This window comes from Papaver somniferum, chromosome 5 (genome assembly GCF_003573695.1).
Source record: "Papaver somniferum cultivar HN1 chromosome 5, ASM357369v1, whole genome shotgun sequence".
Lineage (NCBI taxonomy): Eukaryota > Viridiplantae > Streptophyta > Magnoliopsida > Ranunculales > Papaveraceae > Papaver > Papaver somniferum.
The window spans coordinates 194679369-194751457 of NC_039362.1; the positions used below are offsets into that span (position 1 = coordinate 194679369).

Consider the following 72089-nt stretch of genomic DNA (forward strand, 5'->3'; position numbering starts at 1 on the left):
TAAATTTTTCAACAGGTTCACTTTTAAGCACAAAATCTTTTAATTTTAAGGGTTCAGGATTCAAAAGGTCTAACTCATAATGGACTGTTTTCGGGATGGGAAAACGCAATTTCCAACTGTGGCTCTTTAAAAGTGTTATATTTTGAAGCAAAATAGTCCAAGAGGACTGGGAAGCACACAGTTCCAATCCTAGATTAGGAATTTTCAGAAAAATGGTTTTACAATATTGGCACAAACCAAATCTAGGTTGGGTGGAAGGCCAACAGATGTGACTCAGGTAGAAGAATAGGCATATCATTATCAATAAATCAAAATCTTCTAACTCATCTACACATGTCACATCATGCTCACAATCATCAATCACATTGGCAAGATCACAATCAGAATTATCAACATCATCAACAGATTTATTTTCGTGTATCGGCACATCAGGGGAAACATCACATGGAATACTAGAAGAAATATCATGCATTAAGGTCGGGCAGAGAAGCCTAATGTATTTGAACCCAAAGGTTCCATAACATTTTCAGTATAGACATGTTCTTCTAACATAACATCATAATCATCATCATCATCATGATAGGAATTTTGCAATCTAGGATAATTTTCAATCCTAAGGTCGGAGCTATTACAAGAATAAAACTCTAATTCATGGGGATGATTCATATCATGTGGTGTTGTTCCTGTTTCCCTAACGGATTCCCATTGATGGGTTTTTTCTGCAATCTCGGCTAAAAAATTCCATGCATCATCCACAGATTTATCAATAAACTCACCATTACACATAGATCAACCATGGTTCGAGATTTAAAGTCTAGTCCCTCATAGAGGATGACGACAAGTCTCCACTTCTCAATTCCATGGTGCGGACATTCACTCAACAAATCATTAAAACGTTCAAAATAGTGAAAAACAGTTTCCTCATCCAATTGGACAAAACAATTGATACTTTGACGAATAGCGATGGTCCTATGGTGTGGAAAATTTTTGGAAAAATTGATTAGTGAGTTGTTCCCAAGTGGTGATTGATTGTGGTCTCAAACCGTAAAACCATGTTTTGGCCCTTTCTTTTAAAGAAAATGTAAACAAACGCAATTTCAGAGAGTCTTCGGACAAATGATCAGGTTGCATAGTCCGACAAATTTGTTCAAACTCTCTTACATGAGTATAGGGGTTCTCAGAATCGAACCCTCGAAATATAGGAAGTATTTGTATCATGCTTGCATTTATTTTAAAAGGGTTATTGGTTTGAGGTAAGACAATACATGATAATGGAATTTGTATTGATGGATACATGTATTCATGGAGAGCACGAGGTTGGTCCATTTTGAAATGACAAAAAGCCCACTATTTGGTTTTAATGGGTTTTAAAAAAAATTTGGTTTTTGATGGGTTTGGATTTTTGGGAAAAATTTTGGTTTTGGTGGGATATATTTGAAAATTTGGTTTAAGATGGGAGCAAGTAAAAATTTGGTTTTAAAATTGGGAGCAAAGTAAAAATTTTGGTTTTAAAATTGGGAGCAAATTTTTTTTTTTTTTTTTTTTTTTTTTTGAAAGAAAAAAAATTAAGAAATAATAAAAAAAAAATTTGGTTTTTGAAATGGGAGCAAGTCCACTGTGCAAGCCTCTGATGAAATGAAGGCTGCGGCCTACGAAAATCCAAGTTTTAATTTTGAAAGTTTAATTTGGCCCAGTTGGTTAAGGCCCGAAGTTTGTTTTAAAACTTTGGTTTCGAGGTCCACTCTTGAGTGGAAGCAAGTCCACAATCAGTTATAAGCTCAGCTGGGTTTAAACCCAGAGTCTAAAATACAAGTCCAATGAAAGAATTTAAACAAGCCCACACAAAATAAATACAAGCCCACAACAAGCCCAAAAATAATTATTACAAACCCAAAATAGGAAAATAAAAAGCCCAAAAAATTGGGTTAATTATTACAAGCCCACAATTAAAAAATTTGGAAGCCCACAGGTTGGGTTCTCTCAATTGAATGGGTTTAGGCTTACCTTTGTAGCACAGCCCAGCTGCTCTGATATTGTTGCAAAAACCCAGTTGGGTTTTGGTTCTTTTCCTTGGTGGCGTCCCAGCAGAGGAAAAACAGGTTCAGAATCAGCAGGTCCAACAGCAAATGAAATGAAGCAGATGCAGATGCAAATGCTATGAAATGAAATGCAAAATAGCTAATAAAACACAGATAAAACACAGCACCAATCCCCGGCAACGGCGCCAAAAACTTGGCAGGCCTCGAAAAGGGTATTAGAAATTATCCCCGGCCAAAAACTTGGTGGGCCCGGAGATATGTATAAAATTAAGCGCAATAAAAACGGGGGCCTACAGTAATACCGCAAGTGAACGGTCGTCGGTTGTAGCTCGTGCAAGTACGGGTCGATCCACAGAGATCGGGTGTGTTTTGGAGTTTTCTAGCTATTTGGGTTCCTAAATTGTTGTTGGGGTATGAAGCCTTTTTGGCTTCAATTGGGCTTAATGGGTTTGTTTCAATAAAATGAACTGAGTTTGGGCTCAGTTAGTCTTTGAAGTGCAAATGGGCTTTGGGCCTTTGATTGAGCTTTGGGCTCAATTTCACCCTAACAGTGAAGTGATCTTTCACTGTAATTTGGCTTTGGGCCTTCTGGAATGAAATGTATTGGGCTTGGCTAATGAACTAGGCCTTTGGGCTTCACTGAATTGAACTTGGGCTTAGTTGGCTTGGAGAGGCAGCAGCAGTAGCAAGACTGCACAGCAGCTGCACAAGCAGTGCAAGTAGCAGCAGCAACCTGGCAAGACTGCACAGCAGTGCAGCAACAGTGCAGCAGAGAAAGCAGCAACAGCAATAGAATGTACAAGATGAGCAGTGCAGCAGCAGTAGAAAATGCACAGCAGTGCAGCAGCAACAGAGTTGCAGCAGCAGCTGCAGCTTCTCAAGCAGTGAAGAAAACAGCAAACAAAATGAAAGATACAACAGGGCAACAACAAAAGCAAAGAACAAAACAAGATAACCAAGGCCTAAGGCCAAGGGCAAGGTTGTGGAGAAACTGACATGAAGCAAGGCTAGGCAGAAAACAGGCAAACAAATAGAATGAGAAGAAAACTAGCTTGCTATGAGCACTAGTTTCTCCCAATGCACAACCAACACTACAACCTAAGCATGCAACAAGAATGGCAAGAAAATCAGCTTGCTATGAGCACTGATTTCTTGCCATTGCACAATCAGCACAAAGCTTCACAGATGTCTAGCCTAGCATTCCTTCAAATGACAGTGAATTAAACATGACATCACACAAACATTACATGGCAGTGAGCATAACAGTGAACATTTAACAGTGAGTAGAATTGACAGTGAACATCAAGCATTAACAGTGCATTAACAAACAATTTTGAACATAAACATAACATGAAATAAGCATAACAGGAACATAACACATTGAACTGAAATTAACAGGATATTATAAGACTTAAAATTGAACTGTGGACTAAAGTTGAACTAAAATTAACAGGACATGAAAATTAACAGAACTTAGCAGTTCTGGATGCAGGCTAATCCCAACATACTCTCTCACACACACCCATAGTCCCAATTTATACCCAATTACATCATTAGGGTTTTCCCCAATTTTCCACCCAAACTGACAGAGCTAGGGTTTGGTAATTTCTCACCTAATTTGATGTAGCAACATCAAATTGAACTCGACCCATGCTTTGTAATTGCTCCTACTCCATTTCTCATGCGCCAATTGCAACTCTAGCACACGTTAATCCATCAATCCATAACCTAGGGTTTAGGTTAGGTAATGAGTTGATGGGATAAAGGGCTAGAATGATGGGGGAAGGTGTTCAATCACGTGTAGGATGATGACGGAGGTGGTATGGTGGTGTTTGGTGGCGGTGTGGTGGTGGCAGTGGAGGTGAAGAAGATGGTGGCAGGACATGGTGTCTCTGCAGAGGGGTGGGTGGAGGAGGAGATGGCTCGACTGTTTGGGAGAAGGGGGGTGTTTGGTTAGGTGGTAGGGTTCGGTTGCTAGGGTGTTAGGCGGATTCATCGAGTTTGATGTTCTGCGACGCTGAGTCACTGGATGCGAAGCTGGTAGGTAGATCGGACGGTGATGTGAAGTGAAGCTTGTAGCGACCGTCAGATTTTTTGATACAACGAAGTTAACGGCTCTAGATGGGGTTAGGTGTTGTAGTGTAAGGCGGAGATATCAAACGTTGATGAACAGCAAGGGAGCGACCGTTGGATTCAACTACCATCTAATCTGAAGGCTTGGAATTTCAGCGCTGTGGTGCTCGGCAGAGACTTCATATTTTGATGCTCTATGAAGGACCGACCGTCGGATGCTTCTGAGAACTGATCTGATGGCTGAGAACGGAGGCGCTTTTGTGTGTAGAAAATGAGGTTGTGCGCACCATTCTTCGCGGTTTCCTTGCGTGATTTCTCCCGTCTTTTCACTACTTTTCTGCTCTTTTCGCTCCGCGACTCATCCGAACTTTATTTATTACCTAAAAATGCAAAATTAATTAATAAAAATATTTATTCTTGAAAACAATGAAAATACAGAATATGGGATAAAATGTAGAATTAATGCATAAAAGATGAGTTAAATGCCAGCAAAAAGGGATAAATATATACAATATTTGGCACTCATCAGTCACTCTGTCTATAACCATCCGTAGAATGTTTGTTTTAAATTCTTGCTTAATATGTTTGCTTGCTTCTCTCTAGTTATCTATGTTGAGTTGATGGTTTCCACCTTTTTTGGTTGATCGATATAAATATCTATGTTTATATGTTAAAATCTTATGTATAGTATAAGTTTGCTCAACTTGGATCATGATCCTTCTATAGATTAGTTTACTAGCTTGTGTAATTTCGGTATGCTTTCCATTTTCTCTGATATTAGTAATTGTCCTAATTAGTATCTTGAGTTCTGTCTTCGAACCTTATAATCTGCATATCTCCCCCTATACTATAGTCTAACCTGGTTGATAACTTAGACTGCACCTGTGTACTAACACCTTCTGGTTACTAATTATGTAGACTCTCCCTTCTTTTAGGTCTTCTGATTGAAACTGCATTGTCTTTTGCCCTAAAACTTACATTCATCTCTTTGCTAATTTGGCCTCTTATAAACTGTGACATACTATTTACTAGACTGTCTTATTGTCTATCAATTGGTTTGCCTTCCTTACTCCTTTTTGTTCTATACTTTTAAGCTTGATATCGACTGTTTTTGATGCTTGTCACAATTGATTGCTCTACTTCTATATGAAATAGAAATCTGGTTTCCCCTTTTTTCTTCTTTTTTCACTCTGACAACCTCTGAATCAGTTTTTGTCTTATAGCCTAATCCATTAGTGTTCTTTAACTGGCTGGTATACTTGTCTCTGACTTGCAATTTTTTCTTAAGTTCTGACACATTATGCTTCCATATCTAGTGTAATTGGCTCAATTATAATTTTGTTGTTATCTGCAACTACAGATTAAATGTGTATATTGTGTTTCTGCTTTTAGATTAACTCATTAACACTTTCTTAAATTTGATCTGATCTCTATTTACCCAGCTCAGTTATTATCTTACATCCTTGTTTACTGCATTTTAGGCTGAATTGTGTTATGCTTCCAAGGGCATCTGATTATTAACATCTTCCCATCTCTTGCATTTACTGTCACAATTCTGATTTAATAAGTCTGCTTCTCTCTGCAATTTAGATTGCTTTAGACTGGCACTTGATATAGCTCAGTAACTCCTCATTTAGTGTAAATTTGCTTGAATCTTCTTGATATCTGACTCTTTGCAGTCCCTTTCTAAGCTTTCGCACTTGAAGACAATCCTTAATATTATAAGTCATCTTTCCTTACACTCTCATAGACTGTCCTTACACTTTATTTTTTTTTCCAGACCTCTACTGAATTCTAAGCTTCTTAACCTCAGTCCATGTTGCACATTTGACACTTAACGGTCTTAACAGTTCCTCAATTATTTACCTTACCTTGTAATTATAGAATTCTCAAAGACTTGTTTCTGCATTTGTTACTGCTTTAAGTTTCTTTAGAATTACTCAACTCCTTCTTTTATGCACAATATTCCCTGTTGAATGTTTTAATTTTCCTAGTCTAACAATATCTAATCTTATTTCCACAAAACACCTTCTTCATCATTAAGCCCATTTAAACCAAATTCTACCATATCCCCAAAGCCCATTTAAACCAAACCAACACCGAACCTAAACTTATTCTTCCTCTTCACTGCTTAGCCCAATTAGACAATTTACCTTTTCAATATGAATATTATTTCATGGAATTGTCAAAGCATAAACCTCCCACCTGCAATTCAGCATTTAAAAGGACTAGTCTCTCTTCACAATCCTAGCATCCTATTTCTCTCTGAAACGCTAGCTAATGATCAATACATAAGAAGATTAGCACAATCCCTTCAATTCAATAACTACTTCAACATTCCCAAAATTGGAAGACGAGGAGGACTTTGCCTAATGTGGGAGGATAACCTAAACATCCAAATATTATTACATTCTCAAAATTTCATCCACACAAAGGTTACACCACCACCTCCAGAACCATGGTTCTTCACGGGTATCTATGGCCCTCCACATCCAGATATAAGGAAAAAACTTTGGCATGATTTTCCAACAATATTCAACAATATCAATCCTTCCACACCTTGGCTAATGATAGGAGACTTCAACGACGTTTTAAACCAATTAGAAAAAAAGGAGGAAGACAAGTGACATATGCTCAATCTCAACCGCTTCTCACTTTAATGGACCAGATGGGTTTTATAGATTTAGGATTCCGAGGAGATCCTTACACTTGGACAAACAGCCAATTGGGGAAAGATAATATCCTAGAAAGACTAGATAGGGGTTTAGCAAACTAACTATGGCGAACAACAAACCCCCATGCGGCAATTACACACCTTCCAAGAATAGCATCTGATCATGCCCCAATACTTTTACAAAAGAAAGCAATGGATTGGAAAGGAACAAAAAATACAAATTCGAACACCTCTGGCTCTCTCATCCCCAACTTAAGCAAATAGTCGAATCGGCTTGGGAACAACAACAGGATAATGAACCGACACTCAACCTCCAACTAAAGCTCATAACAACAGGACAAACTCTCTTAGAATGGAACAAAGAAATTTTTGGACACCTACCAACGAAGATCAAGGAATCAATAGCCAAGATAAAGAACGCCCAACACCAATGTGCATCCCAAACAGGTTCAGATCTGGATCACTGGTTGATTCTAGAAAAACAACTAAGAATAGAACATGAAGAACTATTACAATGCCATGCAACATACTGGCAACAAAGATCTAGAATTCAATGGCTTCAATCAGGCGATCTCAACACAACTTTTTACCACACTAAAGCTACTATACACAGAGCTTGCAACAATATACAACAACTACAAGACACACAAAACAACTGGATTACCAAAAAAGAAGACGTTGTTCAACTCATTCTAGATCACTATTCTCAACAATACACGGCCCCACCTACAGAAATAAATGAATATCTTTTTGTAAACATCAGACCGAGGCTGACTCCTAGACAATCGGACCAACTTACGAAGGAAGTAACCACAGAAGAAATCAAGCAAGCCCTTTCTCCATAAATTCTGAAAGTGCTCTAGGACCGGATGGCTATACAAGTAAGTTCTTTAAAGTTTTCTGGGAAACAACTAACCCTCAACTGGTAGCAATGGTTAAGGCCTTCTTTAATAATCTTAATATGCACCCTCTCATGAATCACACAAACATAACACTAATACCTAAAATAGACCACCCTTCAAAACCTTCACAATTCAGACCGATAGGACTCTGTAACGTCACTTATAAAATCATTTCAAAAATATTAGTCAACCGACTTAGACCTATTCTCCCCTTCCTAATAAGCCCTTTTCAGAGTGCTTTTGTTCCACAAAGATCAATTCACGACAATATAGCAATTGCTGGGGAACTGTTCCATAATATCAGAACCTCAAAACCCACCAAAGATCCAAAAATAGCTCTAAAATTATACATCCAAAAATCCTATGATATCCTAGACTGGGGATTCATCAAAACTTCATTTACAAAACTGGGATTCCCATCAGCCTTTATAGACTACATCATGTTATGCGTTACAACAGTTACATACTCCAACAAAATAAACGGTACACCCCATGGATACATCACACCAAGTAGAGGTATTAGACAAGGTGATCCACTATCATCCTATATTTTTATCATATGTGCTAAAATCCTATCGACAAACCTGGGAAACCTCCAAAGCCAAAAATTAGTTCCAGGACTTAATATATCACAAAAAGCACCTCCCATAATTCATCTAATGTATGCGGATGATCTTCTGATTACGTATAAAGCATCAGACCGGAGTAATCAACACCTTAAAACCCTCCTCCAAGCCTATAGTTCTTCTGCAGGGCAAGTAATTAATAATACCAAATCAGTAATCATCCATCACCATAATTTAGACCCAATCAAAATAAATGATCTTCAGCAATTTTTTAATATGCCAACCACTTCAAAACCTCCAACCTATCTAGGCATACAGTTTAAACAGGGAAGAGCAACAAACCGAACTTTCACTCCCCTTCTACAAAGACTAGCTAGAAAAGCAAAAGGATGGATGACAAAATGCCTAACGCCAGCAGGAAGACTCGTTCTCATCAAAACCTCCCTAACACCAACCTCCAATCACAGAATGCAAACACAAAACCTACCCAAAAATATACACAAACAAATAGATCGTATAACCAGGATTTTTTTTTTGGGACACGACTCAACAACCAAAAAACTACACCCCATAGGATGGGATAAAGCAACAAAACCAATAGCCGAAGGAGGATTGGGAATAAGGAAAAGCGCTGACCATAATAAATCCCTTCTCATGAAGAGAATTTGGAATTTACATGAACAACCTAACTCTATATGCGGAAGTCTATTCAGTGCAAAATACTTTAATGAAAACCAATTCTACAAGGAAACATCTCCATTCCATCCTCTTCCAGCCCTCAATGGAGACAACTTGCTTCAATTATCCCTACCATGCAAAATTTAGTTTTCCATCATATTGGAAATGGGTTATCAACACCAATAGAAGCGAACTGGATTCCGCACTCCCCAAATCTAGATCCAACACATTATTACCCAATCAAAATGGTAGCGGATATCATCGACCCTTTCTCCCACTCCTGGAATCATGAAAAATTGAGCACCTTTTCCAATCAAACAATTCAAAAAATCATCAATATCCACCTTCCACAAAACAATACCCCAGATAAAATTATCTGGCCACACTCAAAATCAGGAAGCTACACCACATCTTCAGGATACAAATGTCTAACCCATGGTCAACCAACCCACATACCTTTACAACCTACCAAATTCCTATGGACTTTACCATGTCCACCAAAAATTCGGCTTTTCTTTTGGAAATCCATCAATGAAGGTTTACCAACCTTCTCTCTCTTACATCGAATCCATTTGACCAACTCAGACATATGCCCAAGATGCAATTCTGATAAGGAACTAGCAAGCCACCTTTTAATTCACTGTCCAACAGCAGCTACTTCCTGGAACAACTTATTCAATCAACTTACAAATACACCAAACACCAGCCATACCCATACCTTCACCTTAACTCCACAAACAACTATATCTCAAATCTACAACAACCAACATCAACTGCGACAATCTCCTCATTCTGTTTTCTATTCTGGACCCTATGGTTATCCAAATATGATCTAATTTACCAAAGAAAACAAACAACATCAGAAGAAATACTAGCCTGGGCACAAAAACTACAACAAGTATATTCCTGGGCACAACGAGCTTCACCACCAATCATACCAGGAGCTACACCAATAGTCAACCACACAATAACTGATAAAAGGATGGCAACAATATTGGTAGGATGGTCCGCTCCAAATACCAACTGGATCAAAATTAACACAGATGGAGCAGCCAGAGGCCACCCAGGATTTGCAGGGGAGGGTTTCGTCTGCAGAGACTCTGATGCACGAACAATAATAGCTTTGGAACAACCATTAGGAATTACTACTGCACTAACTGCAGAAATATGGGCCTTACTATTGGCTTCAAGAACAGCAACAGAGAGACAATGGTCTAGAATTCTCTTTGAAACAGACTTGAAGAACCTCATGCGTCTCATCACAACAACTACAACACCACCGTGGTACATAGCAGAAATGATTAAAGAAATAGAAAACAGACTGAGGCAAATTCCGCAAGTCGATGTACATCACAACTACAGAGAAGGAAATCAAGCAGCAGACGGACTGACAAACCATGCAGCGGATGGAAGTCAAATAGGAAACTAGTCAACCAAATCTGGGACTAGGCAATCCCATCTTTTATTAGTCACATTTTATTTCAAGATTCTGTGGTTACCAAATACCCAAGACAAATTGTAAACTAAATCTTTTTATAATAAGTATATGCTTCAAAAAAAAAATACTGAATTAAGTAGATGTATCAATAGACAATTTCTATCGTATGATCCCCACTTCTTTGTGCAATTTGTGTTGGAGTTTTCTGGCCCACTGATACCAGAGAAAATCAATTGGGCCAAGCCTAGAGGGTATCTGATCCATCACCTAAAACATGCTTAAAAGCTCGAGATTTTTCATTTTTCATTTTTGTCATTTTGCTTAAAAGCTCGAGATATTTGTCTTACATGGTTCGTTTTTGCAAATTTGCACCTATCCTGTGTTCGTTTTTGGGAATACTATCTATATACCCCTACTATGAGACCCATTGCAAATATATCCTTATGAGCTTTACAAATATCCCTAAGCTTAATACATTATAAAATACCATGTTTTGTGTAGTGTATATACAAAAATACTAACCACTTAAAAAAAAAAAAACTACATCTACTGCCCACCACCACTGTCGACCGCCAACCACCACCACCGCCACCAAACACACCTCCGCCGCCAATAACCGCCACCCACCGTCGCCGTTAACCTCCACCGTCGTCAACCACCATCACCGCCGCCAACCTCCGATGACCACCACTACCATGTGGAGTCAACTTGATGAAGTTGTGTCCATATCGGAGGCAACTAGCTCAAGTTGTCTCCAAAAGTGGAGGAAACTAGCTCAAGTTGTCTCCAATAAATAATGTCCACATCGGAGGCAACTAGCTTAAATTGTCTCCAATAAATAGTGTACATGAACAAGTTGCAAAACAAAATGTAGCCAACTAACTCAAGTCGTCTCCGAATATGAGGCAACTAGCTAAAATTGTCTTCAAAAGCGAAGGCAACTAGTACAGAGTTGTCTTCAAAAATGGAAGCAACTAGCCCAAGTTGTCTCCAAATGTGGAGGCAACTTGCACAAGTTGTCTCCAAATGTGGAGGCAACTTGCACAAGTTGTCTTCATATATGGAGGCAACAAGTTGTCTCCAAAAAATAAAAATTGTACACAAAAAAGTGAACCTAGTGTGAGTCGAACACACATCTTATGACATATAGTCAGTTGTGCTACCATTGCACTACAGATTCATCAATACAAAGTAACATATTAAAAGCACATACCGGCACCTGCCACTTCATATCTCTTTTCAGTGCACAACCAACAATTCGAACCACCACCAGACAATATCACATCCTCCATCTCTGCTACAAAAACAACTCCATGACCACAACCATCTATGTACACTTGCAACATGAGCCAACAACTTCAATCACTTTCATGCCCTTACTCAAACACCATAAACAACACACAAGTAGTAACAACTCCTTGTTCTGCTCTTCACTAGCTGGATGCATATTCAGTTCCAGTGTCATCTCCAACTGCAACAGTGCCAGTATATCTTCAAGCATAACTGCTAAACCAAATCCATCTCTGCGTGTCTTTCCACAGTATAAACCACTTGAAGTCTGCTTGTAGCTTCTGCAACAGGTTCAATCCTTCTCTGCAACCACCATCACTACAATCCTGCAGCTTCAAACAAAAGTCCGAGACTAGTGAAAACATACAAAATGAGTTTGCTTTCGAAGACGTTAGAAGGTATTACTAGAGCAGACACTGATGCCGCAACCAAACAGGCTACCGTCATGCCCGAACTAGCTGTCCTCTCCATCACGTAATGATAAGTAGGTCAGTTCAGTCGTATTAGGTCGACACAATACAGTAATATTATGCATCTAATGATGAGATTGGAAGTTCAATTAATGCAATTTAGACTACAAAAACATGACTTATTAGGTTGATGCAAAACAACCAACTACAATAGCAGCCCAAGACCACCATTATTATCAGTTTATCACCATCGATATCCAGATCTCAGAGTCCAAAACCACAAATCAATAGATGTGCGTTCAATCCATAACAAACATTTCCAAATTGCAATTAAACCACCAGACCCATTTTTACCTTCTTTGATAGAAACACCAATACCATTCAGTCCACAATCTCAGTCACTGATCACCATTGAGTTCACAATCTCAGTCACTGATCACCATTTGTACCTTCTTTGGTGTGACATATAGTCAAGTGCAACAAACATCCACCACCAGTACCGCAACAACCACCACCAACAACACCTCTAGATTGTAAAGCAACCATTTTGCATTAAAAATCAAAATATCTTGAACATGAAATTAATAAACCAAATAATGTACAAATTACAGTATAGAAAACACTTCTAGATTGTAAAGCAACCATTTTGCATCACAAATAAATATTAATAACATGAAATTGACCTAAAAAAACCCGTTGAGTGAATGAACCAATAGAAATTTGCTATATATCCTCCACCACCGCCGCCAGCATCACCAATACAACTTCAACAACAACACCCATTTTCTAAGAATCATGAGATTCAACCAGAAACATCACCAAAATATCGATCTCTTCTATCAATTTCTGAATCAACAATCTCGATCTCAGTTAAATCGAAAATTTCTTTAAATTTTTTTTAATTGAATCAACACAAATGAAACTTTCAGAAAACTCTGCAACCAAAATTGAAAATCATACATACCAAATCGGTCTCTTTGAAATCTGAATCTGCAACTCGAATCGATCTCTGAATCTGGTTTATGAATTAGTTCAAATCGAAAACATAAAAAAGAACAACTCTGAATCGGAAACTCGAAATCGAAACCTAAAGAAATAAATCAATATATGAATCTCGTTTAGAAATTAATTGAAATGGAACACAAATCATGATAGATCTGCTGATATTAGTAGCGAACGTGATAGAAGTGGTGGTGTTGGTTGTGGTGCGGTGATACAAATTATGGTGGTGGTGGAGGGAGTGATGGAGATAACGGTGGTGCGAGGGATGATATTTCTTCTCTGTTATCAGAAGTGAAGAAGAACGAAAGTGAAAGAGGAAGGCTACATATGAAATTATCAGTATTATGTTTTTAAAACAAATATCAATTATGCCATCAAGGGTACAAACATAAATGGATAAGAGTATTTGTGGATAATCCATGGTTAGTAGGGGTGTTTATATCATTCCCACGATATACTTATGTTTGCTGAGGAAAAAAAAAAACAAAAGACAAACCATGGAACCAGCGATACATCTAGTTTTCAAAAATCTAGTTAAATGGTGTAGTGTACTACTTCGGACGGTGCGGTGTACTACTATGGACAAAGGATAACTAATTAAGTAGATGCGAGGAAGTTATGTGATTTTTCACGTACTTTGCTATTTAATTTAATTTCTAAAGAAAAAATACTCAGAGGTGGTGTTATCTTCATAAGATTTAACCTTATTTAACCTAGCGTTTTTAGGGGCCACCCCAAAGGATTTAGGGGCCATCAATTTATACCCAACAAAAGACTCTAGTTAAGGGGTACCCTATATGATATTGAAGTTACATAAATGCCCTTATGGTAAAACTGTATGAAAACCAAATCAAAAACAATTCTACTCATTTCAACTCTTCTTCTTCCAGTTTCCTATTATCTTTCGATTGTGGAAGAAAAAAAAAAAATCCGCTCCAAAGTCAAATGGCCCCAATTAGGTAAGAATCTATCATTTTTGGGGTTTATTTCGCTTTAATTCGACGAATCGAGAAAAAATAATTCTAGGGTTTTCGGTTATTTATCCAGATTCGGGCGATATTCATGCTCCTTTACTTCCGAATGTAGTCGTGTTCTTCATTTCTCAAGAACATCGACAGTATTCGGGAGAAATATTTGATGGTTATCGGCCGAATATTGTTGGTCATATCTTCCTGGATACAAACTGGTAATAATCGGTAGTTTAATGATTTTTTTGTCTCCCGAATATATTTAAGTAGACACACAGTATTCGGAAGTACACTCACTACCGAATATATATATATATTGAAAAATCTCAAAATTTCTGATATAGGAAAAATCCCATTTTGGGGCCAGTATTTATTCGGAAGACAATATAATGTTATATACTTCCGATTATTTCAATTTCAAAATTTGAAAAGTATAAGTTTTTCCCAAATTCTGATTTTTGGGCCATCGTACATTCGAGACTTTACAAAACAATTATCCTCCGAATATAGCAAGTTCAAAACAAACCACGCCTTGGCTCTAGGTGGTTCCAAGGGCCAATATAGAATGTTAGACAGCCCATATTCGGAAGTTTGGGTAACTAATTATACTTCCGATTATTTCAATTTCAAAATTTGAAAAATATAAGTTTTTCCCAAATTCTGATTTTTGGGCCATCGTACATTCGGGACTTTACAAAACAATTATCCTCCGAATATAGCAAGTTCAAAACAAACCACGCCTTGGCTCTAGGTGGTTCCAAGGGCCAATATAGAATGTTAGACAACCCATATTCGGAAGTTTGGGTAACTAATTATACTTCCGATTATTTCAATTTCAAAATTTGAAAAGTATAAGTTTTTCCCAAATTCTGATTTTTGGGCCATCATACATTCGGAAATTTACAAAACAATTATCCTCCGAATATAGCAAGTTCAAAACAAACCACGCCTTGGCTCTAGGTGGTTCCAAGGGCCAATATAGAATGTTAGAAAACCCATATTCGGAAGTTTGGGTAACTAATTATACTTCCGATTATTTCAATTTCAAAATTTGAAAAGTATAAGTTTTTCCCAAATTCTGATTTTTGGGCCATCGTACATTCGGGACTTTACAAAACAATTATCCTCCGAATATAGCAAGTTCAAAACAAACCACGCCTTGGCTCTAGGTGGTTCCAAGGGCCAATATAGAATGTTAGACATCCCATATTCGGAAGTTTGGGTAATTAATTATACTCCCGATTATTTCAATTTCAAAATTTGAAAAGTATAAGTTTTTCCCAAATTCTGATTTTTGGGCCATCTTACATTCGGGACTTTACAAAACAATTATCCTCCGAATATAGAAAGTTCAAAAAAACCACGCCTTGGCTCTAGGTGGTTCCAAGGGCCAATATAGAATGTTAGACAACCCATATTCGGAAGTTTGGGTAACTAATTATACTTCCGATTATTTCAATTTCAAAATTTGAAAAGTATAAGTTTTTCCCAAATTCTGATTTTTGGGCCATCGTACATTCGGGACTTTACAAAACAATTATCCTCCGAATATAGCAAGTTCAAAACAAACCACGCCTTGGCTCTAGGTGGTTCCAAGGGCCAATATAAAATGTTAGACAACCCATATTCGGAAGTTTGGGTAACTAACTATACTTCCGATTATTTCAATTTCAAAATTTGAAAAGTATAAGTTTTTCCCAAATTCTGATTTTTGGGCCATCGTACATTCAGAACTTTACAAAACAATTATCCTCCGAATATAGCAAGTTCAAAACAAACCACGCCTTGGCTCTAGGTGGTTCCAGGGGCCAATATAGAATGTTAGACAGCCCATATTCGGAAGTTTGGGTAACTAATTATACTTCCGATTATTTCAATTTCAAAATTTGAAAAGTATAAGTTTTTCCCAAATTCTGATTTTTGGGCCATCGTACATTCGGAAATTTACAAAACAATTATCCTCCGAATATAGAAAGTCCAATATAGAATGTTAGACAACCCATATTCCAAGGGAGTTGTTCCAAATACTCTTTGTATATTGTATATGTGGATCAATTTGGTCTTCCATTAAGATCTCTAGGGCAACGAAGAGTACCTTTGTCCTCTTTTATAGTAAGAATTTCCATTGGTTGTGTTTGTTGCGAGGCGTTCATTTGCTCAACAACTTTTTCGACAACATTGGGTTGACTTACTTGAGAAGGCTCTGTAGAGATCTTTGGCCTTACTTGTCGGGTGGTTGTTCCACTTTGATCATTTCTTGGACGACCTCTTTTCTTAGGTTCCGGCTCATCTTCAAATTCGGCTTCCGAACACTCGTGCCTAGACAATATTCTTTTATTAGACAAATACGCCTTCAACTCTTTTCTTTGGATGGTCCTCGACACTTCGGTGTTCGTCCTACCGGTGTTCTTTTGCTTAATAGGTTCATCAACCTCCCTTAAACAAGGGTGAAGGGCTTCCTCCAAATTATGCATCAATATTTGCTTTTTGGTGCCGTTTGATGTAGCGTAACGCTCGGCTATTCGTGCATACAATTCCGACTCGAAGAAAGACGGACCATCAACTACCGGGGTGTTCGGAGTGAAATTTAATTGCTTCCAAAATGGGTGAATATCATCGATGTCAATCACTTCAACATACCTACCCAACTTATGACGACATGGGAGTCCAATACCTATCATATCCTTGCAAACACAAACCGTATTCTCGTCATCATAAGTTTTATATAACTTCAATTGTTTCATCATGCGATTTATTGCCCATCTTGAAACTTTATGAACAACTCCCCTTAGAAGCAATTTTTCCTTAATATGTTCCATCGGGAATTGGTGTACACTAAATTGCATATTTTTCCTAATCTTTACGAGATCACGATTGGTGAATTCATGGATTGCTTCTTGGATCGACACAACTCCATTTTGACTACCAATTAGTATTTTCTTAAGTCGACCATGAGACCCCTCCGCAATGCTTGTCGCCTCGTTCTTGAAGTTACGATATTCATATGTCCATGCAAACACAAACCTCTCCTTAATCGTTAACCATTGTGTTTTACAATACTCAACCGGTTTTGGGTAGTCCGTGCTGTATTCATCCTCAAATTTCTTCAAGTTACATTCGTAAATTTCTTCAAAGAGCCTATCCTCTTCCTTACGTTCTTCCAAGGTTAATTTACTAATGCGCTCATCCTCTTCCTTTGACCTCTTGGTACCCTTCCTTGGTCTTTTAGCTTGGAAATGATGATGGCAATTGGTTTTGAGATTGCATTGAATGTGCCACGTACATTGCAAGTTTTGGGCTTCCGGAAACACTACCGCTATTGCATGCATTAAGTCTTGATCGTTATCCGTTACAATAACCCTTGGAAAATTATCACCGTTATAAATGGACCTCAACGTCTCCAACATCCAAATGAAACTCACATTGTTCTCATGATCCATTAAACCCCATGCAATCGTAAACGTGTTTTTGTCCGAAGTATGGCAAGCAATGTTCAACAACGGCATGTTATACTTGTTTGTCTTATAAGTAGCATCTATCAACAAAATTTGATGAAAGCATTGAGCCAATTGGATCATTTCGGGATGTGCCAAGAAAATACGAACCACTATACCATCCTTTTCTTCCCTTCTCAAGGTGTAGCCGTGTAACTCCGCTAACCACTCCGATTGTTGCATGACCGTTCTACCATCCCAATCAGTCCTTTTGATCGTAGATAGGGCCGACTTAATTGTAGACAAAGAAGGCAAGTTGTCGGGATCGTCCGCCTTTATTTTACTTAAGATCGCACTCGCTTTTTGGATCCGCATAGACCTCACCGTCTGCATTTGATGTGGTTTTAACTTGGCAACCATTACATGTCCAATTAAATCCAACGGATCATCATGGTTGTGACAACCATTATCAACTTTATACATTTTATACTCTTTACCTTTAATACCATCGGGCTTATAGAAGACAATCTTAAATGGGCATCCTATCTTCTTGGTATTGCTTCGGTATTTCCTATTCGTCTTCCGTATGTACTTACTATTCTTTCCCTCGTGACTCTTTCGCGTCCCACCTCGCTCACAAATCATTTCAAATCGAGTGTCACTAACATGATTATTTTGAACTACCACGCACATGTTATCTTTTGCCTTGTTCATAAGCCATTCCTTTGCCTCCTTCTTACTTCCAAATGTCTAAACGTGCATAAACAAAACAAACCTAATAAGCATAACCATTTAACATATAAATTTTGAAAAAAAGAAAAAAGTAGTAATGAGTATACCAAATCGTTTGCATAGTATAGGGAAGTGTCGGGCCTCAAATAGAAGTCATCAACAAACTCTTCAACGGCCTGTATATGAAAGCAACAAATTATTATACAATAATCGGAGGTTATTAAATAAGTCAAACTTCCGAATATTCTATATTCGGAATCCTATCGGTTACCCAAAACACCCGATCTATGCAAATGAATTTACACAGTTTACTGAGTGAAAAAAATGATATATTCGGAGGTAATTAAATAAGTCAAACTTCCGAATACTTTATATTCGGAATCCTATCGGTTACCCAAAACACCTGATTTATGCAAATGAATGTACACAGTTTACTGAGTGCAAAAAATGATATAATCGGAAGCTAAAATATATAGTAAAACAGCCGAATATAAATAAACGGGAGATAACTTTAATCGATAAACATCCGATTTTCAAGTTTTCGGAAATTTTATTTTGAGGCCACTGTTATATTCGGCAGTCAAATAATGTTAAACTATTACCGATTGTAAAGGATAAGAATACTGAGTTTTGAAATTTTCTGAGGAATTCGTTTTTGGGGTCATTCGGAGGTAAATAACTCTACATAACTACCGAATGTAGATATTTTTGGAAAACCAGTTTGGGGTTTTTCTCATATTCGGCAGTAAACTAGTATCTTGTAACTACCGAATATACATATTTGGTACTCAGTGTGTTATATTCGTAAGTTTAATCTAGAAATTATCTACCGAATCTGGGTAGTTCATGGCATTCAATGCATGCAATAATCGGTTTTTCTTGTTTACAAAAGCACACAAACGCATGCAAATCGAGTATTTGAGTTTCTTAACACAATACCTGTGTTTTACATGCATCGTTAGCTTCAATATCATGCGATTCTCCATTTTCTTCCATGAAAGGGTCGTCTATGTTTTCCTCTCCACAAAAGTTTGGATCATTCAACATATACCCCAAATCGTCTTCTCTAAACGGTCATGAACCCTCAACATTTTGTTCTTCGTCATGATTCCCACCTTCTTCTTCGTATCCATCCATTTTTGTAGTGATAAAATGAGTTTTCTCTTTTTTTCCTTCACCTTCTTCTCTATAACTCTAACAACTCAAAAATTAAAAAGAAATGGAAAAAATGAAACACAAATCATTCTAATACTGCACCGACTACAATCGGAAGTATGGGAACGATTTTGGCTTCCGATTGCATTCGGAGGGTAACAATGTTATCATATCCTCCGAATATATAAGGGTAATTTCGCCATTACGAATTACGCGAGATAAGGGCTGGTTACATTTTCCCTTTGGGTGACCTTTTTTGTTTTATTGTTGGCCCCTAAATCCTTTTGAGGCCCCTAAAAACGCCAGGTTATTTAACTAAGATAACTGATTTTTTATATAAGAAAAACGAGTTTAAAGCATGACTATGTGAATCATTGGGCGGCTGAGATCATACCATCAAGGATTTATCTATATGGGACCGAGTTTTAATCAATTTCATGACTCCCACGTAGCATTAAAGTATGTGAAACATAAATATTTTTTTTCTCAAACTATAGTTGCATATCTTAATAGTTGGGTAATTCAAATTTGTACCTGGGCCAAGTCTCAAGAGTCACTACCAATGAAACAAAACAAGTTTTTTCAATTGTTTGGGGGCTTCAGCCCAGATAAGCCACTTCCAATTCCGTCACTGTAGTCAGGGATTTCTGTAATCTCTAGATATTATCAAAAAACAATCATAAACCCAAAAAAGAAAAAAACCAAAAAAAAAAGAGAAGAAAAAAAAATTGCATCTATCGTCAAGTTGAAACTTCTGATTTGGTACGTATCTTATTCTTCATCTATTGTCGTTTACTGAAACCGTTGTACTTGAAGAAAAAGAATTGAAGAAAGAGGTATGTCCGGTGACATCAGTAGATACTAGATAGTGATATTATAAGTTGTTGGGTTTTATTTTTAGAACGGTTTTTTGGGACTACTCCAAAATGGTGGGGGACTAATATTATTTTTTTGGGTGGATATTACAAGTAATATTGAGTCACCCGTTATCGGAATTTTTTTAATACCAAACTTGTCCTTGATAATGATTAGTGAGTTAATTAATGATTAGTGAGATTAAATTAATAAGTTGATTTTTTTCAAAAGAAGAATTATTGAGAGGGAGAAGAAGAAGATGAAGATGAAGATGATAATGAAGATGAGGGTTTTGGAAGAAAAAAAGTTAGATCTTTTTCTTTAAGAGCCACAACAAGAGTATGATGTTTTGGGTACTCATGGATACTTCAAATTTATTTAATGGTGCTTGAATCGGCCAAAACAGTTCTAAAATTGAACAATTTACAAATTGATTTCGGTTTGGTTAACAAAATTCGGCTACGACATCTGAAGAATATGTAGCCGAACTCATCTGCAAGTGTAGTTCAGTCAATGTTTCTGAAAACACAAGTAGCCGAACTCAACTTTAATGGAGTTTTTTCTTTCAGAGAAAAGTTCGGTTAGGAGAAAAAAATTGCGGCGTAACCGAACTTTTTACGACGTAACCAAACTTTTTGCGACGTAACCGAACTAAAAGTTCGGTTGAGATATTTTTTTGCGACGTAACCTAACTTTTTACGACGTAATCGAACTTTTTGCGACGTAACCGAACTTTTCTCTGAAAAAGAAAAACCTCCATTAAAGTTGAGTTCGGCTAGTTCGACAAAGTTTTTCACATAATTGCTAGCCGAACTTCTCTCTGCAACTTCCATTTTCAACTCATTTTGATGATTACTTCTCATTTTTTCAACCAAAAACGAATGACAAATAATGGGTTTGTTATAATTTTGGTTTTGATTTTGTTTTGTAAATGATTTGAAATAAGCTATATATATAGAGGTGGGGATGGTGGTGGTATGAGGTGGTCGGTGGTGGTGGTGAGCGATGGTAGTGTTGGGAGGAGGTAGTTATACATATAGGTGGTGGTGATGGGAGGAGGTGGTTATATATATACTCCCTCCGTTCCATTTTACTTGATGTTTTAGGTTTTTTTTTTATGTTCCAAAATAGATGATAGTTTTAGTATTTTTCTCATATTCTCAGTGATTTGCCCTTGCTTTGAATACATACAATATCATTAATTTTAATTATAATCAATACTCTAATTTTAAATCTACTCTAGTTTGGTAGTATATCCCAAGTAAATTATTAGGGAATTGATAACTTTCTCTAAAATCTAGAAACTAAAAACTAGTCATTTAAAATTTTAAGAAGAATTAATATGGTAGAATTGGAAAGATTTTATTCTCTATGGTATTTCTTAATCTCCGTGAAAAACTAACTTCAAGTAAATCGGAACGGAGGGAGTATATATATAGGTTAAGGGTAGGTTAGTCATTTTCACACTTTAGGACACCCCTTATAACGATCGGGTAGATATTCTTATCACCTAGTAGTCCCCCACCATTTCAGAGTATTCCCCAAAAAGTCGTTCTATTTTTATTATCCGTTGACACAAACTAAGCCCACTAACTATTTTGCTCTACTGTTCCTAGTTTTCAAAAGCCCATTAGTAAATCGAGTACAAAAAGATTGATCAGGTCATTCTCCCTTGTCAATAGTATCAGTGACATATCCTCTAGCTCAACCATGCAGTCAATCCGAATAGTATTTTCACTTTTTAATGGAACGTAATACGACTAGGTATGGTTCCTGGTAGTTTGCTCGAATAATATCGCAGTCAGCGACATGTTTAAAAGAAGAAAAGCTCCTAAAAACTTGGAATACTTAAAAATGGCGATCTAGGTCTCCTCTTTGAATATGGAGTCGAAGACCAGCATTCAAACTTTATTACCATTAAACGTAAGATTCACGAAGTTTGGTTTCGTAAAGATTTTCACAAAAAATAAAATAAAATCCTAACCCTAAATGTGCATAATGGCAAAAAGGCTGTTTTTGTAGTTTTCTCTAATGATCTTGCTATTAAGTTTGCAGATATCCTTTTAAGAAATCACTGCTATAAACATATTCTCCCTTGTCTATTTTCGTTTAAGATCTTGGGTATCTGGGAAATTTATATACATATTTTCATTTAGGGTTTGATTTCTTTTGGGTAATTATTCTATATTTGATGTATATTTGATGTAGTATTAGTCAAGTCAACTAAAGCTGACTTGACCTCAGTATTAGTTTTCTGTTATTTTGTAATTGTTGTTATTACAGCTGTATCTGTTATCTGGCTGTCTGTACATCACACTCCTTTGTACTTATAGCAGAGCCCTCTCTCTCTGTATATTATCTTTTTCAATAATATTCATCTGAACTATTTCTCATGGTATCAGCTTAAAGTTTGATCTTAGGAGAAATTTTTCATCAAGTTTTTCAATGAATCAATACACTCTTACCTACAACTATTTTTCGTCATCTTTTTCAGGAAGAATTTGTCTGTGAATCATAATCTTTTTCCAAAACCTATTTTAGGTTCAACACTTTTTCGATTCAGATATGTTCAAGATATTTCTTGAACTTTAATTCACAAAATTTTCTTCATTGACGGCTGTTCATGCGTAATTGTTTATACAAGAAGAAACAAGATGTCTTCCACTGCTCAGACTGGTAATTCTTTACCTTTTTCATTACCTTTTTCGAATATAGCAAATTTTGTTTCATCCAAATTGGATTCTTCAAATTATCTTGTCTGGAAGGATCAGTTTGAGTCAATCTTGATTACAACTGATTTATATAGTCATGTTACTGATGATGACCAAGAGCCACTTAGGGAAATTGTTGTTAATGGTGTCAATACAATTAATCCTGAGTGGGTTTTATGGAGAAAGCTAGATTGTTTTGTTGTTAGTTGTTTAAAAGCAACCCTTACTCCTTCTATATTTGGAGATGTTTTGGGTTTTTCTTCTGCAAGGGAAATTTGGTTCTTTCTTGAAACCAGCTTTAGACATCAATCCATGGCTAGAAAAACCTTGTTGAGGAATCAGTTACATAATTTCAAGAAAGGGAATCTTACTATTCAAGTTTATCTACAAAATATCAAGACTATAGCTGATAACCTAGCTGCTGTAGGTGAAAAGGTTCCTGAATCAGATTTGGTGATGCATGTTTTGAATGGTTTAGGAAGCGAATTTGATAGTTTTGTCATTGTTGTTCAAAACAGAGAAAATCCTTTTACTTTTGCTGAACTCAAGCCAAGGTTACTGAATCATGAGCAATGGCTTATTGCTCAACATCATGACACTCAGAGTATATTTGATAGTCAAACCTCATCTGCTTTCTATAGCAAGAATAATAATGGTGGTGGTAATTTTTCTGGGAACAATAAGAATAAGTTCAAAGGTTCAAGCAATTTCAAGAATTCTACAAATGCAAAAGGTGGTACAAGTCAAGATGGGTCTTCTGGTGGAGCTAATGGTTATGTCAGAAGAGATTATTCTCAAGTTGAGTGTCAGATTTGTAGGAAAAAGGGTCATTATGCAAGTATATGTCACTTTAGATATCATCCTCCAACTCCAACTTCTTCTACTTCTGGTCATATATCTACTGTGGAAAATGCAGAACAACAAGTGGCTTCTAGTTCTTCTGGGTTACAGGAATTTGCTGGTTTTTCTGCTAGCACTTCTACTCCACAGTGGATTTCTGATTCAGGAGAAACAATTCACATGACTGGGGATGATACTTTACTTCAACATACTTCTAATTACAAAGGCAAGGATCAAGTGCAAATTGGCAATGGTAAGTCTCTTCCCATAGTTTCTACTACCAGTTGTGTTATTCAATCTTCAAACACTACTTTTAAGCTCAACAATGTCTTATTAGATCCAGCAATGAAGCATAATTTACTCTCTGTTGCAAAGTTCACACATGATAATTCCTGTTATTTCAAGTTTTATCCTTTTGGTTATGAGATAAGGGATAGTTTACTGGCTCAGGGAAAGATGGTTAACAATCTGTATCCTATTAGTCATCTTATGCCTACCAATTTTGCCTTTGTATCTAATGCAACTGCTTCTTCTTCTACATGACATAATAGACTAGGTCATCTTTCTCATCATATTCTTCATAAATTGTCTTCTCAAAATAGGATTGATTTAACTTCAAATTTTTCTTTCTCTTTATGTCATCCTTGTCAACTTGTTAAGAGCAAGAAATTTCTCTTTAAATTGTCCCCATCACATGCTGATTCACCATTGTCACTCATTCATTGTGATGTCTGGGGTCCTACAATCTCTTCTTTAAATTGTTTCAAATATTATATAGTTTTTATTGATGATTTTAGTCGTTTTAATTAGATTTATCCAATGAAATTAAAGTCTGATGCTGTTCAATGTTTTTCACATTTTAAAACTTTAACTGAAAACCAATTTTCCACCAAAATCAAAGCTTTTCAAGTTGATGGAGCTTTTGAGTTACTTAAAGGGCCTTTTAAGGTTTTACTTGAGTCTAGTGGTATTCAAATTCGTATTTCTTTCCCCCATACTCCAGAGCATAATGGCCTTGCTGAGAGAAAGCATAGGCACATTACTGAAATGGGTAATTCTCTTTTGTTTCATTCTTTGTGTCCTAAAGAATACTGGTATGATGCCTTTCTCACTGCTTCTTATCTAATAAACAGAACTCCTACAAAACTTTTGAATTATAAGTCTCCTTTTGAAGTTTTATTTGGTTTTGCTGCTGATTATAGTTTTCTTAAGACTTTTGGAGTTGTTTGCTATCCTGTTTTAACTCATTCAAGAGCTGAAAAATTATCTCCCAAATCTGTTAAATGCATTTTAATTGGTTATAGCATTTTGCATAAAGGTTTTAAGTGCTACAATCCTCTCACCAAGAAGTTTCATATTTCACGAAATGTCGTTTTTGATGAAACTCAGTTTTATTTTGATTCTTTTTCTTCTGAATTTTCAACTTCATCTCTTTCTGATTCTTGTGTTGTTTCTGAAATTCCTTCTATTTCCGAGTCTGTTCATACTAGTTCTGTTATTGCTAGGTCAAAAACTGGGATTGTCAAGGAAAATCAATTTCCAGATCATGTTTTGGTTTCTACTGTCAAGCATCCTTTGTCTCATTCTCATACTGCATTGTTAACTACTATTTCTGAGCCTAAGACTTTTAAGGAAGCAATTAAGGATCCTAAATGGCAAGTGCCCATGAAGGAAGAACATGATGCTTTAGAATTGAATGGAACTTGGACAAAAGTGCCACCAGTACCTGATATGAATATATTAGGTTGTAAATGGGTTTATAAGGTTAAATAAAAAGCTGATGGTACTATAGACAGACTCAAGTCTAGATTAGTTGCAAAGGGTTTTAATCAGCAAGATGGAGTTGATTTTAATGAGACTTTTAGTCCAGTTGTCAAGTGTACCACTGTTAGAGTTGTTCTTTGTTTGGCTTTGAATTTGAACTGGCAGGTTAGACAGTTGGATGTTAATAACACTTTTTTACATGAATTTCTTAATGAAGATGTTTATATGATCCAACCACCTGGATTTGTTGATCCAGATCATCCTGAGTATGTTTGTCACCTTAAGAAAAGTTTGTATGGACTGAAACAAGCACCCAAAGCTTGGTTTCATAGATTTAGTTCATTTCTACTGAATTCTGGATTTCAAAAATCAATTTCTGACAATTCAATGTTTGTCTTTCATAATGCCAAGGATATAGTTATATTATTGCTCTATGTTGATGATATACTTTTGACTGGTAGTTCTCCATCTTTGATGGATTATTTTATTACTTCTTTGAAGACTGAATTTGCTATGAAAGAACTGGGTAACTTGGGATTTTTTCTAGGAATTGAAGCTATTAGAGATTCTGATACAATTGTTCTTACACAAAATAAATATACATTGGAATTATTAGATAAAGCTAAAATTTTGGATTGTAAGCCCCGTGATACCCCAGTTGTTAAAGCTTCAAGAGCATCTATTCATGATGGTGCATTATTAGTGGATGTCTCTGAGTATAGGTCTATTGTAGGTGCATTACAGTATTTAACTGTTACCAGACCAGATATCTGCTTTGCTGTTAACTATGTATCCCAGTTTATGCATGCACCTACAGATGTACATTTACAACTGGTTAAAAGAATTTTGAGATACTTAAAGGGAACCATTGGGTTAGGTATTACATTGAGAAAAGGTGGTTTGTAGGACTTAAGGGATTATACAGACTCAGATTGGGAAGGTTGTCCTGATACAAGGAGATACACATCAGGATATGCAGTTTTTCTTGGTTCTAGTTTGATATCTTGGTCTTTTAAGAAACAACCAACTGTTTCAAAATCCTCAGCTGAAGCTGAGTATAAGTGTTTGTCTGTTGCTTCAGCTGAACTAAAGTTGACTTGACCTCAGTAGTATTAGTTTTCTGTTATTTTGTAATTGCTGTTATTACAGCTGTATCTGTTATCTGGTTGTCTGTACAACACACTCCTTTGTACTTATAGCAGAGCCCTCTCTCTCTGTATATTATCTTTTTCAATAATATTCATCTGAACTATTTCTCATTCTAGATTAACTGATTTCGAGGAGTTTCTAGTTTCATATCCGGTCGCTAATTCGAATCCATGAGTGACCTCGTTGGTTTTCACTCCATTGACGTTGGTGAACATGAATCACGCCACCTTGGTTTTGATAATGGTGTTAATGGAAATCAGGTCTGCCCTTCTTATAGACAGATGGTTTTAGCGGCGAAAGAAACTGGATCGGCTGAGAAACCTAGGATGAATATTACTCTTACAGAGGATGAGGAAAGCTTTGTAGATTCTTGGTTAATAAACTGTGAGAAGAATGTTAATGATATTAGCTCAAGATATGAAGAAGTGCAGGATAACAAAGGTTGCAGTGCAGGTTAAGCTTTTCAAATAACTTTTCCCTCTCTGTTGTCACGTGTATTAAGTGTGACCTGTTCTCACACATGTTTTCTGTACGTGTGCCTTTTGATAGTGACTGTTAAGTCGGTCTTTAATGCTGCTTAAATACTTGAGCTTCAGCTCATTTAATCTGTAATGAAAGTCCTGTGTCTGTAAGAAATGAGAAGAAACAATGTCGGCCATTAATGGAGTCTCACTAAATGATGCAGCTCAAGCCTGGATAGAAGAGTCTGTTAAAAACCATGTTCAGTTTCTTGTACATGTCGGTGGTTACTTTAAGGAAAATGAAACGGCAGGATATGGTGTTATAATCAAGGATGAAGTTAACAGACCTATAATCGCTTATTCTGAGTATAGCAATTAAGTAGATTCTGCATTCTATCGTGAGCTGCAAGGAGTAAATAAGGGTGTAGAACTTGCCATTAAGAATAAACTTGAGTACGTCACTATGGTTTGCACTTATGTTACAGTTTCTAGGTTTGTTTGGTTTGCACTTGTGTTACAGTTTCTAGGTTTGTTCGAATTCTTTGGCGCCACACTCATACATATTGTCGTTGTGATTTTGGTTCTAAGGTTAATGTATGCCTTAGATGTCTTCATCAGCATTACGTTTTTTCTCTACAATGTGGTGAAAAGTATGGTAAAGATGTTTTGAAGACTCATCTTCTGATAGTGGACACCATAGGCCTCTTCCATAAGTTCTATAGGCAGGGCGAAAACCGTAGTATCCTTATTAGTGCAGGGAAAGCAGACAATAAATCCGCACCTTATATTGCAGAACATGGGAATGGTACGGGGGAGATAACGCTAGGAGAAATACTTGAAGATGGTAAATTGCTGAGTCTTCTCTTCGAAGAAGCAAAAATTCAGGTGGCTCTGACTTTGCCATGCAAATGGGTCTATCTTTCGCCAGATAATTGATTAAGGAAAACCTTTACTGTTTTTGACAAGAAAACATGTTTATTTGCTGGAAATTGGCCAAGAGTTTTTATATTGTAATCTTTAGATTTGTTGTCGTTGTTGTTTATTTAGAGAGAGTTATGGTTAACCCTCACGATGTAGAGAGCTATGGTTCATTCTCCTCAAAAAACAAATATTATAAAACCTAATTTGTAATTATCCCCTCGTATTTAAACGCGACGTTTCTCAATCTTGGAAATTCACATGTAGGATTGAGAACTTCTAAAAATTGTACAAGCACAAATGTGACTCTGATATTTTCACTATTAAAGTTCTCACTATTGGTAGTGAGATTCTCTGTGCATCATTCGATATCAGAAAGATATATTTTTTGTTTCTACTTGGCATTTATCAGAAAAACGATTTAAAATAGCACGCCATGTCCGGGAGAGTAAGAACCGCTCAGAATCGTGAGGAGAATGTGTGAGTAAACCCTTTCCCGTATGTCGGTAAGGCTCGTATGAAGGCCTCAAGAAGTAGCACTGCTGTACAGTGCACCTAGTATTTCAGGTGAGGAAATTTAATACCAAGATAAATATTTGGGAACGAATGCGAAACTTCATTTGCTCCACGCTGGCATCCAAGAAAACGACCGCATCGTCCACGAAGGTGGCTTACTTTCGTTCCTTCATTTTTGACAGTGAGTCCTTTTAGCTTTGGGGAACATCATAGATAATAACTCCGACAAAAGAAGGAAAAGAAAGGGAGAAAGGGGATCCCCCTTGACGTAAACCTTTTTCACTTGTAAACTTGCAACAAGCCGTTCTATTGATGAGGATTGAGAAGGGAATTTTGCGAATGCAACCATTAATCCACTTCCTCCACTTGAAGCCAAAATCCATGCATTTCGATATTTCTTCAATGAATGACCATTTGACATTGTCGTATATTTTTTCAAGATCTATTTTGCAGATGACTTCTGGGAGTTTGAACTTTATCTTGAGTCTAAGCATTTGTTGGCTATTAGTATGTTGTCGAGAATTTGACGACCTTTCGTGAAGGCAGATTGGTGATCGGATATAAGCTTTGGCAAGAAGATCTTCATTCTATCAGCGAGGACTTTAGAAATTACCTTGCACATACCAATACGACTGATGGGATGCAAATCTTTGGCTTCATTCTTTCACAGTAAACATCTAGAGCTCTTACTTTACACAAAATTTTTATGGTGCTGAGTTTTGAGAAACACTGGGTGAAGTTTCTTTTTGTGGATATTCATCATTGAGCAGTAAATGTTATCTTTCATGTGTCCCCGTGGGTGATTGTGATGGTTTAGGGTGTGAACTGTGAACTATGGACATGGCCACATGAAGAAATTAAGTTATGCAATGGACATGGAGAAATTCAGTTGTGGCGCGTGTGGATTCACCCTAGTTTCTTAGAATATTTTATGTACTTCTGCATAAAAAAGTCTGTCGTTGCCGATGGCTGTTAATTACTTAGTTTACCTCCCTAGTAGCATTAAGAAGATTCAAGGAGAAGCTCTTCCGGGAGGTTTGACATTGTTGCCTCTTTCTTCTTCAATTTGGTGTTTGTGAGAGCTAGGAGGAAGCAAAAAAATAGTCAAGCAAAGTTGTAGAACCCTAACAAGAAAATAGCTTGCAACTTAATTCGATTTTAGTATTTTTGTCTTCTCTAAGTTGGTTCATGCATTTGAACTGTGATATGTTCTTTGTCCTATTAGAGGGAAATATAAACCCTGAACAATATGTCGAGCTATTGGTGTTTTGAGGTTAATCTTATTAGGGATGTTCGAATCTTCCTTTCTCTTCTAGGATGAAAAGAAACACTTGAGTTCTTCTCAATATACCAAATAAAACTGATCAGGATGAGAATACACGGTACACATCGTGAAGGTAAAATCAAAAGAAAACGTAAAACAAGTGACCACTTTGACAAATTTCAGTTCAAAAAATAATATATTGTGTATATCTGGAACACTGTACATATTTTTTCTATATTATCTTTAAAAATCAATACAAAATATATTTTTTTGTACTTTTTTGGGGCTGAACTGCTAGCGGCTCTTCCCGTACTAGCAGCTGCCTACGTACTCAATTGAGATCAAACCCCTCACGTAGTTCTATTCACATTATTTTCAGCAAATAAATTGGTTAATACATCAACGTCTTCAGAATGCTATAACAGTCATTTTTGGCCTTTGCGTGCTGTGAAACTTCTTCAATTGTCGAAACCTGGATTGTATTCTGGATTTGACGGTTGACCCGCGGTTTTTCTTTATATCACTTGTGCTCCCTTGCTTTCTCTGATGTTGAACTAATAGACAATATATTTCTGTTACCTTATTTATCTGGGAGAATATACGATATGCAATAAAGTCTCCCAGATTTTCCTGTAACTCTATTTATATGATTTTATAGAATAAGAATAACCAACGGATTGATTAACGTCCGATATGGTATCACGAGGCCAAAAACGATCCTCCTTCTTCTTCCTCTAAAAACACCAACAACACCAATAATCATCAATGACAAACAATCGATCCTTACCGAGTAATAAAAACACCTTACATCCGGCTTTCGCCGTTTCCAACATCAAAGTTTTGATCCCTGTTACACTAGATATCAAACAAGACGAATACTCTTCATGGGTTCTCCTATTTCAACTTCATCTTCAAGCGCACAACCTCCTTTTTCTTATAGATAGTTCTTCCCCCACACCAGATCTTGACGATGCCACCATCCTACAGCTTGACGCCCTATGCCGTCAATGGATGTTCTCCACCATGACCAAAGATCTGATGCTGACTGTTCTCAAAACTGGAAAAACTGCGAAGGATTTATGGGATCATCTCAAACGTCTCTTCCAAGACAACAAAGGAAACCGCGCTGCCAGCCTTGAAAGTAAGTTTGTCAATCTAAGATTTATTGACTGTAACAACGTTGATGATTATTGTGATAAGCTACAGGCACTCTCCAGTCGATTGAGTGACCTCGAGTTTCCAATGGATGAAAAACGACTAGTTATCCAGCTTGTCAATGGACTTCCGGAGGAATATAATACTGTTGCCTCCTTCATTCAACAATCGATGCCATCGTTTGACACTGCTCGATCTCAACTACGCACTGAAGAGATTCGCCGTGAACATCAATCTACATCAAATACTCATGCTGCCCTTGCTGCCGGAACACCGCACACCTCCCATCACCTTCCTGTTGTTGCACAGCGTCATCAACAAAGTCTGGATCGCACAGCGCCGTTGCTTCCAAATCCAACAGGCCCAGTGCTTTCTCAACCGCAGCTCCCTACTGAATCGAACAGAAGCCCACTACTGCCCAACCCAGCAAGCCCATTTCCTCCTTACCCACACTGGGCTTATCCGGCTACTCCCTGGAACGTTGCTGCACCTGGCCCATATCCGGCTACTCCCTACTGGGCTTCTCCCTGGAATGCTGCTTCACCTGCCAGCCGCGGACGAGGTCGCCAGAACCGTGGTAGAGGACGGGGTCGTGGTCGCCATCCTACTGCCGGTCGATCACCGCAAGCCTACATTGCTCCGACCACAGACTACCTACAACCGTCAGATATCGCCGAAGCCTACAGCTCTATGAGCATTCGGACACCTGATGATGATTTCTATATGGACATCGGAGCAACCTCTCACATCACCTCGGATCCAGGTACATTACAAAAAGTTTTTAATTCTAGTAATGTTCGTTCTATCTTGGTGGGAAATGGCAATAGCATTCCGGTAACTGCTAGTGGCTCTAAGTACATAAATCTTCCAACTCACACCCTTCACCTCAACGACACCCTTGTCGTCCCTTCCATCATCAAAAACTTAATCTCTGTTCGAAAATTTACCACTGATAATCATGTGTCTGTTGAATTTGATCCTTATGGTTTTTCTGTGAAGGACTTGAGTTCGAGGAAGACTATTCTCCGATGTGATAGTTCTGGGGAGCTCTATCCCATCACCACCTCCGCCGTGCAATCCTCTTTTTCGCCACCACCTCACCAATATTCTCTTGCCGTATGCTCACCTACCGTTTGGCATAGTCGCCTCGGCCACCCTGGCAAAGCTGTCCTCGATACTTTACGCACAAAATCTTTTATTCAATGTAATAAGGATAATTCTCCAATCTTTGTCACTCTTGTCAAATTAGCAAACATGTTCGTCTTCCCTTTTATGACTCTCAGTCTACTAGTATTGCTCCTTTTGATATTATTCATAGTGATTTATGGACGTCTCCGTTGAATATAGATACGGGATTTCGTTATTATCTTCTATTTCTGGATGATTTCACCAATTATTTATGGGTTTTTCCACTAAAATTAAAATCCCAAGTCTTCACCAAATTTTTGGAATTCCAATCTTTTGTTCAAACTCAATTCGAACGCCAAATTAAATCATTCCAATGCGACATGGGTCGCGAATTTGACAATTCCACTTTTCACAACTTTTCTAGTAAAAATGGCATGGTTTTTCGCTTCTCGTGTCCTCACACATCATCTCAAAATGGTAAGGCTGAACGCATGATTCGCCGAATCAATGATATCACTCGTACTCTAATGTCTCATGCCTCGTTCTCCCTCCCAAATATTGGGTTTATTCTCTCCTTATGGCTGTCTACCTCCACAACATTCTTCCTACTAGACTCCTCAATTTCCAATCCCCAATGTCCATCTTATATAGACGCCAACCCACATATACTCATCTTCGCATTTTTGGTTGTCTTTGCTACCCTAATCTCTCCTCCACCACACCACACAAACTTGCTCCTCGCTCCACTAGTGTGTTTTTCTTGGTTTTCCACCCAATCATCGTGGTTATCGTTGTCTTGACATTTCCACAAACAAAATCATTATTTCGAGACATGTCACGTTTGATGAGAACGTATTTCCCTTCTCTATTTCCTCTTGTCCAAGCTCTTCCCATACTCACGACCCACAAACCCATCCTCTCTATTCATTCCTAGATTCCTCCACCTATCCATCACCTGTGCCTTCAAATTCTGTTGAGCCTGTACCCACGCCCATTCCGCTCCACCTCCTGAACAAGGCCCATCTCCTTCGACCTTGTACACTCCTCCACACCGCAGGCTAGCTTATCCCTCTCAGCCCATTTCCACCCAGCCCACTTCCACTTCTACTCAGCCCACTTCTACTCAGCCCATTTCCACTCAACCCACTTCTCCTCTGCCCACTTCTATACAGCCCATCTCCCTCGACAGCCCAACAACCTCACAAACTCAGCCCATCTCTGTGCCTGCCTCTTCCAGCCCACTTCACCAAGCCACACCTTCCTGCCCACAGCTTCGAGCGGCATCCCGTCCAACCACCAGGGCCTCCCGGGGCATCTTCCGTCCCATCCAAAAACTCAATCTTCATGTCCAATCCACAATTCCCATTTCCCCTCTTCCCCGTTCTCATCTTTATGCACTTAGGGACCCAAACTGGAATGCTGCCATGAAGAACGAATATAATGCTATGATTATGACCAACACTTGGGAGCTGGTTCCTCGCCCTAGTAACGCTCATATCATTCGGTCAATGTGGCTTTTCCGTCACAAGTTTCACGCTGACGGAACTTTGCAACGTTACAAGGCTCGACTAGTGGCCAATGGCAAATCTCAACAGGTTGGAGTTGATTGTTTTGAGACGTTTAGTCCGGTTGTTAAACCAGCGACTATACGCACTGTACTCAGTATCGCAACATCTCGTTCTTGGGGCATTCGTCAACTAGACGTCAAAAATGCCTTTCTTCACGGTGATCTCTGGCTGAAACAGTATATATGCATCAACCACCAGGTTTTGTTGATTCCGCTCATCCTGATTATGTTTGTCGCCTCCGTAGGTCTCTTTATGGCCTTAAACAAGCCCCTCGAGCATGGTTTCAAAGGTTTGCACAATTTATTACTGGTTGCGGTTTTCGTGGAAGTGTTTGTGATCCGTCACTTTTTGTCTATCACTCTGGTTCGGACACTGCATACTTATTATTATATGTGGATGATATTGTCTTAACCGCTTCTAATGATGCACTTTTAGAGCGTTTCATTGGGTTGATGAAATGTGAATTTGCTATGACTGACCTTGGCGCGTTACATCAATTTCTGGGTATTACTGTGACTCGCTCAGATTCAGGATTATTTCTATCACAGTCCTCATATGCACAAGATATTATTGCTCGTGCATCAATGACGAACTGCAACCCAGTCACTACTCCTGTTGATACACAACCGAAGCTCAGTACTACATCTGGCCCTCCACTCGAGGATCCGACTTTATACAGAAGCTTGGCCGGGGCTCTTCAATACCTGACGTTCACCCGCCCTGATATTTCATATGCCGTGCAGCAGGTTTGTTTATTTATGCATGATCCCAGGGAGATACACATGCAAGCTATTAAGCGTATTCTCAGGTATCTTCAAGGCACTCTTGATCACGACTTATTTCTCTCCGCTTCCCCTATCACGGGCTTGACTGCATACTCTGATGCTGACTGGGCGGGTTGCCCGGACTCTCGTCGGTCGACATCTGGCTACTGCATCTTTCTTGGAGACAACCTGATTTCTTGGTCGTCCAAACGACAAGCTACTGTATCTCGTTCCAGTGCGGAAGCCGAATACCGAGGAGTTGCCAATGCCGTTGCTGAAACTACTTGGTTACGCAACTTACTTCTCGAGCTTCACATCCCTCTACGTCGTGCCACAATTGTCTACTGTGATAACACTAGTGCTATTTACATGTCAGGGGATCCTGTCCAGCACCAACGCACTAAACATGTGGAGATTGATATTCATTTTGTACGAGAGCGTGTACGTATCGGTGAGATTCATGTTTTGCACGTTCCTTCTGACAGTCAATATGCAGACATCTTCACCAAGGGCCTTCCTCGAGTATTGTTTGTTCGTTTTCGTTCTAGTCTTAACGTGTGCTCCTCTCCCGTTATGACTAAGGGGGTGTAATAGACAATATATTTCTGTTACCTTATTTATCTGGGAGAATATACGATATGCAATAAAGTCTCCCAGATTTTCCTGTAACTCTATTTATATGATTTTATGGAATAAGAATAACCAACGGATTGATTAACATCCGATATGAACTTCCACAATTTGTATCTGCTTTTGTCTTTTCGCTGCACATAGAAAGGAAGCACTTGGGTATTAGATTTGACTCTCAAAAACCAGAACAGATAAACAAAAGATACAATGAATTACCAAATAAATAAAAGCAAATTTCGATACTTACCATTCGCTATCTTTTCATATCCATCATGCAGTTTTCTTTTGGAAATTTCAAATTTTTCATTCCAGAACTTGTCTTGTTCATCAAGGTTAGGTGACGACATCTTCTTTTCTTCTTCATGGTCGGCTGGTTTCAGCACTTCTTTCAACACCTTCAGTTGCTTTCCTTTTCCGGTATTGCAATTTTCTTTTTGTTTTTTATTTTCATAATATCTTGTTGGTTTTGTTTTTTCATCAAAATCATCTTCTTTGTCAAAAAAGTTTCCAAGGTCTGTATTAACATTGTTATTCATCATTGACGACAAAAAATCTTCATCTTCCATGGGAGGAATCAGAAGTCCTTCTTCTTCTTCACTCATATAACCAAATAGATCTTCATGTAGCAACCCACGATCGTGTGAATGATCTTCACATGCCATAACTATTATTAAAATAAAGAACAAAAAAGAGATTTAGAGAGAAAGAGTTTATAACAAGAAAGCAAGTTATTCTGCAGTTTCAATTGGTATATATAAGTTTTCTACGTTCATAGTTCGATCAGAAGTCGGTCTCAAGTAATTCAAATACAATTTGGTTTGGGAACTTCTCAAATTAGGGTTTCTACATCCATAGTTCGATCAGAAGTCATTCACAAGTAATTCAAATATAATATGGTTTGTGAACTTCTAAAATCAAGACCTTAAAATTTACTTGCAGACTTGGTAAAACTTATTTTTAAAATGTCACCCGTTATAGAAACAGGGCCAACAATATTATTGGCTTCGAAAGCGTGTTCGCGACATCTTATGTTTCCGATAAACTTAACGAGCATTAGATTCTTTTTTTTTTTTTGGCGAACTTCATGTTTTTTGTTAATTCGGTATGTCTCAAACCAAGCTGCATTAAATGAATACAGATTCCCTAGTTTGTTAAAATTTTATTGTCATCACAAATGTGCTTAGTTTAAAGATTGCCTAATTTTTGTTAAAAAATCAACAAACTTAGGTTTTGCATCAAATGGAAGGTAGTACTAAATCCGTTTGATTTTTCTTTTTTGCAAATCGATTCAAGTAAACTCTTTTTGCGAATATATAATTTTATTGTTCTCATGAGGCACGAAACGAACTGGTTTTTCCTGAGGGAACCAAAGAGAAAGCTGTGCATGATTCCCTATCGATCTAGATGTACCTGGTTTAAATAATTACATTGCATTCAAAGACATCATTGAATTATTCATAAATGTGACACGAATAAAATTCCGAATGGATTTATATTTCATTATATTACTGAACATTTTATTTTTATGCAGAAAGCACTTGACAGAGAGGAAGAAGAAAACAGCAGAACATTGAAACGAACAAATTAAAGTACGGATACTTGATCAAATCCATGTCCTCACAAGTCGTCCAGTTGCATGCACTCATGGTAATCTGGGTTTTCCCTAAGGATGACAAATCCTTCAAGAATGGGTGAAAGTGGAATGTACTTGTCAGTAGCAAGCTCCGCTCTATCACCCGCAGCTAAAAGAACTGGCGTTGAGTGTGTCTGGAATCCGGTGATTGTCTTGGGTCGACCAGCCTGACCAACCACGTCAACAGCTTGCCCAACTCTTACAGACACTGATAAAGGTTTTTGATTCTCATCTACAGTCATTAACATTCTTGGCTTCATGGCTAGAGACAGAAAATAAAGGACATAATGGTACTTGCCGAGAATGAAAGATTTCATGTCAAGGCAAGTATGGAGCATTATGATTAATCCAGCAAGCGACGTTGGGGAGAGCAAGAACCGCTCGGAATGGTAAGGAGAAAGTGTGAGTAAACCCTTCCCCATATGTACGAGACCTTGAGCAATCCGTACGCCAAATAAGAGGCTGGCGTCTTTGGAATAATAACTTGAAAGATTACGAAGCATGCCAGCTATACGAGCATTGTTCGTACCAGCACCTATCAACCCCAAGGATATAGTGGCCGCCATTGCTACTTCTGAGTCTGCGTCATGGCTAAGCCTGCTTAATGTGTCCATAACATTCACCTTTGGGTTTGAGACGCAGAAGAGACCAAGAGCCAAAGCGACTGCCCGACCGGTACTCTGCTCTCCATATTGCAGCATGTGCTCTAGTGATCGAATTGCCATATCAAGTCCCAGTTCTTCTGCCATTGCTATCATAGCTATTCCAATCACAGCAGGTCCTAGATGGGTCTCACCCTTCTCAAGATGTTGACCACATTCCCCCAGAAGTTGCTGAATCTTGAGGACATTCCCGGTTCCAGCATAGGCACAGGATAATAAAGTCATATCACAGTATTTCCTTATCTTTTCATGAAATGTCTTGGAAACTTCTGAAGTAGCCTCTACATTTTCCTGCTTCCCGAGATACAGTAGACCAAGACCAAGCGGTAGAAGTCGAGTGAGAGGCTCCCCAAGTTCAGCCTCATTACGATCCATCAAGGCCAAGATAATTGACTGAGCTACATCTTCGTTACACGAACCCACGAAGACCAAGCCCAATGAGATTGCAGTAAATGCTATCACATCCAATGGTGCACTTGAATCACCGAGAACCAGAGATAATTGCTGATAAATCTGTTCATTCTGGGTTCCTGCATATGCTAAACCTAGCCCCATAATTGCTCCAATGCGGACTGATGGATCTTGTTTATTTATATAGTCAGAAAGAAGTGCCATTGCAGGATCACATTCGTGTTTAATACCAGAATTCACAATCCCAACACCTAATAATGCACCAGAGATGACATGGGTATCATCGCTGTGGAAATACCTATCAAGTTGTGAAAGCCCATTGTCCACATCCCATGACAAAATCATACCCAGACTTGCTGCTGCACTAGCCTTGCCATGTTCCTTATTCTTAAAAAGCCAGCTTCCTGTAGTGCCACCACCACTTGAAGCATCTGAAGGAATCATCAACTTATCCTGACCAAAACCAGCATTGACAAATGCATTCACAAATGTAGCAGCTAAATTCTGCCTGGCCGAATCAACACTTGCACCAGCAGCAACCCCGCCGTCAATCAAATGCGTCTTGTAAATATCTTCAGGAGACTTAGGTTCCATAAGATCAATGTCACGAGCAAGGTTGAGATAACCTTCACTTAATTTCATATTGTTGATTATTTCCTGACACGACTCCCTTTCGTCATCATCCCAAACCATATTCTCATCCAGCACAAAGTGAACACCATGCCGTGCAAGTATATAACAAAACTGCTTTTTTTGTTGAATATCAGTACAGATAGTAAACAACTGCTTGACATACCTCAAATTATTCAGGCGGATTGCAACCCAAAGAGCTAAAGCATATGCACCGAACTTGAGATAAATAGCATAAGCTATATCTAGAACCAACTGATCATCAGGTGCAGGTAGCTGAACGGCCACACTAGCAAGGTACATGCATATCTTTTTGTAATTCGCAGCGTCAATTAACAAATCAAGGTCCTCAACCTCCATTAAAAGATCTACAGCTTCAGTCTCGGCATTGTGCTTCATGTTGAATGCAACAATTTGTTGCACAAGCTCCATCAAATCTTCCGTTGGCACATCTTGATTCTGCTGAAGTCGCATCTTGTATTCTTGTGAGTTTTCTTCCAGCAAGGTTACGGACGTATTCATGACCCCACGAACAAACATCGCCCGGTGAACCCGACAATCTATACCTAAGGCTCTCCCGTTCTCCTTCGGCAGACATGGTCATAGCCAAAACTGATAGTATGTCAGCGAGATATCTCTTCAATTCTGAATCACCTCCCATTGTTGCAAAATAAGTTTTTAGGGTTCCGTAATGTGGCCTGAGAAATTTAAGTGGTTTCGGCACAGAAGTCATTGAGCTAGTTGAGTTCCGAATCTCATGCCGCATACTTTCTAACGCTAGTTTCTGCACCCCAGGCTGTGGATCTTGAACCGTCTCAACATACAGCTCCAGTTTTTGCTTAAGAGCCAGATCTTCATCTGACAATAAGTCTTCATCTTTCTTCTCAATCTTCATCTTCTTAGGATTCGTAGGATCTTTTGATGGTATTGTCATCTTCAAAAAAAAAAACCTCCCTATCTTCAACAGATCACGAAACAAAGTATTTATATGTGTTTTTGTCTTCTGGGACAAGAAAGAGAGTCCAATTTGGAAATCAATTTCCTAGTTTGGCGAAGAGCCTTAAAAATTTGTTTCTCGCCTTACTTTCCACATAAAGTACTATAAGGGGGTCTAATAGGTATTTAACAACATCCTAGCTCGGGAAACAAGCCCCTAAAATCACTCGGTTTCCCAACCCTAGGTGGTTTCTCTATTGAGGTTCCTTGGGAGGAAGGTAAGTTGGTAGTTTCTAATGGTGGCATTGTGATTTTTTTTTTTGATCGATCGATCAGAGAGAATATATTAAGAGCAGACAAGCCGTGTGCAGGTACATACAACTAGAGAAGAGCATAAATTCAAAAACAATCGTAACCCGAAGTTGGAACTAAGAAAACATTACAAACATCTAAGAACACAAACAAGGTCAATAGAAGAAGACTCATCTTATTGTACCTTAAATTCAAAAAGCAACTTACAAACCAACATAAAGAATACTATCAAGTAGGATATTCTTCAACATCCTCTATGGTTAAATCATCATGATTTTTCACATGATCCTGGAACATGTTTTGACGATCTATTTTTCGAGGGGGAAGTCTAATCCCCATGAAGAGCCATATTCCAAAAGCTTTGTTGTTGATATCTTTTTAGGGATTCCAGAATTTTGGGGCTTTTTCTTTTTCGTACTTAAAGTACCAGTAGGGAACATACCTATCCCTTTAGCTTTTAAACTCAATTTCTTGGAAGATTCTAGATTTGGCTCGGATGATGATGACTTCGATATGCTTATCTCCGAGACTTCCACAACTAATTGATAAGTGGCAACCTCTTCATCTTTTTCGAAAACATGGAATTTGTTGACGTTCTCAAACCCAGGAGGAACTGACGGGCCAGTTGACGAGGTACTTGCCCCTTCCATAACTTGTTGAGCATTTACATCCAGCTTAATACCTTCTTGGATTTTCTCCACCGAAAGAGCTTCTTTGTGTTTCTTGGATCTCTTTTTTTTCTTCTTAAAAATCTCCAAAGGAGCATTAAAAGCTTCAGTGTCTGTATGCACTTCTTCATTGTGGACATCACCATTACCCACACAAACTTGATCCGGAATCTTATTAACTAAAATTCTAGAAGAGCATGTAACATCCAAAACTCCATCATTATCTATGTTTTCATTCTCCATACCAATATTATCTCCAACCGGTGTGCTTATCTTGCTAACAGGATTTAGAACACCCAACACATCATCATTTTTCGTTGCCACTGCCTTTGGAGGATGTTGAATTTTCTTAGATATCCAGTGAGCTTTCTTCTTCACCCCTTTTACTGAGCAGTAACTAGCATTGTGTCCAAATGAGCAACACTTAATGCACTTAGAAGGATGCCATTGATATTCCACAGGCAAGTCCATAACATGAACTCCATCAATCCACAGAGGAATCAGACTAGGAAATGAGAAATTGAAAAAGCGGGGGTCTAACGACACCACCCAATATTTCGATTAACAATCTGTATGGACTAACTCCGAAATACTTTGCTAGAGAATCAACTAGACAGTCAGACTCAATCTAGATAAAAGTATCTCAAGGAGTTAATATCTCTCTCTTGTTTTTGATATTACTTAAGCTAATAGAAATCAACGAGTCCTAATCAAAACACAAGGAATACTTGGACGGTACCAAAGACCAATATCCAAGGATCAATCAATAACCAAAGGTTGGATTTCCAATTGATGATCACGAACCCACAACCTGTATTATTTCAATTATATAAAATATAATGCGGAGAAGAAATAACACAGACACCAGAAATTTTGTTAACGAGGAAACCGCAAATGCAGAAAAACCCCGGGACCTAGTCCAGATTGAATACACACTGTATTAAGCCGCTACAGACACTAGCATACTCCAAGCTAACTTCGGACTGGACTATAGTTGAACCCCAATCAGTCTCCTACCGATCCAAGGTACAGTTGTACTCCTAAGCCTCTGATCCCAGCAGGATACTGCGCACTTGATTCCCTTAGATGATCTCACCCACAACCAAGAGTTGTTGCAACCCAAAATCGCAGACTTGATAATAAACAAATTTGTCTCACACAGAAAAGTCTATCAAAGGATAAATCTGTCTCCCACAGCTAACCCTAGGCTTTGTTCCGTCTTAAGATATAAAATCAAGGTGAACATGAACCAATTGATAATCCGGTCTTATATTCCCGAAGAACAGCCTAGATTAATTAATCACCTCTCTACAATCCTTCTTGACTACATAGGTGGTTTTTCGAGGAATCACAAACAGTGAGACAAAGATGTTTGTGACTTCTTTATCTTGCCTATCGGATAACTCTCACGATCTCAAGCCAATCAATCTATTGTACTCGTACGATAGAAGATGCAAGATCAGATCACACAACTACGATAAAAGTAGTATCGGTCTGGCTTCACAATCCCAATGAAGTCTTTAAGTCGTTAACCTGGTTTTAGAGAAGAAAACCAAAGTTTAAAGGAGGATCGACTCTAGCGAGCGCACTAGTATCACACAGACGTGTGGGGATTAGTTTTTCTCAATGCTAGATATCTCCTTTATATAACCTTCAAAACAGGGTTTTGCCTTAGTTACAAAGTAATCCATATTCACCGTTAGATGAAAACCTGATTTAGATTTAAGCTAATATTTCTCAACCGTTAGATCGAAAACTTAGCTTTTCACACACACTTGGGTAGACGTTTACTGGGTTTGTGAAAACCATGCCCAAACGTGTACGTGTATGTTGTTTCAATATAGTAACCCAAAAGGTTAACCATATGAGCATTTCATGTTAACCTTTTCCTTCTTCACCATAACTAGTTCAATTGACTCAAATGAACTAGTTAAAGAGTTGTTCAATTTCTATGAGATCTTATGTAACTACACAAGACACAATTGAAACAAAGATGATTCGATTCGATTGAATCGTCTCATGAACATTATAGCTACGGTTTGCATAAAGCATTCCTTAGTAATTTAATGTTTTATGTTCAGAGCACATCTTTAGATCATAACCTCTTAAGTTCACAAACAAGTTCGCGGACTTAAGTTTATCGGTTGAGTTTTCCAAACTCAGCAGAAATTCTCGAAAAGAGAACTTCCGCTAGTTCGCGGACTTAGCACACAAACGAGTTTTGGAAAATCCAACAAAAATTCTTGGTCGACAATTTCCGACAGTTCGCGGACTGAGTCCGCGGACTGGGTTCGCAGACTTGGCAAGCCTATTCCATAATCCTCCCGATTTATCTTGATCAACAAAGTTCGAAAACTTCGGTTCAAGGAATACATGGTTATGTAATCTAAACTCTCATTTCAATCATTGAGACATTCTCTGTAGCCGTTATTCACAAACCGATTCACGTCAGAGTAATTCTCAAAGTGATTGAAACTTTTCATGACTTTCGTCACTAGGTGAAGAAACTTGATCAAAGCGAAACGCTTTACCAACACACGATTTCGAGATAAAAGATAAGCAATGAATGCTCAGCTCGAAATGTCAAATGTGTATGATCTAGTCTATATAGCATACGACTTTTGTCTCATAAGAAGTAGGAGATAGAATAGATAGACTTTTGAGTGATATATAAGTTCAAGTCTCCACATACCTTTTTGTTGATGAAGTTCCACGGTTCCTTGTGTAGATATTCATCGTTGTCGTTGAATTTCCATGAAGTCCTTGAGCTCAAATACACTTTTCTATCCTAGTACGAGACTTAGCTATGTAGGATAGAAATTAAGACTCATAGTTTCTATCACTAACATTGACAAACATGCTTGAGATAGCAACGCATACGAGGTTTACCGAGCTATGCTCTAACAATCTCCCCTTTTGTCAATTTTATTGACAAAACTATTAATACATATGGAATATAAAAAAGATAAACTTTAGTGGCTCATATTCCATAGTCTAATCTTCAACGATCCCTGAAATCTTCGTCCTTCCAAGTACTCCAATGATCCCAAAGGTTGTAAGTTTAGCATCACCGTTGTTGAAGATCCGTAGCTATAACAATGAGAGAAATCGAGATTTTCGATCATTATTATACAGTGTCATAGTATGATTATGTAATATCAAAGTCCAATTGTATCACGACTTTAACAATAATACTACGGTGATATGTATCACTCCCCCTTAATCAATACTCCATCTCGATCATGGAAACCACTCCCCCTTACACAATGATCCGAAAACCATATGTATTTGTAGTGTGAACTATATTATTTCTCCCCCTTTTTGTCAATAAAATTGGCAAAGATACAAGAACGGGATCATAATGAAATTTCCACAAGAGACATTTCATAGACTAAAATAAAAATATATACCAACTTAATTTAGATGCAATCATAAAGCCGAAGCTAAATGCATTCATCAAGGAGTTTTAATATACAAGATAACCCCTATAAAATTCCACAGCCACACACCCTGCAAGATATTACCATTAAGCACAAGTTCAAAAGAACTCTCCCCCATTTGATGTCATTCCCAAAGAACAACAAGAGCGACCTTAATTTCGAAGGAAAAGAAGGATTTTTAAATTGGACACCAAAAACCATAGGAATGATTTTCTATATCCAAATCTCAACCAAATTAATCACAAGTAAACCCATGATTAATTCAATTGAAAATGCAACTAAATCAAACAACAAAAGTGATCAATTTAATTTAAAGTGCTCAACATAAGTAAACTTACGGAGCTACGACTAAGGTAATCATACGAAGATGACTAATTTAATCGTTCACATACTCAACATAAGGAAAACCTTACGGAATATACGACTACATTAACCAATAGAACATGATTAGTATAGCCGTTCATATACTCAACACAAGAATTTGTGGAATATATGAAATCTCAACTAGATTAATTACAAGAAACCTATAATTAATCTAATTGGAATACAAACAACCAAACTAATCACCGAGGTAATCAATTTAATTATTTTGGGCTCAACATAAGAGAACTTATGGAACCCCGACTAAGTTCATCATAGAATATGACAACCTTAACCATACATGTGATGTAGTTTTTAAGTGGTAGTAAAGTTCGTTCAACTCAGACTTGTGTAGACTCGATTTTAGACTCAAATTAAAATAGAAAACTTAAAAAGAAATTGTTATCAAGATTATAAAAAGCACTGAGACTCAGGATTCCACCAATCTCCATTTTTTATGTGATTTAATCTAGTCAATATTTATGCAACTCTTTACGTGTAAAGTGATTCTAATATTTTTGCCTAGACAAGTAGATTCTCAAAACAATAGTTGTAAACCGAAAGCATGGACCATCAAAAGACTTAACCTAAGCATGACCCATCAACTGAGAACACAACCACTTAATAAGAATCATATATTTGATTTCAGTTCAGTGCAAATAATCATAAAAGAATTACAAAAATTAAATTAAATAAAATTTACCACATAATAATTGAAAAAATGGCTTCCTCCGTCGCCTCAGCAATGGGGTTTAGCTTCTCATATTAATCACTTGCTCAAAATATTTGTTCATAGCCCAAAAGTTGATTAAAAGAATGAAAAACTATAAAACTGATTGTTTGCAACGGTGTAGTGGCGTTACAAAACGATGGACGACTGTTACAAAGAAGTTACTGTAGCAGCGTTACAAATTTGAGACGTTGTTCTTATTTACAACACTTGTTCTTCAGCAGCAGCAGAAACTCGGGTTTTCCTGCAACTTGATCAATTCAGCTCTGTGGTGTTACAAACTCCTCTGCGACTGCTCCAATAACTTCGTAACCTTCCTTGGGACTCGAAAACACCTTTTATACTGCTCAGAAACCTAAAAATAGCGATTAATTCTCTCCTTTTCTTTTCGTGCAAGCCACAGCAATAATCTTCTCTGCCGATTTCCTTAAGCGTTTCTAAGACTTCCAAATCATCCGAAACTCTTCCTTAGATAAAATATCACCTTAGGAAACAATCTCACGCCTTTAGTCTCCTTGAAATTCCTAAAATAATTCCACAAAGTTTCCATGTTCACTTCAACCTCTGTTTCCTTTTTTCGGATTATCCAGCCCAATTTGATCGATTCCAGCGCACATACCAAGCCTGTTATACTTAATCACGTCCAGCCCAACAAATTTCAGCGATTGAGTCTCTCTAAAACACCTTCGAAATCAATCCCCAACTCTGGTTCGTCTGCAACATTTTTTCCCACCAATTTCTGAGTTTAAAAACGATGGAGATGACCTCCCCCTATCCTGTGCTGGTCTCCCTTTAGCAGCTGCATGGAAATGGATGCCCCTTAGTAATTAGGTCGCCCCTTAGTAATTGGTTACCCCTTATCCATTTGAGGGGTCCGAATAGCAAGTGACCTCCGGGGTGCCCTGCGCAACTTTTCGAGCAGATTTTTCCAAAAATGTTTATTGGCCAAAAATACCTGCACACACATAAAACACCATAATAAGTACAAAAATGAGCACTATCAATATATAGAATCGAGACAAATTAGACACAAAAATGTGTCTATCAAATACCCCCAAACCGATTATTTTCTAGTCCTCGAGCAAAATAAAATAAAATAAAATCCTAACTCACTGACGCAGGCATCGTCGATTTCATTTAGCGTATGCAATAAGCCTTTAAACCCCTAAGTGTCCCTAGTGGCGGAGTGTTGTCTCCGGAGGGCTTACAAGAGGTATACCCACAAAACCTTTACTCCAAACCCTAACTATCTACGCAGAACCTTGGAAGGCACTAAAGAATCTCCTTGGTTGGCATACTTATTGACTATAAGAGGAAGTACCCAGATGCGAAATTCCAATTGCTGTACACGAGTTTGCACTCAAGCATACTAAAATTCATATAAAGTGACAGAGCTCTACTCAGATAGTCGCACTATGGACATCAATATCCGGAGTCAAAACTAATCACATGGATAGATCAAGAAGATGGATATAAAAAAAACATAGATGGTTTTGATGTTTACTAAGTGAACGGCGTTTCCCATATCTGTCTGAAGGCCTCCGCCAAAATGAACCTATCCTAATGGATTGAGATATTAGTCTGACTAATATCAACACACTGGCATATACAAGGGTACCAATGGTCGACTTTGTTGAATTTATTCCTTTTGGTCAAATGGTCCGGTCTCAATTTCTTCTTCTTTTTTTTTTCAACTTTTTTTTTCAACGTTTTTTTTCATGGTATCTCAATCACTCTAATTCACCCTAGCATTGGTAACAACTTGAATCTTGGGCCCCACCTATCACTTAGAGAAACATGGTTTAAAACAAAATAAAATAAAAATAGAAGTGAAAAGGACTCAACGAGATATGGTGAAACTATCATGTTATTTCTAACACCTGAGCTCTGTGCTTTTATGAATAGACTCTTCTAGATGTTTCCATCTAATCAGATTGGTTCCTCAACTCCTACGATCAAAATGCTTCCATCCACTTAGATTAGTTAGTGCAATCCTTAATAGGCATAAATTTCTAGGCTCTGGAGTTTATTTATTCATACTGCAACTAAAAATTTTCTCCCATACCCCCAAACTTAAATCTAACATTGTTCTCAATGTTCTAAAGATAAAATTTAAAGCATGAACAAGGAGAAACTGTTACCATTTGAAGCAAAAGAGATAAGGAAAGATATTACCATGTTGCATGAGATTAGGTTACCTCCCAAAAAGTGCTAAATTTAAAGTCTTCAGCCAGACGTCAAATACCACAAAATGGATAATTACCTTTCAAATCATATATCAATAGTCGAAACAACTATGGGTCAACAAAAGCAAATAAAATTGCCACAATTATCAGACAACTGCACCAAGTCTTTAGAATTTCCTCCTGGACAATATCAGGAGGATCCGGTTGCAGAGTCATAAGTGACTCAAGTAATACCTCAGGTACACTAGGCTCGAATCCCAATTTAGGGACTTCTAATGGGGATAATTAACCATTACTATCCCCAAACTTAGGGTGGTCAGTATTCTCGGAAAAACCTCTAACTATTGCTTGAATTTATGGATCCTCAGAGTCTTTAAAATACTCAAGAGATTCTTCTAGTTCATTACCCCCAAACTTAGGGTCAACACTACTCTCCGTAAGGCCTAGCACTATGGCTTGAATCTCAGGGTCCGTAGAGTCTTTAAAGTACTCAAGAGCTTCTTCTAGTTCAAAAGTTTGGTCACCTAACTGGCTTAAGAGAATTTCCTCATCAAGTTCATCTAAGGAATCACCAAATAAAGTGTCGTCCCAATTATCCTGAGTTAGATCCTGAACTAAAGTACTAATCATATTCACTTCCTGTAAATCGTCAGAAGGTTGTCTATTAACATTAAATACATTTAGTTCAGTGGTCATATTACCAAAGGAGATGTTCATAAGTATGGTCCTACAGTTGATGACAGCGTTAGCTGTGGCTAAAAATGGGCGACCTAAAATCACCGGTATTTTGAGCACTAGGATCCTGAACAGGCTGAGTATCTAGAACAATGAAATCCACTGGATAAATAAATTTATCAACCTCAATCAGAACATCCTCTATGACACCACGAGGTACTTTGACAGACCTATCAGCTAATTGCAATGTCATTTTAGTCGGTTTCAACTTACCAAGACCTAGCTGGTTGTATACATGATAAGGGAGTAAGTTCACACTAGCTCCTAAGTCAAGCAATGCCTTATCTACTGAATAATTACCGATCACACAAGATATGGTGGGGCATCCAGGGTCTTTATACTTAGGGGTTGTTTGGTTCAGAAGGATTGAACTTACCTGACCATCTAAAAAGGTTTTTTTATGGACATTAAGCTTACGCTTTCGTGTACAAAGGTCCTTAAGGAACTTGGCATAAGCAGGCATTTTCCTAATTTCTTCTAATAAAGGGATGTTAATGTTTACCTGCTTAAATATCTCTAATATTTCGTTGAAAGTCGACTCTCTCTTTGTTGGAGCTAACAACTGTGGATATGGGGCTTTGGGTACAAAATGAGACCTGTCGGGAACCACATTGGCATCACTAGAAATTTTATCGGTTTCTTCAGTTAGTGGCTCCTTCTGGGGCTCATCTTGGGAACTAGAAGGTGGATCTACAGTATGTCCACTATTAGGCATGGCTACCTTATTGTCTACCGTTTTACCACTCCTAAGGGTTGTGACAGAATTCACTTGATTAAATGTTTTATCTCCTCTAGGATTGGGTATCGGTTGACTAGGGAATTTACCTTTTTCTCTTAGAGACTCATTGATCAGACTAACCTGGTCTTTCAATTCAGAAATGGCCTGACTAAGTTCTTTTCCTATCCTATTACTATCTTCTATGCTTTGTGAAAGCAATTGACGCATATTTTCAGTATTTTGAATAAACGAGGTGAGAGTTTCCTCTAGACTTAAGATTTTCTTATCAGACTGATTCTGAAACTGAGCTAATCCTGAAGTATTCTTAGTATAGCCAAAACTGGGGGAACATTAGAATTACTAAACTGACCTTTGTCCTTAAACCATGAAAGGTTCGGATGGTTTCTCCAACCAGGATTATAGGTTTCTGAATATGGGTCAAACTTTTGACGGTGATCAAGTCTAGTGTCATTATTATAAAGAGCATTGGCTCTCTCTTCAATAGTTTGTCCTTCCCAAAAAGGCTCTACTCTACCACTAGTGTGACCCAATTCTAAGGCTTCTAACCTTTTTGCTATGGCAGCAATTTTGGCATCTGATTCATAGCCTCCTTCTACCCTATTAACGTTTCCTCTACCTAGAAGAATTGTTCTCTTGGGGTCCATACAATATTCCCATTGCTGGGTCTTTTCGGAGATTTCATTCAAAAATTCCATCGCCGCATCAATAGTTCGGTTTTCAAAACCACCAGTGCATAGAGACTCAACCATGGTTGTTGTCGAATAATCTAAACCCTCATAAAGGATTTGAACTAGCCTAACCTTTTCTAAACCATGATGAGGACATTGGTCTAATAAGTCATTGAACCTTTCCAAATACCTATATAACGATTCTCCCTCCTGTTGAGAAAATGTGCAGATTTGTGTCCTAATAGACGATGTTTTGTGCCTAGGGAAAAACTTGTTCAAAAAGGCAGATGTAAGTTGTTCATATGTTTCTATTGAACCGGAAGCCAAAATATATAGCCATGATTTGTCTTTATCTTTCAGGGAAAAAGGAAATAACCTAAGTTTCAAAGCATCATCATCAAGGTCTCTAATCTTTAGGGTAATACAAATTTCCTCAAAGTCCCTAACATGGAAGTATGGGTTTTCATTTTCTTTCCCTAAAAAGATTGGGAGCATCTGTAGGGTTCCAGGCCTAAGTTCATAATTTGCTTCAGTTTCAGGTAACCTGATACACGAGGGACGAGTAGTCCTAGTAGGGTTCAACAAAGCTTTCAAAGTTGCCATTTCTGGCGCTATTGGACTATCAGGGATTTTCTCCTCAAACGGACGTTCAAAAATGGAATCTTCACGAATCGGACTTTCTAAATTGAGGTAATCAAGACGCTTAGAACTACTAGGTTTCTCTTTAACAAATCTACCTAGGGCGTCTCTTTTACGTTCAGGCATGCAAAAGAATAAGGTAGGGAATTCTATGCAATCACAAAACAAGGCCGACTCAACCAAATCAAACCTAAATTTCTAGCAAACAAAAAGCATGATGGCTCCACTTAGATTGTTTCTAGACCGGATTCTATTCTTTCGAAAAGGAAATCGTTACAATCTGAGCAAACCCCTCTGGAATCAATCCGAGTCAAAGTAAGTTGAATCGAGGCGAGGGAAGCTCAGTGGAGCTTTGATACCCAAGGCCTCACTGGTTACAAGGCGGCGCAATCACGCATTCAACTCACAGAAACCATCAAGAACTTCGAAGTATGCTCAAAGAGTAACCAATATTTTTCGAACGATTGTCCTATTAAGCTCGTTACCCTATAGGTCTCGTTTTAGTCAAAATTTTAGGCTTAGGTTCGCGTTTGGTTTTGTTTTCCTAAGGCGGGGAAGAAGAGAACGGTGATGAAATCCGAACCCTTATCTTGTATGGCCAGTCCTTGCCCTTTACTAGGAAATTAAAGAAGCCATTTTCAAGTCCTCAGCATATATGCACACGAAGGAATACAGTAAACCCGCTGACAGGGGATTCGCGGGTGTTTCGAAAAACTTACCTCCCGTACCAGACGGGCGAAGAACCGCTGAAGTCGACTCGGGCCACGACTCCTATGTCATGTACGAACCCGAGGGGCCGAGGCGATATCGTAATCACCGTCCTTCTCTGCACACAGTTTTTATTTGAACCAACCCTTCCGTAGGGTTTAAAAATAATAATGTCCCAGTCCAAAAATAAAGTCCAAAAAGTGTCCAAAAATAAAAAGAAAAATTACAAAAAATAAAACCCTATTTACAGTTTCTAAAAATAAAACAAAATAACTATATACAAAATCTTCTTCTTCACTCCTTTTGGATTCCTCTTTTCTTTCCTTCTTTGGCGATGCTTTCCTTTTATAGCACTTTTTCTTTCCTTGTAGCTTCGCTCGAAATCTGAAAAGAATCAAAAAATACCAAAGGCGTAAAAAAGAACAAAAATAAAAATAAATCTAAAACCTAAAACCTAACACAAATCCGCGTCGGCGGCGCCAAAAATTGATGTAGTTTTTAAGTGGTAGTAAAGTTCGTTCAACTCAGACTTGTGTAGACTCGATTTTAGACTCAAATTAAAATAGAAAACTTAAAAAGAAATTGTTATGAAGATTATAAAAAGCACTGAGACTCAGTATTCCACCAATCTCCAATTTTTATGTGATTTAATCTAGTCAATATTTATGCAACTCTTTACGTTTAAAGTGATTCTAATAATAGTTGTAAATCGAAAGCATGGACCATCAAAAGACTTAACCTAAGCATGATCCATCAATTGAGAACACAACCACTTAATCAGAATCATATATTCGATTTCAGTTCAGTGCAAATAATCATAAAAGAATTACAAAAATTAAATTAAATAGAATTTACCACATAATAATTGGAAAAATGGCTTCCTCCGTCGCCTCTGCAATGGGATTTAGCTTCTCATATTAATCACTTGCTCAAAATATTTGTGCATAGCCCAAAAGTTGATTAAAAGAATGAAAAACTATAAAAATGATTGTTTGCAACGATGTAGTGGCGTTACAAAACGATGGACGACTATTACAAAGAAGTTATTGTAGCAGCGTTACAAATTTGAGACGTTGTTCTTATTTGCAACGCTTGTTCTTCAGCAGCAGCAGCAGAAACTCGGGTTTTCCTGCAACTTGATCAATTCAGCTCTGTGGTGTTACAAACTCCTCTCCGACTGCTCCAATAACTTCGTAACCTTCCCTGGAACTCGAAAACACCTTTTATACTGCTCAGAAACCTAAAAATAACGATTAATTCTCTCTTTTTCTTTTCGTGCAAGCCACGACAATAATCTTCTCTGCCGATTTCCTTAAGCGTTTCTAAGACATCCAAATCATCCGAAACTCTTCCTTAGATAGAATATCACCTTAGGAAACAATCTCACGCCTTTAGTCTCCCTGAAATTCCTAAAATAATTCCACAAAGTTTCCATGTTCACTTCAACCTCTGTTTCCTTTTTTCGGATTATCCAGCCCAATTTGATCGATTCCAGCGCACATACCAAGCCTGTTATGCTCAATCACATCCATACCAACAAATTTCAGCGATTGAATATCTCTAAAACACCTTCGAAATCAATCCCCAACTCTGGTTCGTCTGCAACATTTTTTCCCGCCAATTTCTGAGTTTAAAAACGATGAAGATGACCTCCCCCTATCCTGTGCTGGTCTCCCTTTAGCATCTGCCTGGAAATGGATGCCCCTTAGTAATTAGGTCGCCCCTTAGTAATTGGTTACCCCTTAGTAATTGGTTACCCCTTATCCATTTGAGGGGTCCGAATATCAAGTGTCCTCCGGGGTGCCCTGCGCAACTTTTCGAGCAGATTTTTCCAAAAATACCTACGCACACATAAAACACCATAATAAGTACAAAAATGAGCACTATCAATATATAGAATCGAGACAAATTAGACACAAAAATGTGTCTATCAACATGTACTCGACATAAGAAAGAAAACTTATGGAGTACAAACTAAATAACCAAACTGGTTGATTAATTTAGTTCCTAATGCTCGACATATAGCATATTATGGAACAACCAACAAGCCAATAAGAAAAATCGACTTAGTTGTATCGTGCTCAACATAACACACACAATGGAGCCTTCACGGTAAAACATAACAAGATGGATCAATGAAGATCAATACGTGGATAACATACAAGGATCTAATATATTTTGCATCATAACGATATTATAGACTTTATCCTTGTCAAACAAAAGATATCATCCTATTTTCCATCAAATACATGACTGCATAGGCATAACTTTTGTAATTGTCAAAAGTCCATTCGTCCTTTCATCAATACGAATACTGATTCATGAACGACTTTACTTTTGACCACAATATGGGACCTTCAAGTTCACGGACGTAAACAATACATATCCCATAAACAAATTGCAATATCACAAAATCATAAAGATCAATACTGCAATAACATCATCCTACAAATATTTTTAGAATTTAATAACCAATAAACCTAAAAAATAAACATAAGAAGATGAAAACAAAAATAGCTATGTGTAGTCACAATCATCGCTATTCAAAGCACTAGTTATTCTTCCAACTAATCCAAAAAGAAGACATAATAGGCATTTAAACCTCTTATAAATCATTTCATTTACCTTGAATGTTCTTCTCGTATTCTCTATATTCTTCAAGATCTTCTTCGATTAGGTCAATCCTTGACTCAAGACTATCCATTTTCTCCTCAAGTCTTTTGGAAGAGACTTCAAGTTCATTTCTCTGAGCACGAACTTGTTCCAAGACGAGATTCATAATTAAAGAGAGCTTATCAAACTGAGAGACGGTAAGGTTCTCATCAGAAGAAGGGACATGTTTGTCATATCACATCTCATTGTCAGAAGAATCGAAACGAATCTTCTTCGAAGGAAATAGAACCGTCCATACATCACTTTCTTTACTCGAAAGACTAGAGGAGGACATGATAGAGAAGATGAAATGAGAGTACTTAAGAGGTAGAGCTTTTAAAGAAATACAATTGTAAAATTTCCAGAAACACCCTTTTTACCAAACCCTAACATAAGATAGTTATCCAAAAAGCTGAAGCCGTTCACGAACAAGACCTAGTAAAAGCACAAACAGAAAATAACAAGATTATATTACATTTCCCTTGTGTATCATGATTCTTGTATAAGAGGAAGAAGATACAAGAATCATTTTTCAACAAGATTACTGAGCGTAAGGCCTCCAATCCAAGGTTGGTCTGGGATAATTTTTGCAAAGAGAGAAACCACCCATTCCACTAGGTTTCTGCTTATCCATTTGAATAGGAGAGTTATGAAGAACTTTCCTATCCATTGTAATCACAGTTTTAAAAAACTTGACTGCAGATCTTTGCAAATCCTGCAGCGTTTTTGAAAACCCATTTTGATGAAGGGTAGACTTCCTTTTCTTTTTCCGCGTACAAAGGTTAGCCAGATATAATTATTTTTGATTTATCGTGATAAGATGATCCTGAGATGAACTCAATTGAACATAGATATTTGGTAGAGACTTTTTTGAGTAACTCCTGGAATTCAATACAAAATCAGGAGGGGTTTGATGATCCAACACAAACGAACATGTCATGAAAGAATCATGAGAATGATTATCAGCAAAAAGACTGATAGAGTAATCATAGATTTCCTCAGGACAATAATCAAGAGTATTCATCCATGCTTTTGTTATCTCTCTTACCTCCGTTTCAGGTTTTTTTCGAAGAGACTTGAACACACATAAACCCAATTTCATTAGTACGGCTCTTCTTGGTATTCTTATCCTTTATAAACAAAGACAACGTAGAAATAAAGCAATTCTCACTTTTCTCTTTCTTCAATTTTGGATGACAAGATTTATGATCAGAAGAGGTGACACGGTTGCCAAAAAAATGATGATCGTCTCTTGCCATATATTCGCGATCGAAAATTCTAATTTTTCCGACTAGTGTGTTTCGTGAAAGAGTATTAAGGTTATTTCCTTGAACGATGGCATGTCTTTTAGATTCGTATCTGGACGGCAGCGATCGGAGGATTTTCATCACAATTTCCTTTTCAGGAATGGTCCTTCCCAATGCACATGATGCATTAACAATTTCAGACAGTTTGTGATAAAAATCGTCGAACGAATCTTCTTCTGCCATAGAAAGGTCTTCTCATTCGGAATTAAGGTTTTGAATCCTAGCTTCCTTTTCACTGGGGTTACCTTCGAATATGCTTTCTAAAGTATCCCAATCTTCTTTAGAGGTAGTTCAAGAGGTCACATGATGTCTAAGGTTTGGGGTAATAGCATGCAGGATGGCGTTCAACCCATCAGAGTTTTGTCTTGCGGCAACTAACTCGGCAGTATTGTACATTCATAAATCTTTTGGTACAACAATATCTCTTTCCATAACAACGAGAGTCTCATAGACATTCACAACACATATCCATGATTGGAAGTCACGCAACTAAAGAAATGTGCTCATAACAACTTTCCACCATAGATAGTTTGAGCCATCGAGGACTGGTGGTACGTTTACAGAGATAGAACTTCTGTCCAAAGAGTCAGATCGCTATAAACACGGACTTGTTAGGTATTAAACGTGTTTTCCTGCTCTGATACCAATTGAAAAAGCGGGTGTCTAACAATACCACCCAATATTTCGATTAGCAATGTGTCAGACTCAATCTAGATAAAAGTATCTCAAGTAGTTAATATATCTCTCTTGTTTTTTGATATTACTCAAGCTAATAGAAATCAGCGAGTCCTAATCAAAACACAAGGAATACTTGGACGGTACCAAAGACCAATATCCAAGGATCAATAAATATCAATCAACAACCAAAGGTTGGATTCCCAATTGATGATCACGAACGCACAACCTGTATTATTTCAATTATATAAAATATAATGCGGATAATAAATAACACAGACACCAAAAATTTTGTTAACGAGGAAACCAAAAATTACAGAAAAACCCCGGGACCTAGTCCAGATTGAATACACACTGTACTAAGTCGCTACAGACACTAGCCTACTCCAAGCTAACTTCGTACTGGACTATAGTTGAACCCAATCAGTCTCCCATCGATACAAGGTACAGTTGTACTCATACGCCTCTGATCCCAGCAGGATACAACACACTTGATTCCCTTAGCTGATCTCACCCACAACCAAGAGTTGTTGCAACCCAAAATCGCAGACTTGATAATAAACAAATCTGTCTCGCACAGAAAAGTCTATCAAAGGATAAATCTGTATCCCACAGATAAACCCTAGGTTTTGTTCCGTCTTAAGATATAAAATCAAGGTGAACATGAACCAATTGATAATCTGGTCTTATATTCCCGAGGAACAGCCTAGATTAATCAATCACCTCTCTACAATCCTTCCTAACTACACAGGCGGTTTGTCGAGGAATCACAAACAGTGAGAGGAAGATGTTTGTGTCTTCTTTATCTTGCCTATCGGAGAAATCTCACGATCTCAAGTCAATCAGTTGATTGTATTCGTACGATAGAAGATGCAAGATCAGATCACACAACTACGATAAAAGTAGTATCGGTATGGCTTCAGAATCCCAATGAAGTCTTTAAGTCGTTAACCTAGTTTTAGAGAAGAAAACCAAAGGTTAAAGGAGAATCGACTCTAGCGAACGCACTAATATCACACAGACGTGTGGGGAGTAGTTTTGCTCCATGCTAGATGTCTCCTTTATATAGCCTTCAAATCAGGGTTTTTCCTTATTTACAAAGCAATCCATATTCACCGTTAGATGAAAACCTGATTTAGATTCAAGATAATATTTCTCAACCGTTAGATCGGAAACTTAGTTTGTCACACACACTTGGGTAGACGTTTATTTGGTTTGTGAAAACTATGCCCAAACGTGTACGTGTATGTTGGTTCAACATAGTAACCCAAAAGGTTAACCATATGAGCATTTCATATTAACCTTGTTCTTCTTCACCATAACTAGTTCAATTGACTCAAATGAACTAATTAAAGAGTTGTTCAATTGCTATGAGATCTTATGTAACTACACAAGACACAATTGAAACAAATATGATTCGATTCGATTGAATCGTATCATGAACATTATAGCCACGGTTTTCATAAAGCATTCCTTAGTAATTTAATGTTTCATGTTCAGAGCACATATTTAGATCATAACCTCTTAAGTTCACAAACAAGTTCGCGGACTTAAGTTAATCGGTTGAGTTTTCCAAACTCTGTAGAAATTCTCGAAAAGAGGGCTTCCGCCAGTTCGCGGACTGGGTTCGCGGACTTAGCACACAAATGAGTTTTGAAAAATCCAGCAGAAATTCTCGGTCGAGAACTTCCGACAGTTCGCGGACTGAGTCTGCGGACTGGGTTTGCGGACTTGGCAAGCCAATTCCACAATCCTCCCGATTTCTCTTGATCAACAAAGTTCGAAAACTTCGGTTCAAGGAATACATGATTATGTAATCTAAACTCTCATTTCAATCATTGAGACATTCTCAGAGGACGCTATGTAGCCGTTATTCACAGACCGATTCACGTCAGAGAAATTCTCAAAGTGATTGAAACTTTTCATGACTTTCGTCACTAGGTGAAGATAAACTTGATCAAAGCGAAACGCTTTACCAACACACGTTTTCGAGATAAAAGATAAACAATGAATGCTCAGCTCGAAATGTCAAATGTGTATGATCTAGTCTATAGCATACGACTTTTGTCTCATAAGAAGTAGGAGATAGAATAAATAGACTTTTGAGTGATAGATAAGTTCAAGTCTCCACATACCTTTTTGTTGATGAAGTTCCACGGTTCCTTGTGTAGATCTTCGTCGTTGTCGTTGAATTGCCATGAAGTCCTTGATCTCAACTACACTTTTCTATCCTAGTCCTAGACTTAGCTGTGTAGGATAGAAATCAAGACTCATAGTTTTGATCACTAACATTGACAAACATGCTTAAGATAGCAACGCATGCGAGGTTGATCGATCTATGCTCTAACAATCTCCCCCTTTGTCAATTTTAGTGACAAAACTATTATTATATATGGAATACAAAAAAGATAAACTTTAGTGGCTCCTATTCCATAGTCTAATCTTCAACGTTCCCTGAAATCTTCGTCCTTCCAAGTACTCCAATGATCCCAAAGGTTGTAAGTTTAACATCACCGTTGTTGAAGATCCGTAGCTATAACAATGAGAGAAATCGAGATTCTTGATCATTATTATACAATGTCATAGTATTATTATGTAATATCAAAGTCCAATTGTATCACGAATTTAACAATAATACTTGGAAAATTGGATCTGGAGATTTTGGAGAAGATAAAGAAGAAAAACGAAGAATCTGTAGGATCTATAGGAAAAATAAAAATCATGACGATACAAAGAAGAGGTAGAGGTATACAGTGTAATTCTATAACTAATACACCACTCTCTGATGCGGATTTTCAAGCAGGAATTACAGGAAGAGTGCATAAACGAGATTATAAAGGAAAGAAGGTGACGACAGTGGAAAAAGAATCTCCTTTAAAGGAGTGGGATAAAACGAAGATAACTTTTGCAGCAGATGAAATTCCGGAAGAAAATTTAAAGCGAACAGATCCATTGGTGATTACAATAACGGCTAAGCGAAGCAAAATTGGTGAAAACATGAAAAAATCAGAAACGTGGGCGATTAATAGAATGTTGGTGGATACCAGAAGTGCTGTTGATATCCTATTTTATCGTGCGTACAGAGCCATGGGTTACAGAGATGCGGATATGACATGTCCAGCTTACAATATACATGGATTTAATAAAACAGTGACAAAACCAAAAGGAGAGATCACAATGAGAATATTGTTGGAAGAAAGAGTGTGGTTGACATGGAATCACCATACAACATGTTATTGGGGAGACCATGAGTGCACGCGATAATGGCCGTAGCATTCACACTACATAAATGCATTAAATTCTCAATTCCAAGTGGAATAGGATAAATTAGAGGAGATGTTACGAGTGCGAAGATCTGCAATCAAGTAGATGTAAAAAATTATGAAGGACATGCAAAGAAGTGAAAGGATCGCTGGAGAAAAGCAAAGGAGTTAAGGAAAGAAGAAGAATTTCAGATATACATGATTAGAGCGAAGGAAGGGAAAGGAATACCAAGCGAGATACCAGAGAAGGAAGGTGAACCAATTCAAGAGATTAAGGAGTCAACACCAATGGGAGAACCAAGAGAGAATTTCACTGCAGCAGAACCAACGAAAGAAGTAAATGTTGGTACAGAAGAAGAACCAAAAATACTGAAAATAAAAACTAAGATGGATAAAGAAGAAGAAGAAAAAACAATAAATATCTTACGTTAATATAGTGATATATTCGCATGGAGTAAGGAAGAAATGCCAGGAATAGATCCGTCTGTTGCATTCCATAAATTGGATATTAAAAAAATTGCAAAGCCATTTAAACAAAGAATAAGGAAGATCGCAACAACATATCATCCTCAAATAGAAACAGAGATACAAAAGATGTTAGATACCAACAAAATATCTAGAATGGATAGCAAAAATGGTGGTGGTGCCAAAGAAAAATAAGGGGATAAGAATTTGCATAGACTTTAGTGATTTAAATAAAGAATGTCCGAAAGACAGTTATCCTTTACCAGATATTCCACAAATGGTAGAATCGGCATCAGGAAATGATAGAATCTCATTGCTGTATGGATATAAAGGTTGTAATCAAATTCCCTTGGCTGAAGAAGATCAAGAACATACCGCTTTTTTCGTACCCCGAGGATTATACTGCTATACGAAAATGCCGTTTGGATTGAAGAACACGGGTGCGACATATCAGAGAATGGTAGAAAAGGTGCTTGACAAATGGATACATACAACATTAGAGGTATATGTCGATGACATGTTAGTAAAGAGCAAAGAGGCGGAAGATCATATTGATAACTTGAGAGAAATCTTCGAGCAGATGCGAAAGTTCAATATCAAGGTGAATCCAGAAAAATGTGTTTTTGGAGTATCATCAAGAAAATTTTTGGGTTATATAGTCTCCAAGAAGGGAATAGAAGTTGATCCAGACAAGGTACAAGCGATTAAAGATATGCCACTCCCAGCAAGGGTGAAGGATGTTCAAAAGTTAAATGGATTAATAGCTTCGATGGGAAGATTTATCTCACGTTCTTCGGATAAGTGTAAACATTTCTTCAACATATTAAAGAAAGGAGAAAAATTTAAGTGGACAAAGGAATGTGACAAGGCATTACAAAGCATAAAAAATTACTTAATGATACTCCAAAAACTCATAAGATTAAGGTATTAACAAAGGTACCAATTGAGCCTGCGATGAAAAATTCAAAAATATCAGGGAGAATTGAAAGATGGAATGCACAATTGGGAAATTTTGAAATCGGTTTCGAAGTATTATCTTCACCAAAGTCACAAATCATCGCAGAGTTCCTGGCAGAATTTCCATTGGAGGAAGATGAGTATGTAGAAGATATGATGGATGTGGATGAGGAACATGGGAATATTAAAGATTTACTGACAGATCGAAATTCAAACAGATGGGAGATACTAGTATATGGATCGTCTAATGGAGAAAGAAATGGTATTGGTATTATCTTTATTTCACCAGCAGGAGCGCGAATGGCTTACTCATTCAGGTTGGAGTTCGCATCCACAAATAATGAAACGGAGTATGAGGCAGTTGTACATGCATTGAAGTTAGAAATTGAAATGGAGATAAATGAAGCGCGAGTAACTAGTGACTCCCAGTTGGTAATTCGTCAGATAGAAGGTAAATATTGTACAAACGAACCATCTTTACAGAAATACAAGAAATTGGTCATGGAATTAGCAGAGCAAATTCCAAAAATAAGCTGGAGACACATACGTAGAAAGGATAATAGGCTCTCGGATGCATTGGCTTTCACACCCTCCATGCTAATAGATCCAGTTGCACGAGATATAAAGATCAAAACGCTTTATTTACCATCTATAAAGAAAGAAGACGAAACAGAAGCAGATGTGATGATAGTAGAAGACAAGGAAGGAGAATAAATGAACGAAGACAAAGATTGGAGAACTGAGCTTCATTTATATATAGACAAGGGAGAGCTACCAAGAAAAAGATTAGAAGAACACAAGTTAAAAAGTCGTGCGGCGAATTATGAATTAAGGGATGGCATTCTGTATAGAATATCATTTCTCGGACCTTCGCTTAGATGTCTCACGTAAAAGAAGGAATGGAAATATTAAAGGCATTACATTATGGGGATTCTGGAAACCATATTGGAGGAATATCACTCGCATACAGAGCGAAGATACAAGGATATTATTGGTCGTACATGCATGAAGATATAAAAGAAGTATCAAGACGATGTGAAGAGTGTCAATGTCATGGGAAGAAGAAGCACCGGGAGCAATGCTAAACACGTCAGCAAATGCATGGCCATTCGGAAAATGGGGAACTGACATTGTTGGTTCGTTTATACCAGGAACAGGACAATGAAGATGAAGATATTTAATTGTCGCAACAGATTATTTCACAAAGTGGGCAGAAGTAAAAGCATTTCAGCATATTCGTGATAAAGACATATTCACGTTTATTTTTGAAAATATCATATGCAGAGTTGGCATCCCTACACAGTTACTATCTGATAATGAAAAATAATTTGAGGGCGAGAATATAGAGGTGCTACTCAATGCGTTCAAAATTCAAAGTGGAAAATTTACCCCTCTGTATCCACAGAGTAATGGACAAGTAGAAGCAACCAACAAAACGATCGCAGACACATTAAAGAAAAAGTTGGAAGGACATAATAAAGGGTTGTGCGAACAAGTACATAACGTAGTGTGGGCATACAGAACAACAAGGAGGGAAGCGACATGAATGTCACCTTTCTGTTTGACATATGGGGTAGAAGCAGTCTTACCAACAGAAGTCATTATCCCTACTAGAAAGAAAGAATCTCGGGAGAAGAATCTAAGTGCGGATTTAATTTTAACAAAACTGGATGATCTGGAAGAAGCTAGAGAGATCGCTCTACAACACATGTAAAATTATCAAAGAAGATTAGCTCGAGAATAAAATAAACGGTTTAAGATAAAAGAATTTCAACCAGGAGAATTAGTGTTTCGAGAAATACCGGTTTATCAGGCGGAGATGGGAAGTTAGAAAAGAAGTGGACCGGACCATATATAATAAAAAGAATAGTTGGAAATGGAGCTTATGAGTTGGGGGATCCTGAAGGAAAAGATGTAGGACGAAAATTAGATCGTCCTTGGAATATATTATATTTGAAGAAATATTATCCATGAATACATGCGATATAAATCGCACAGGTGAAAAGAATGCGAAGTTAAGAATTCGAGTTCATATTTTTTGAATATGGATGTAATATTCAATTCAATAAACAAGTTTTAAGATTTCGTTCATTCTCAAGAAATTCTTTTATCAGAAAAAGGAAAATGTAAGTCCTCATAGTAAGACCTTAATGGAAGGAAACAAAAATAAAAACTCTAACTAGGGAGGATAGGCATCCGAATGTGGCGTGCAACCTAGTTCGCATAAATGCAAGAGAAAAAAAGTAAGACCTATCGCACGTCATAATCAGGGAAAACCTGGTAAGCATGACTCAAGGGAGAGCTACATCGAACCTTAAACTTGAGTCATGGAGATTTGGGGTGAGAAAAAACGAAAATGGCCATCCAGGAAAGACACATAAATCGAAAGATTGGGGTAATAAGATCTTTTCTAAGGAGTGCAGAAACTCGATCAGGGCGCCGAGGTACACGATTAAGTCAAGAGTGCCCGGGGCGTCTGGAGCGTACCTTGCCACTCTTGACAAGTCCTGACTATGATGCACTCGGTCTGAAGATACCCCACTTAGGGTGCGGTCTCGTAACCATAAACCTTATCGGTGGAGGGATAAGAGGCTGCAAAATCAACTGGTTGTTGTATTACCGGATGGGAGGAGCCAACCTTAACCCGGTAGAGGTAAACTTCCTTGAAGGGGCAACCAGGGGGAATATAAAGACGACACCTTCCATTAGCACTAGTGTAAAATGGAAGTTAAACCACTGGCAATACAAGAGGTAATATCATCAAAAACGACTGTGATCATCAGTTGTAATATATTAGTGGTTTTTTCCAAAACGACTGTGTCTCACAGAAGTTGATATCTTTAAAAATACTACTTTCGCTGACAGTAAATTGATAACACTGACATTAACAGTGGTTTCTAAAGTTTTAAATTAAAAAATATAAAAGTTAATCGCCTGTTTCCAAAAGTAGTTTATATGGGATGAATACTTTTTAAAAGTATGATTCGTCTGAATCACAGTCTGACTAGGCTTTCATCTGACTGGCCTGAAATTTGAAATTTATTACAATTTATAAAATCTGATTCACATTTCTGACTGGCAAAAAATTTGAAATTCACTAAGCTGAACTTTAATAGATGCTCATTTGAAACATTCACCATTCAATCCAAATTCAAAATATGTTTACAACAATAACTCTATTTATATTAATCGAGCTGATAGTTAGGTCAAAAACCACGAAAAGTTTTACATGGGTACTGAATTCACACCATTCTAAGTTATCATTATACTTGAGCATTCTGAACTCCAAAAAATATAACGAAACTTCTTTTTATTTCAGTAAGTATTGGTCCAATTCACCTGTGTGCATTGAGGCTGCTGCTGATAAACACCTACAGGAGGTCCTACCATTTCAACATCTCCAGCCATGGTTTGAGACCGCCGAAGCAGAGGGTTAATAGGTGCTCCTCCCATTTTACGTGGTGGGTGATATATCCCAGCAAAGGCTGGATTCCCAGTTTGAGATGGTGCAAATGCTATGTGTTGTCCCTGAGACAGGTTGTAGAAAGAACCAGCCTGTATTCCAGAAATCTCTCTCCCTGGTGCAGGAACCCAGACAGCTGCACCACCTTCACTCTGCAAAAACAAGTGCAACTAAGTTATACAACAGCAGATCTAAAGGTCACTGACCAAAGTAATAGAAAATGTAAAGCTTTCAAAAATAATGAAATAAATGAATGAAAATGTTAATTACTAGTTAAAGGACCAGAAAGTAAGAAAATACATGGACATCTTTCTTTTCTTTGTTGGAACAAGTATACACAGACTCAAAAAATAACTTAAATCAAGGTAGCAGGTTGAAATCATATAAACTAGTATAAGTGCTGCAAGCATTCAGTCGAGAGATATTACCTAATCTCCATCCAATACTCGTCGTTATATAAAGATGTTGAAGAAAGAAGGTTGATTCATGGATGCAGCAAACACATACGGATCTTCATAAGCATTCACCTTTAGGCCGGATCTCTTGGGAGATTCTAATACAAGATGCCAATGCTTTCTAGTCTCATCAGCGCAATAAAAGACTTGGGAAGCTTGAGAAGCATGGATGAAGGGTTCGTCAACTTCTTTAGAGATTCTCTTAAACTTTTCTAAGTTGACGAACCTCGAGTTTGTCTCTGCATCCACATATGATCCAGTTGTTTTGTCTTCGACCCGGACCCTATTACAGAGAAAAAAACTTCTGTGAAATCTTCATAATCGAGTTCAAGTATCTTTTTCACAACGCCAAAGTAAGAAGTATCATCGCCCACCAAGTTGGTGTCTTTGGCGCTTGCTCTGAAGCTGGTGAAGGCATCCATGGTCACTACACTGTTTTGTGTAGTCATATATTTCTATGCCTCTGCTGTATAAAACAGATAACCATTCACCGAATACGCTCTATAGGAAACTGTCTTGAAGGAAGGGCCAATTACGAGCCTATGAAAATCTGTCATGGGAGTTCCTAGAAGTTGATCTCTTAACCAGGGAATGTAATCCTGACGCTTGCTCCTTGATCTTCGGTTAAAAGTATTACTGTATGCCTTCTATTTCCTGTGAAACAATAAAGACAATCATACATGACAGGGTTACTTCACACTATACAAATTATATGGTCAAAATGGTGTAAATAAAAAAAGACAAAGGTAAGGATTCTACTTACTCTTCCCATTCAGTATTTTGTTCTGAATGTCTCAATACTCAAAGACAAACTTGTTGATGTTGTAAGGAAGTTAATTGGTATGGTTTTCCTTGTGAATTAGGCGGTTCTGGACCTTCGTAAACCTCATCGTGCAATGCTATCTTTACATGACACTTATAAGACTTTTGCTTACCCTTAGGAATGAACTCCATCCAATGGCGCGCTCCTTTATCGACCTCATATTGTGTAGTTATAGACCCTTCAATATAGTTTTTGTTCCGACCATAAACCTTGTAGGTTCTCATCATCCTGCACATGCAATTAGTAACACAGAAATATATGTAAGGTATATATAAGTTCATAAAGTAATAAAGAAACTGAAAGTATCAACAATTAAAGAAGTATACCTCTCAAAAGGGTACATCCACCTAAATTGAACTGGTCCCAATGTTAGTGCCTCTTCGGCCAAATGTACGACAAGATGAGTCATTGTAACAAAAAAATCCGGTGGGAAGTACATCTAAAACACACATAAAGACTCCACAACACGTTCGTGCATTAGACGAAGCGCTTCACGATTAATAACCTTAGAACAAAGAACTTTGAAAAACAATGACAATTGACGTATTTCCTCACGCAAAAGCTTATGATCTTTGAAGCAATACATTAGAAAATTGGCATCAAACCTTGCATAAGCATGTGGTAGTCGTGGGACTTCAAACACTTAAATTGTAACTCTTTCATATCCACTTTTTTTTTCCAGTTTCCACTATAACCAATAGGAACTTTCAGTTTGCTAAAACTTTTACAGACTAGTTCTATTTCATTCTTAGGCAAGCAATAAGGAGCTGGGGGGCGTTCTACTTTACCCTTTGTTTTCATCAACCACAAGTCAGGTTTTAAGTTCAGCAGTTCCAAATCCTTGCGCGCTGGATCCCCATCCTTAGACTTATCCTTGTGGTTCATGAAAGTCCCAAACATGTTCTCTGCAAAGTTCTTTTCTACATGCATCACATCCACATTATGACGAAGTTGCAGAAACTAAAGTTAAGATTAACTAAGTTAGCAAAACTTATAAATAACAAGAACATAATGATTAAAGTTAGCAAATGCCGGAAAATAACCACATATTCACTTACCTTCCAATATGGAAGATTGTATAGAATTGATCTCTTCGAATACGGAGAATCAACTTGTAACTGCTTTACCATCTTCCCGAATTCCTTGTTTGTTGTTGATGTCCTATAAAACAATTCAACGCCACTCAAACGAATTGGTGCACCCCTATCTTCCTTAAATCCATTGAACTTTTCGGTTTCACGTCTGTAAGGGTGAGACCGATCTCTTAAAAATCTTCTATGACCCATGTATGCAAACTTATTACCCCATTTCAGCCTCAGAGCCTCAGTATCTTTACCACATGCCGGACAACCAAATTTTCCAGATGTTCGCAGACCAGACATATAAGCATAAGCCGGATAGTCATGTATACACCACATTAAAATTTCTTTCATTGTAAAGGAAGTCTTTTTGTGCGCATCATACGTTAGCTTTCCTTTTAACCATAACTCAATTAACTCATCAATTAAGGGATGCAAATAAACATCAATGTTGCCATTGGGACCACTTGGACCAGGAATAAGTAATGCTAACAGTGTAAAATCTTTTGACGTTCATACTGATGGGGGAAGGTTAAAAGGAAAAACCATGACGGGCCAAGTACTGTGTGTAGTCATCATTCCAAAAGGATTAAAACCATCAGTGGCTAGTCCTAGACGCACATTACGTTTCTCAATAGCAAACTCAGGCCACTTCCTATCAATTGACTTCCAAGAAGAAGAATCCACAGGATGTCGCATGTGTATAATACTTTCTTCAACATTAGAGTGATAGTACATCTGCTCAGCAATCCATGGATTACCATACCAACGCTGTAACCTTTCAGTAATTTGGAAAAACCTTAGTTTCTTCACTGTCACTTTTCTAGCATTTGGATCACTTCCTTCAGGAGGTACTTTCCATCTACTTGCCTGACATTTAGGACACTCTTCATAATCAACATACTCCTTTCGATAAAGTATGCAATCATTAGAGCAATCATGGATAATCTCGACCGGCAAGTTAAATGGCTTGAGCATACCCTTAGCTTTAGCACATGTAGATGGTAACGTGTTCCCTTCCGGTAAAATAGTTTTCATAAATTTTAATAATTCTGTAAAAAAAATATTGGAACACTGATACCTTGCTTTCAAACTAAGCAGCTCAATCACTGTCGACAGTTTTGTATGTTCACCACCACAATCTGGATACAGGGGTTGTAATGCATCCAATATCCTCTTTCTGAAATCGGCGTCGACACCATCTTCAACACTAGCACCAGCACCACCTTCCACATTAGCACCAAAACCATCTTCAACATTAGCATTTGAACCATCTTCATCAATAGCACAATTTTCATGGTTAACAAGCTCAGTGCGACCTAGTGTGGCTAAGAACAAGTCAACCATTCTCGGAAAAGAAGCTTCACTCACAACATTATTAGTAGGTAACACGGAAGCTCTAACAGTGGAATTATTCTCACGAGGTTTCTCACCATGATGGATCCACGTTCGGTATGTCACATCGAACCCATGATCAAGAATATCCCCATGTATTTCATCAAGAGTTTTGGACGACTATTATAATTCTGACATTTCATGCAAGGACAATGAAATTGAATTATATATTCCCCAAGACTGTCAGCTGTAAATTGAATGAAAGATTTAACACCTTCAATAAACCTCGGTGAACCTTACGTGCAGTGAACCATTATTTACAAGGAGGATTTATATGACGTCCTGACATCTACAAATAAATGACAAAAGCAATCAGTTCTATTACTGTAATTGAGCAAGATAGTAAGAAAAGAACATAAAGCAGAACCCAGTGACATATACAAATACAAATTCTAGTCAGATTATTTAATTTGAAAGAACCCCCATATTTAAGAAACATATAAAATAAGTTCAAAAGCCTAATTAACTCAGAATTTAGCTAGGGTTTCCAACTGAAATCAATTAAGAATTAGAAATCTATTTTCACCTAGTGGAGTAGTTTTAACCCAAAAAAAGGATACATAGAAGCAGGATCTAAATCATCCTAAGAATTACGCTCATATTATCCTATTCATGAACTGGCAAAGAGAAGAGAAGTAAAAGAACAATTTTAATTTGACAGAACCCCCAAATTTAAGAAACATAAAATCAGTTCAAATACCTAATTAACTCAGAATTTAACAAGGGTTTCCAACTGAAATAAAAATCAATTAAGCTATAACTAATTATAAAGTTGAACTAAGTAGATGCCCTAATAATCTTGAAATCAAGTACATACTCTAATGTAAGAGAAGGAGACTTGAGATCTGATACTGTGCTCTGAGTTGTTGAGCTTTCATAAATCCTCTGAAATCAGAACCTGACTAGTAAATACGCAAGCCTAATAAATTTCTCTCAAGTAGGTGTCGTTGATTATCTTCAAAATATAAGAGATAATGAGAAGAAAATGTTTCTCAGATGAGAATGAGAGATAAAGACGAGATAAGGTCTAGTTTTTCTTTACAGATTTGTTTCAAAACCTGACTATGACTATAATAGTCTAACTTGAGTCAGATGACTCAGCATCACCTGACTTGGCTGAATCTCCTTTCCATGTGGGATGATATCAAATCATGTTGGGGAAATTGTCAAATTGATTGCAACTGAAATTGGCTAGTACCTAATCGTAACTGAAATTGGCCAACACCTTAAGACTGATTGTAGTTTCACATTAAGAAGAAACTAAAGCTCATAGTTACAGTGAACAACTACAATCACTTTAAGTTTGAGAATTTTCTATCTAAATTTATAATGTCCAACTACAATCAGTCTATCTGATACTCAAATTTTGAGATCACTGGACATACTACAAATAATGGGATTTGTAATCTATAAAGCCAAACTAGGATACAAACTGCAACTACTAGATTTCAGTAATTTATAAACAACAGGCACTGAAATTGATATATGAATGCATTTGTAATATACAAGTCAAACTTAAATACAAACTGCAACTACTGGATTTTCACTAAATTATAATCTGAAAACTGCAATTTAAAGTACAAGCACATTTACAGAAGTTCCTGACATTGAACAAGTTATAAGGGACCATCAGAATATTTCATTAGATAATAGCAGCGCTATAAAACCTGCTGAAGCTACATAATAAACCCATTAAACTTGTAAATTATCCGATAATTAAGATTGAGTTTTGAATTTCTTCTTTACAAAAGAAGAGAAGAGACTACAAAAGAAGAGAAGGGACTCAAAACCACAAGTTAGATCCCAAAATACTCGCACCGTATCAACTGTCCCAAAATACTTACACCATATCCATATATTTCTTCAAGATATTTACATGTTCCCCATATACTTCACAACATCCCTTTGTATACCCCAAAAAGTCCCAAAAAGCTCCAAAATATTCACTTAAACTACCAGAAACCTTCAACTTCAAAAATCTGCATCAAGTACTATTGGCCAAGGTCCAACAGAGTGCTTGGGCCATAAAATCTTGTCACCATGTTTCACACTAGAAAGAGTTCCTTCTCCAACGCAGAGCGGCTCAGTGCGTATCACTACTTCATCAATGAGGACGAGAAAATAAAAATCATCATTTTCATCAGCACTCCTATCAATACGTCCGAATGCAACTGCACCCTTGCGCATATTCCTTAATACAACATACTGGACTCTTTGACCATCCACATTCGTTGGCTATAAACAGAAAAACATCCAATAATAAGAAACAATCCAAACTAATTGTTCTAAGTTAATCATTTTAGTTTAATTCAGACCGATGTTCATTCATTGTTTTCTAGTGCTAACTAAAGGTGCTAAGAATATATGACCTAAGTATTATTAGCATTGTTGGTGCCAGGGCTGACACTTAAGGCTCTTAGCTCCTCAACAGTCTCCTCAAGATTACAGACACGATTTTCTACAACAGCAGTCTTCAATTTCTCCTTACGCAACAGCTCTCTACTAACGGCAGATGCACGTAACTCAGTCTTTGAGACCCCACCTCCAAAGCCTCGAACAACACCCCTTCCATTACGGCCAAGTACCTATCATCAGATATATAAAATTAGTTAGTAACAATTTTATTATATGATACAGAAATATCAATTCATCTCCAAAACAACAATATATAATCAGCTCAACCCATCTTCACAACTGCATCCTTATCTAGATCAGTCTGGCCTCTAAACTCATCTGTTTCATTCAACTCCCTCACCTTTTGCTGCACAATATAACCAACATTATGCATAAGACGATAACAAATAGTAGAACTAGTGAATCTAATTTATTCATTGAACATAGAACTTACAACATAATCTTTTGATGTTACTTCATAAGATAGGGGATCGAAGTGTAGACGGTCCTCTTCAGACATTTATTGGTACACATGTGTAGCCAGGTACAGGTCAACCCTTAATACCTTACCAGTAGGACTTGCTTGTTCCATTTCATGTAGGCCTTGGGCAATACCACGCCTACCTGTACTGTGTGCAGCTTTTAGCTTTGACCTTGCTCTCTTAATTCTTTCCCTAACCTCCTTATCTTCGCCTTTACTCACAATATCAACGAAGGCATCACAGTCCTATTTTTTCAAATTTTTGGGTATCCTTTTTCTCATTTCAGCAACAATGGAACAGTCATCACATATCTCCCTTAGTTTAGTCTTGGCATTCTTCCATAACAGATTTGCCATTTTCAAAGCTTTGGCCTTGAGAAATTCAAGAACCATGTATGCATTGGAGAGACTCCTCCAGATTTCTTCCTTCAATGGCAGAGGAACTTGCTTCCAACTTTTAATAGATGGTGGGACGAGATTTCTGGTTATTTTCCCCAGCTTGGTGGCATACGTCTTTTTGGTAGGTCCTATAGGTTGGCCTATGTCATTAAAATAAATTGGTAGACACTGATCATCACCTATACAAAACAATACAAAATCATTAAAATTTCTAATAAAAATTGAAATAAGTAACATATTTAGGGAAGTAAGATAAAACAGCTACATTACCAATCATGCTTTCTTCACTAATTTCAGGTTCACTATCACTATTTGTCTGACATAGAGCCTCATGCCACGGCTCTGAACGTCCACTAGGAGAATGTTCACCCTGAGACAATGAATGAGACCCAGACCCTCCACTTGAATTCAGACTTCTTCCATGACTGTCTGAACCATTAGTAAATGGAGACCTTCGTCTATCAACCAAAGGAGTCCAGGTAGGTTGATTTGTGGTAGGAGTTCCAGACCGACGAGATATGCTGCTACTTCTAGGTCCCCTAGCCATATTATCTGATCAAAAAACCCATAATAAGCAACAATACAAAAACTGCAGCAGTGGTACACAATATCATGACACAAAACCTACATGTAAGAGATTGATATCTAACCATATACATTTAAACGATGCAACAGTGGTTCAAAGCAACTTATCAAAAGCATATTAAGTACAAAACTAAACTACAAACAATCACTTCTTACACATCTGCAAATAATCTTTCTATCTATGCAACTAAATCGTAACAAATCATGATAGAATGAAGAAAAACATCAATATAAATCAATCCATGCTATACAAACACAATTTCATAACTTGAACACAACTACCTCAAAGTAGAACATGAGGTTTCGTCACAAAATCAAAAGCCAACTGTAAGAACATGAAAAAGATCCTAATTCAACTATAAGAACATCATGATAACACACTAAACACGAATCAAAGTAAAGTATGAAAAGCTAATCAAGATTCTAAAACCATAGAAAAATTAAAACAAATATTTGATCGAGATGTTATACCTGAAGATCTTTGAGAAATTACTGCACCTCTTCTACACAACATTAAAAACAAAGGAACTTCAATTAAAACCCTAACAGAGAAATTGAAGACAAGAACTGGACAATCTATCACGAAATTAACCTCTACCAAATTCAAATCAAATAGAATCAAAGTGAAGGAGTTGTTATACCTGAAGATTAATCTGCACCTGAAGGACTTCTACATTAAAAAAAAAAACAAACACAAAACTTAGATTCAAACCCTAACATCAAAGAAATTGAAAGCAAAACAAAAAAAATGACTTTCTAAAACCATAACTTTACCTGATGAGAATTGAAATCGAAAATAGGGTTATGAAGAAAAGGGATTTTGAAGATATGAAGAGAACTAGGGTTTGGGAAAAGGGGTTTATAGACACAGAACAAAAATAGGGTTTTGAGAATAGGGGTTTACGGATATAGAAGAGAAATAGGGTTTTGAATAACTTGTTAGTCAGGGTTTTTTCAATCTGAAATCAGTTTTCTGTCTTTGATTTTTCTTTTTGTCTCTGAGTTTTCTTTCCTGTGTATGAACAAGTGACAGAAACGTAAAAGATAAAGGTGAGAGAGAAGAGATATATAGAGTCGATAGAAACGAGGATTCTCACCTGTCACCGTTGATCCATTTAGGCTCATCATCTAACCATTGCTTCTGGCTCGAAAAAT

General features: G+C 37.5%; 1 protein-coding gene, 2 long non-coding RNA genes and 1 pseudogene across 3 annotated transcripts; all 4 read right to left on the bottom strand.

The window, feature by feature from the left end:
- Positions 1-11226: 11226 nt before the first annotated feature.
- LOC113284178 lies at positions 11227-13455 on the bottom strand. Its single transcript, XR_003327971.1, has 2 exons — positions 12425-13455; positions 11227-11986 (listed from the first exon to the last, which is right to left on the bottom strand). It is a non-coding gene; the product is annotated as an uncharacterized LOC113284178 (long non-coding RNA).
- Positions 13456-36701: 23246 nt separating this feature from the next.
- Positions 36702-39354, bottom strand: LOC113280468 (annotated as a pseudogene).
- Positions 39355-65186: 25832 nt separating this feature from the next.
- On the bottom strand, positions 65187-67027 carry LOC113280469. Its single transcript, XM_026529089.1, has 3 exons — positions 66277-67027; positions 65660-66168; positions 65187-65561 (listed from the first exon to the last, which is right to left on the bottom strand). The coding sequence occupies exons 1-3, from the start codon at positions 67025-67027 to the stop codon at positions 65187-65189; spliced, it is 1635 nt and encodes a 544-aa protein (XP_026384874.1).
- A 3801-nt stretch (positions 67028-70828) lies between these two features.
- Positions 70829-71764, bottom strand: LOC113278415. Its single transcript, XR_003325504.1, has 4 exons — positions 71709-71764; positions 71576-71604; positions 71406-71437; positions 70829-70901 (listed from the first exon to the last, which is right to left on the bottom strand). It is a non-coding gene; the product is annotated as an uncharacterized LOC113278415 (long non-coding RNA).
- Positions 71765-72089: the final 325 nt, after the last annotated feature.

Excerpts from the sequence above, each read along its gene's own strand:
- LOC113280469 (XM_026529089.1), bottom strand. The coding sequence starts at position 67,027 with ATGGTTGACTTGTTCTTAGCCACACTAGGTCGCACTGAGCTTGTTAAC. Across the intron at positions 66,169-66,276 it reads TCTAGGACTAGCCACTGATG|CATTACTTATTCCTGGTCCA; the intron begins GTTTTAATCCTT and ends TTACACTGTTAG. Across the intron at positions 65,562-65,659 it reads ACAATCTTCCATATTGGAAG|TTTCTGCAACTTCGTCATAA; the intron begins GTAAGTGAATAT and ends TCTTAACTTTAG.